Raw genomic sequence first — 72,089 nt, forward strand, 5'->3', positions numbered from 1 at the left:
ATACCAGTACCTCTATCAAGTTCATATCTCCAACGGTCCTTTCCATCAGCCTTTGGAAGGTAGCAGGGGCCCCGGACAACCCCTGAGGCATGCGATTGAACTCAAAGAACCCCACAGGGGTGATGAAGGCTGTTTTCTCCCGATCTTCGGGGTGCATGGGGATCTGATAATACCCACTCTTTAAGTCCATCACACTGAACCACTTCGCCCCTGACAGACTCTGTAGGGCATCTTCGATTCGAGGAGTGGTATATCATGATCCGGGATGGTTCTTCTGTTCAGCGTTCGGTAGTCGATACAAAGCCTCAGAGATCCATTTTTCTTCCGGACTACCACTATCGGGGAAGCATACGGGCTCCTGGATTCTCGGATAATCCCAATCTTTTTGAGCTCTGCCAGCTGTTGACGTAGATCTTCTAAGTCACCTAAGGGGACTCGCCGGACTCTCTCCCTGAAAGGCTTGTCCTCACTCAGGCGGATCTTATGAGTGGCACTCCTGGCACATCCCACGTCAAACTCGTCCTTAGAGAATATTTCCCTCCATCGAGCAAGTTGTGCCTTAGCCCTCTTCACCCATTTTGGCGGGAGGGCAGCGTTTCCAGAGCAGAGCTCCTCTATAACCGCTTCACCCTGTTCCTTTTCTTTGAAATCAATGGGGGCAACTGGGGTAGCCGGGTTGACTTGGCCCAGGAGCACTCTGGCCGGTACCTTCACCGGTGTAATAGAGGTGTTTCTGACACTCACTAAAACCCTTCCACGGTTTTCCTGTAACACCTTCAAAGGGATCACCTCAGGGATCACTTCTATCCCTCTCTGTCTCTCCTTTTGACCTGATTCAAAGATAATGAAGGGACCCGGCTGTTGCCATGTGAGTTTAACAGAAGCCTTAAAACAGGCCACCTCTCCTGGCTGTAAGACCTTTTCTGCTCTATCCAGCTTCCAGAGTCGTCCAACTCCTTCTGCGGGGGTCTCTTGCTCCAACACTAATCGTTGGTAGGCCTGCCGTAGCATGGGATGGATCCTTGGCGCCTGAGCATCTTGTCCCTGGACCAGTTGTATCAGAAGGCGCCTTACCAGGTCAGTGTTTGTTCCTATGATGAGAGAGCTTTTGTTGGCCCCTGGTGGACGAGGACAAACCACCGCTAAGGTGTCGAAGGTTTCCGCTTCACCAGCCACTGATGGATCAAAGGTCAACTTGATTGGCAGATACCCGTCATAGGGAAAACTTTGGGTCCCGATACCCCATATCTCCAGATCTTCCAACTTCTGCAAAGGTAGATGGGTAAGGTATTTATCATAGAAGTCTCTATACAAAAGAGTCACCTGGGCCCCTGTGTCAAGGAGGGCTCTTGTGTAAATTCCTTCCACCTGAACCGACACCACTGGGGAGGGCCCGACCAAGTTAGTTGGGAATTCTCTTGATGTAGCCTTGTTGTCTGATTCAGTTCTCTGTACCCTGGCCCTCTTCTCCTTTTTCTTCCTTGATCTGGGCCCCCGCTGAACCCGGTGTGCATTGACTTTCCTTCCCTCAGTAACCCGGAGTCTAGAACTGGGGGTGTTATATTTGGGTCTGACCCCCTGACTCAGTTTCCCTGATCCTACACCACTCCTGGAGTCCCTTAAAACTGGCGGACACCCGGTTGACTCCTTCACCGGTGTCCTCTGAAGTTTCCCGCTGGCTCGCGAGGTTTCGTGGCAACCTTTCCTGAGCTGGGACATACCCTTCTAACATGCCCAACTCCCCCGCAGTTGAAACAAGTTAACAATCTTGCAGGCCGTGGCTCTGGATCTGTGCTGAGACTAACAGGTTCATCTGGCCTCTCCGATATACTCCCCTTGGGTAGAGTGGATACCTGACCAGTCAGGATGGACACCATTTCTATCAACTGAGACACTTGGGTCTTTAGGAGTTCAACTTGAGAGTCACCCTCTTCCACACTTATCACTCCAACCCGGGCAGTTGAGTCAAACTGCCGACTTTTCTTCTTGTTGTCCAACATGACCTCTTCCTCTCTGACCATTCGAATCAGGTCGGGGTATTCTAGAATGCCGCCATCTCGACGAGTTTGTAACAGTATGGCAATGGGATCTAAAGGTTGAGCCCCTTTCAGAACCTGTCGTGCACGAGTCTCATCTATTTTCCGGGGGTCTATTCCTTTCTTTAACAGAATCTGGTGGATAATCCTATCCAGACGTTTAATGAATTCGGACAACTTCTCCCCCTCTTCTTGATAACAGTGGTCCAACTGGTAGAGAAGTTCAGCCGCGTTCTCCGTCCGACCAAACACATCTTGCAGAATGTCCAAATAATCCTGTGCAGTGCAGTTCTTCTTGCTAAGCTTTAGATTACGTACAGCCTCTAATGCAGGTCCCCTTAAACTCTCTGTGATTCTCTGCTTCTTGTGCTGTTCTGGTACCTCCCATTCCTCCAAAGCCTGAGTGGCGGTATCTAACCACTCTTCAAACCCATCTTCTGCTGAAGGCACAGGCTGTTTCCCAGAGAATGTCCGGAGCTTCCTATATCCAGTAATCAGATAGCTTGAGGAGTCCCTACTACATTTTGCCACAATCTCCCCAAGAACAGCACACAGTTCTGAGCTAAAAGTCGACAAAGGTGATGACTCAGGATGCCCTTCTTGGACACCTTTTTCTTGGCTGGATACCCCAGGGGTGGTGGATGAGGGACCCGCAGTAGGAACTCCTGGGTGTATCAGGAAAAGTTCTGTTTGGTCAGTAGTTTTTACACTGTTTCCGTTGAAATAATCAGGGACCCCTTTCCTCCACTCACACAGTGCATACGTGTGTGGGACAGTGGTGTCGGTTTTTATGTCAATCACCCAGAATTTCCTGTCTGTGGATAGTGCCCTCAAAACAGGGAGGAGCTTTTCTTCAGTCCAGGCTTCTCCCTTGATTTCAACCACCAGGCCATTTTCCACTATGACATTCTCTTCTTTGCACCACTCAGCAGCAGCGGCAGGATCCATTTCTGCGTGGGAGGGGATTCTGGGGCTGAGAGGGTTGTGTTGCAGGACTGTAGAAATCCCGGACGAGCCCCCACGTGTAGCACCACCCCCGCAGGAGCTGCTGATTATATTATTGGGTCTACACCCTGCCCAACAACCCAATCAAATTGGCTCGATCCCTCCTCAGGCACAACTGACCCAGAATAGGACTGGACTATCAAATGGATACACAGATTGGAATACAATACTTCACTATGCAACAATACCTTGTTACCTTCTTGAATGGTAGTCCTTCTGGGTGACACAATGGAACAACGCACAGGATTGTAATTAACCAAACTTAGTTTACTATATATCAAATTGAATAGGGGAGATACAATACAATACAATACAAGTCCATAAAAGGTTATTTAAAACAGCTTTAAAAAGGTAAAAGAATACCCCCACACTCCTCCTGCATTAAGGCTAGACACAGTACCAGGTAGGTAGGCCTATCTGAGTCCCTCCCCCAGAGTTCTCTTCTTTCTTGTTGATCTTCGCTAGCAAGGTTATTGAATAGAGCTCATTTGTAATCCAGATTAGGAATAAAGATCAAGAGAGAGAAAAACAACGAGCTGTTAGTTGTCACCGCAGGGTGTCTGCGTAACTGAGCAATAACTTCTGCGAGAGAGATAAGCCTCTGGCGACTCCTTTACAGACCTTATTGTTTGTCTATGAGTCTCCTGAGAAAGTATGCTGATAAACCCCGGGGTTTTATCACCTCCTGTTGCGCTACCGCTATCTGTAGATAAAACTATCTCGTTGGCAGATAAAGTCAGTTATTGGGCATGTGCCCTCTCACCAACAGAAGTTCTCCTTCGCGCGCTTCCACTGCGGTCTCAGTCCTGTGGCTATATGCCAGCCGCGCGAGGTCCTTCTGGCGGATGACTTCCGGTCTCTGCAAACAGCAGTATGACCTCCAGGAATGTGCCTCGTGCTTGAGATGGGACGGTTCCACGTCGTCCCTCCAGGCTAAGAGGCTCTGGCCCAATATCCAGTGTCAGTCCTTCACTCTCGCTCGCTGGTTCCTCAGAGTCCAGCGCAGAAAGGCGCCCCCCTCGCGCTTCTCTCTTCCTTTAAATAACTTCCCCCATAGTGCCGTGCGGTGCAGCCGTGCACCCTGGATCTTGCAAAGCAGCCTGGGAGATGTAGTTTCTTCATCTTGTGAAAAGGAAGTCACAGCCCGGGAAATTCCATGCAGCTACCACTAGAGGGAGCCTAGTTCCTTCCCACATATCAAACAGTGTCTTTAGGCATGTTTAACCCCGCTACAGTAGTGTAGGGTGAACTGACACTGACTGCTATGGCAGGGTGACCAAACCCTTCCATGTCAGGGTGACCGCTATAGAGAAAACATTGTTTCTCTTAAGTCAAATTCATTGCAGGGATATGGCTTCTCACCCGTCAGCTTGCTTTTTGGCTGCAGGCGTTGATATGGATTTTTTGAGGACATGTTTGGAGTCAGGCATGACATCTGAACATGTGTATAGGGGGTATATATACACACCTATGTATGTATATATACACCTAGACATATATAGGTGTGATAGTAGCATAAATATATGCTTGCGCTAATTAAATAATTAACATTAATATGGCTCTGCTCCTATAACACCTATATATGTGTAAGTGTAAAATACATATAAGGGTGTGTGTACATATATACCCCTATACAGAAGTTCAGATGTTTTGCCTGCCTCCAAAGAACCCAAAAAAATGCCCAAAAAAAAGCTAGCGCCAAAAAAAAAAAACGCCCAGGTGTGTTATTGCAGGCATTTTTTCGGGTGATAGGAGCGAAGCCATATCCCTGTTCTATAAGTGACATAATACAAACAATCTTTTTTTTTTTTTTATGGTTCTGGACATGCTACAGAGCTGAAACTTCACATGTACTCTTTTTAGACCCCCCAGACACTAAATCTCATTTTTTTTTTTTTTTTTTAAATGTTTTCAATAATTGGCTATCTATCAAAAATGACAATTTTTAAGAACTTTTTTTTGTGTGATTAATAGTCCCTGGGGCATGACCCAGAACCCTAGGCACTTTTTAGGGTCATTTATTGGGTTTTAGGGCTTCAAAATTGTGTTTTTTGATTACCGAAGTTCAGGTCCCATTGATTTCAATGGGGTTCTGAAATCCGGGCTGAACTTTCGGGAAGTTCGGATGTTCTGGCCGAACTGAACTTTTGAAAAGTTCGATCATCCCTATTCTCTAGTAGGTCTTTCAAATGTTGTTTACCTGTTTTTACCAAGATGATATGTTAATGTGAGGTATAAATATACGTAGGCATTAAATTGGGATTGATATGTTCTGGAGTGTTTTTTTAAGTCATAGCTCCTTGGAGGTGGAGCAAATTGCCTGGATACTGGCTTGAATAGCTGGAAAAGGGGAATGTGGGAATTTCTGTTCTGCTAGAGAGGCTAATAAGATATTTTTAGCAGTAGAAGTCAGCTTCTAATTGAGCCCACGTTTTGTTGGTGCTAAGTTCCCACCAGGATCTGGATTGATCCAATAGAGATGCCAAGTAGTAGTGGGAAATCTGTGGGATGGATAGGCCCCCCGTTGAGGTGTGTTTAGTTAAGGTTCAAGAGGCGGTTCTCAGTTTTTTCCCTTTCCAAATACATTTTGTGAGTAGGGCTTATATTTCGGTGAAAAAGGTGTGAGGGATAGGGATGGGTATGGTGCAAAAATGTAGAGTAGTTTAGGGAGGATCATCATCTTAAAGACTGCTATTCTGCCAATCTCTGATAGGTCTGTAAACCTTAACTCGGTTAGTTCTGTGGGGAGATTATCCAAAAATGGTTTATAATTTAAGGCAAAAAGTTTTGCAGATGACAAAGGGATGAGGATGCCTAGGTATTTGATAAGGAGGGATGCTCATTTGTATGATACCTTGGCTTGTATTTGTATTGAAGGTTGGGGGAGATATTTAGGCCTAGCATTTGCGATTTTGTTTTGTTCATTTTGTAATACCAGATCTTCCCGAATAGTGCCAAGAGTGTTCTTAACTTCTAGTATGAATTTGAGCGGGTTTTATAATGTGAGTACCACGTCGTCTGCAAAGAGGCCTATCCTATTGTCTATAGGGCCTATTTGGATTCCCTTGATCTTTGGTGAGCATCTGACCGAGTGCGCTAGGGGTTCTATCCCAAGAGCAAATATTAGTGGCAATAGTGGGCACCCTTGCCTTGTGCTGTTCGTAATGTCAAATGTTGTTGATAGTGTTCCGGAGGTATAGACCTTGGCATAGGGGTGCGTGTATAGATTTTGCACTTGTTATAACACCAAGTAAAAGCAAGTGTGAATGGAGCCTACAGAGATTGGAGCCTAAAGTGGGGGAAGGATTTTGTAGTCTGTGTCCTTTATATATTTTTATATATTTATAAAATGCTGTCCAAAGTGTTAAATGTTCCAAGAAGGATAACTTTACTACAAAGATCAATGGTTATTTGCTCCCCCCCCCCTTTTTTTATGCATCAATGCTAGATAACAACCAATTGTAAACCCATTCATTCATGAACATTTGTTACGTTTTGTATTTTAATGTTTGCACTTATTATTTGAGTTCATTTTATTTATTTATTCCCCTGGGTTACCCTTAGCAACAACATGACAGTTCAGCATTTTCAAATTGTTTTTGGCTCAGTCAGGACACAGCCTAGGAGCTTTGGTTTTTGTGGTTTTATTGAGAACTTGGATAGGAGAAGGGAATGAGTGGGATACTCCAACTTGAATAAACTATGCACAATTTGCTGGGACGACTAGATATTGCTGAATGCGGCAAGGCTGCTGCTTCACCTTGTCAATAGCAGTGAAGAAGACATTAATGAACTGTAGTAAATTAGCTTTACTGTACTGTATGACACTCTTCAGGGCCCTTCCTGGCACCCCCTTTGTCCCTGCTCTTCAGGGTTTTCTACACGGCACCCCCTTTACAGTAACACTCTCTGTGTGAGCTAGCTCCTTGATCCCCTGACTTCACTGGAGTGGTCCTCCTTCCTGGGCAGACCCTTAGGCAAATCTCCTGGTACTCACGGACACTGTTTTTCCTGATAGACTCTGCAGCTCCACTGTCAGCTACTCTGGATCTTCTGCAGCTCAGCTCCACACCTGATTCACTAGGCCCACTGCCCAAGACCACCTTCCTCACACACAGCAGGAGAAGACACAGCCATCAGCCTCCTCCTGGGGCTCTGCTTCCTGCCAAAGACGCCCTGTCACATGTCCCCTCAGTATTTATGAGCAATCCCAGGATGCACAGCGGTGGTGCTCTCCCACTGGGACTGTCATAAAACCTTGTGTGCCACTGGCTGGGTTTCCTCCACTGTCCAACAAGCTCCCTCATTGGATACAGTGGGGGCACTCCCTCAGACCCAGTGAATCACACCTGGAAGCATGTGACAGGCTACCTAATAGATCAGGCTCCCCTGATAATCAGAAGGAGCAATAGATGCTTTACCTAGCACCTACCTACCTAGGACATCTATATCAGTACTAAAAAAGTTTTTAGTGCCAGCACCCCCCTATTGTACTCATTTCGAAAAATAATAAATAAAACTGGGATTTTAAGGGTACAATGCAATAAATATTCCAAAAAGCATAATTTATAAAATATACAGGGAGTGCAGAATTATTAGGCAAATTAGTATTTTTGAGGATTAATTTTATTATTGAACAACAACCATGTTCTCAATGAACCCAAAAAACTCATTAATATCAAAGCTGACTATTTTTGGAAGTAGTTTTTAGTTTGTTTTTAGTTTTAGCTATTTTAGGGGGATATCTGTGTGTGCAGGTGACTATTACTGTGCATAATTATTAGGCAACTTAACAAAAATCAAATATACAGTATACCCATTTCAATTATTTTTTTTTACCAGTGAAACCAATATAACATCTCAACATTCACAAATATACATTTCTGACATTCAAAAACAAAACAAAAACAAATCAGTGACCAATATAGCCACCTTTCTTTGCAAGGACACTCAAAAGCCTGCCATCCATGGATTCTGTCAGTGTTTTGATCTGTTCACCATCAACATTGCGTGCAGCAGCAACCACAGCCTCCCAGACACTGTTCAGAGAGGTGTACAGTTTTCCCTCCTTGTAAATCTCACATTTGATGATGGACCACAGGTTCTCAATGGGGTTCAGATCAGGTGAACAAGGAGGCCATGTCATTAGCTTTTCTTCTTTTATACCCTTTCTTGCCAGCCACGCTGTGGAGTACTTGGACGCGTGTGATGGAGCATTGTCCTGCGTGAAAATCATGTTTTTCTTGAAGGATGCAGACTTCTTCCTGTACCACTGCTTGAAGAAGGTGTCTTCCAGAAACTGGCAGTAGGACTGGGAGTTGAGCTTGACTCCATCCTCAACCCGAAAAGGCCCCACAAGGTCATCTTTGATGATACCAGCCCAAACCAGTACTCCACCTCCACCTTGCTGGCGTCTGAGTCAGACTGGAGCTCTCTGCCCTTTACCAATCCAGCCACGGGCCCATCCATCTGGCCCATCAAGACTCACTCTCATTTCATCAGTCCATAAAACCTTTGAAAAATCAGTCTTGAGATATTTCTTGGCCCAGTCTTGACGTTTCAGCTTGTGTGTCTTGTTCAGTGGTGGTCGTCTTTCAGCCTTTCTTACCTTGGCCATGTCTCTGAGTATCGCACACCTTGTGCTTTTGGGCACTGCAGTGATGTTGCAGCTCTGAAATATGGCCAAACTGGTGGCAAGTGGCATCTTGGCAGCTGCACGCTTGACTTTTCTCAGTTCATGGGCTGTTATTTTGCGCCTTGGTTTTTCCACACGCTTCTTGCGACCCTGTTGACTATTTTGAATGAAATGCTTGATTGTTCGATGATCACGCTTCAGAAGCTTTGCAATTTTAAGAGTGCTGCATCCCTCTGCAAGATATCTTACTATTTTTGACTTTTCTGAGCCTGTCAAGTCCTTCTTTTGACCCATTTTGCCCAAGGAAAGGAAGTTGCCTAATAATTATGCACACCTGATATAGGGTGTTGATGTCATTAGACCACACCCCTTCTCATTACAGAGATGCACATCACCTAATATGCTTAATTGGTAGTAGGCTTTCGAGCCTATACAGCTTGGAGTAAGACAACATGCATAAGGCAGATGATGTGGTCAAAATACTCATTTGCCTAATAATTCTGCACTCCCTGTATATATATATATATTATAAAAAAAATGGTTTGTATACTGTAAAGTTGAGGCTGGTGTTTTGTATCTTAATTTTTGTATTTATTAATTGTTTTTGCTTTATTTATTTATTTATTTTGCTAAATCAATCACATTTTTTTTTATATTATTCACAATAAATCCAGCTATTTTGTTATAACTCGCCACTGGACTTTTACAGTGTGCAGTAATACCCAACAACTTTTCACGTTATCAGTGGTACAATTAATCAATAATAATAGCTGGCAAGGATGCACTAGTTGTATACAAGTTTTATAAGTGGCTCTATAACTTTAGGCTATATCGAGTATAAACCATTTGTTTATGACCCTGGGGCACATCTATTCCCAGGGTTATAAACAAATCCTCTGTATGTCTGATTACAGTTCTAAAGTGGGGATTCATTTCTCTTTTTTCTTGTGTTGGAATGATAATATGTATCGACCTTCTGTTTTAAAGCAAAGCTAAATGCACGATTGCAAAAGTTTTAGGCAGGTGTGAAGAAATAAACATGTTGCGCTGCCAAATGATGATGAAAATAGATTCAATTATAATGTATTACTACAGGGAAATATAGTAAATAGCACCAACATTTCAATAAATACATAAAACATTTAACTCATGAAAAATCCAACCAAATTTGGGGCAAAATAAATTAATAGAAATTCCACAAATTCATAAAGAAAAAGTCCAAAGTGCAAGGAAGTTCTTATGTGCAAAAAAGTGTTTTTGAATAAAAAAAAAAAAGCAACCTAGGTGTTTAAAGTGATTGTAAAGTCCCAACTTTTTTTTTTTAATAACAAAAATGCTATATTTACCTCCTCTGTGCAGTTAATTTTGCACAGAGCAGCCCCAATCCTCCTCTGCTCAGGCCCCTTGTTGCTCCTGGCCCCTCCCTCCTGTCGAGTGCCCCCACAGCAAGCAGCTTGCTATAGGGCACCCGAACCCAGCTGCAGCTCTGTGTGTCCATTCAGACACAGAGCTGTGGTTGGGCTCTGCCACCTCTCTCTCCTGATTGGCTAACTGACTTAGATTGACAGCCCCAGGAGCTAATGGCACCGTGGCTGTGTCTCAGCCAATCGGGAAGAAAAGTCTTGGACGGCTGAGGGACTTGTGGACATGGCTGGACAGAGGTGGGGTTCCGGTAAGTATTAGGGGGTGCTGGGGAGGCAACACCCAGAAGTTTTTTTTATCTTAATGCATAAAATGCATTAAGATAAAAACCCTTCTAACTTTACAACAACTCCTTTAAATTCAGCCACAATCTTCACCACTGTGCACACCACCGAAAAAGATATTAAGGACATTTACCAGATGGATAGACCTCTGATTACAACGCTTTGGGGGAGAAAACCCACAATAGATGGATGGATGATGGCTGGAGGGGCCAGCCAGCATGATTAAAGGGTAGATATACACAGATCAAGCTTTCACTTATACCACTATTGCTGTCATCCAGAGCAACATCAGACCAGCACATCCTCAGAGTCAGTCACACCAAAGAATCACATGTAGGAGGAAGGGAATCGCTCATGGTGGTCGTCAGTTTATTTGTAAAAAAAAAAAAAAAACTACTCACATAGACAGGAATAACATTGGCATGTATCTGAGATTGCGTTCAGCGCCCCTGTGGCCGTGATGTTGTCACCGATATAGCCCCCCCCCCTATGTGTTTCGTCTGAAAGCACGTCGTGGGGCAACAGAGATAGCGGTGGTATTCCACATGGAGGATTATAAAAGCTCAACATATAATACTAGAGAGCGCTTCAACCTACCAATGATCAGATACATTACAGAAAATTGACTGCCATATTATTAAGACCAAACAGTACATTACATAGAATAATGGCCTTAAAGCAAAGCTTAAACAAAAATTATCAATATTGTATATTCTGCAACACAAGAGTAAAAAAAGTTAAGATAATATTAAAAACTATATAAAAAATAATAAAGAAAAGAGGTGTGAAGAAATGCTGTAAAATAAGAATTATTTCAGAAATGTTCATTTTAACTGCTTAACGACTGCCTGCTGCAGTTTTACTGCGGCAGGCAGCCCCTCCTGCATGAACCGATGTAGCTACATGTTGGTCGCGTGCCTGCAGCTAGGGGGCCAGCGCGCCCCGCCACCAGCGCTTCCTCCCCCACTCGGCAGCGGGGACTCCGATGCACAGGGCAGGTGGCTCCGATTGCCACGATCGCTCCCCGCTGAGAGGGAAGAACGGTCAGCTGTTGTAAATACAGCTGACCGTTCTTCTCTCTGGAATGATCACAGAGCTCCTGTGTTCCTTCTATATAGGATTACATGTCTCTGTGGTCATTTCACAAGCCACGCCCCCTTACAGTTAGAATCACTCCCCTAGGCTCACATTTAATCCATTAATCACCCATAGGGTTAACTCCTTTCCTGCCAGTGTCATTATTTCAGTAACAGTGCATATTTTTAGCACTGATTACTGTAGTAATGTCACTGGCCCCCCCAAAAGTGTCAAAAATGTCAGTTAGGGGTCCAATTTATCCGCCGCAATGTCGCAGTCCCACTAAAAATCGCAGACTGCTGCCATTACTAGTAAAAAAAAAAAACAATAAAAATGACATAAATCTTTCCCGTAGTTAGTAAACGCGATAACTTTTGCACAAACCAATCAAAATACGCTTATTGAGATTTTTTTATTACCAAGAATATGTAGCAGAAAACAAATTGGCTTAAAATGTTAAACATTTTTGATTTTTAATTTTTTTTTTTTTTTTGAGAATGTCATATAGCAGAATATGAAAAATATTGTTTTTTTTTTTTTCTTTCAAAATTGTTGCTCTTTTTTGTTTATAACACAAAAAATAAAAATCGTACAGGTGATCAAATACCACCAAAAGAAAGCTCTGATTGTGGCAAAAAAAGGACGTCAATTTTATTTGGGTACAGCATCACACGACCGTGCAGTTGTCCGTTTAAATAACACAGTGCCGAAACGCAAAATAGGGCCTGGTCATTAAGGGGGCAAATCCTTCCCGTCTTAAAGTAGTTAATATTTTTTTTTTTTTTTTTTTTTATAGTCCATATATGATAAAGCATGGTTGGTGTGGCTCTCTGACATCAGCCCTGTGTAATACAGTGTAGAAATAAAGACTGAAAATTAAAAAAAAAAAAGAAATAAAGGCGGGAGAAAAAAGAAACGGTGCTGGTAATGTACAAGTATTCTTTGATCTGCACATAATGCAGGGAGTGCCGAAGTTACATAAGGGTTATTGTTGGATAGGGATGTGTGGAGGGATTGCGGGGAACATTGCAACATTAGCAGTTTGGCGTTTCCTAAAACTTTGTTGAAGGTGGCCTTTAATTAGCATAAAAAGTTCCCCTTTAAGCCTAGCAAAACCCAAAAATGTAATATTTTGCAGCCTCCCAGTCCTTGGTTTGGTGTGGTGCTCAGGCTAAAAACATTTTCAGCAATTACAGGAAACTCCTGTTTTTGCCAGAATCGCAAGTATTCGTGTAACTTCCTGTGACAGCAAAAACAATGTTTTTATTTTTTTATTTAATTAGTTAGTTATTATCTACTAATCTCATCAGTCCTCCATGTAATGTAATCTGTTGAAGAAAAAAGGGCTAAACTCTTTTAAAGCAGTACATAAACCATATATTGAAGTTTCAATGAAACGTATAGGGTAACTCCACTTTCGTGGGAGAAAAATAGCAAATAAAAAACATGATTAAAGCGTATACAATAGCGACTCAAGTCATATTGTAATTGAATGTTATTAAAAAGTACCTTTCCTTTTCAATCTGCAGCTCTGTAATTTTATGTAAAATGCAATGCAATAATATGGCTACCTGGAGATGTTCTGTACACAGAATGTATACAGAACGCCCTACAGAATCATCATTTCCCGCTTGTTTGATTGGCTCGCTGATTTTCCCAGAAGTCTGCACTAAGATACAAGTCAGATTTCTGGCATCCCCTGCAACAAAAATTTAATTTTGTTGAGATACTCCCAATAGGAAATCACATTGAAAGGGATGTAGACCCTGCAATTTTCCTCATCGGGTCAGTTGCAGCAGCTGACTGATAATTATAAAACCACTCCCATTAGATTTACTATACATGGACACAGACAAACACACAGGGATTTCTTCAGAATAATAATAGGTAGTAAAGGTAAATAGAAAGTAATAACCGCGCTAATGGTACAGGAGAAAAGCAGCAACTTCAAGTGTGACCACACCCCAAGCAATATTTCTATAAAAAGTCGCGCTAACTTGAGTAATGGAAAATAAAGTCCATAAAGTCCATATAAATCAGGAACACAGTATCCAAACAAGCTCCCTATGGGTATACGCTTACCAGAGCTGGTAAATCAAAAGGCAGGTTCTCAGAAGCAAATCTCGTCCCTTTGATAGTAGACTGGAACCAATATCTCGCGTAGACTCAATAAATTGGAGGAAAGATAAAAACGCAATAGCGTAAAACCCAACAAAAACGGATGAACAAATACACCAGAGTGAGTGACTAACAACTGGATGAATAGTGTGAACTCCAACAGTGTATGAAAATCAGAAAAAAGAAGAATGCTCTAAAAAGGGACACCTATAGGTACCCCTTACCAAAGGTAGCTGAAAAACATGCAGTCATATATTGTGTGCAATCCTGTGACAGCCGGAGTCGCCTCTTACCACAGTGTAGAGATATGTTTGCCAATGTGAATGGAAAATCCTAAATAAGTGTCTTCTATGTAGATAACCACCACCAATATCACTCGCCTCTTACCAGATAAAAAATCAGATTGAGCCAAATAAAGCAAGAGAGTCAAGTATGACAGGACGCCAGCCTTCACCAATAGGATTTGCCTCTTACCCTAAGGAGATGGTAAATGAGCCTATGGGAATGATGAGCTTCACGGAACCTGCAGTGGACTCCAGGGCGAGTGACTCCAATATAGCCAGGGTAATCACCACCAAATGAAAGAAAAGACCTCCATAGTGTAAAACCATATGATTTATTGAAGAGAAAAGAATAAAACTTACAGAAAACGAGGAAATGTTTTCTGTAAGTTTTATTCTTTTCTCTACAATAAATCGTATGGTTTTACACTATGGAGGTCTTTTCTTTCATTTGGTGGTGATTACCCTGGCTATATTGGAGTCACTCGCCCTGGAGTCCACTGCAGGTTCCGTGAAGCTCATCATTCCCATAGGCTCATTTACCATCTCCTTAGGGTAAGAGGCAAATCCTATTGGTGAAGGCTGGCGTCCTGTCATACTTGACTCTCTTGCTTTATTTGGCTCAATCTGATTTTTTATCTGGTAAGAGGCGAGTGATATTGGTGGTGGTTATCTACATAGAAGACACTTATTTAGGATTTTCCATTCACATTGGCAAACATATCTCTACACTGTGGTAAGAGGCGACTCCGGCTGTCACAGGATTGCACACAATATATGACTTATATTATGATAAATGTTTTTCAGCTACCTTTGGTAAGGGGTACCTATAGGTGTCCCTTTTTAGAGCATTCTTCTTTTTTCTGATTTTCATACACTGTTGGAGTTCACACTATTCATCCAGTTGTTAGTCACTCACTCTGGTGTATTTGTTCATCCGTTTTTGTTGGGTTTTACGCTATTGCGTTTTTATCTTTCCTCCAATTTATTGAGTCTACGCGAGATATTGGTTCCAGTCTACTATCAAAGGGACGAGATTTGCTTCTGAGAACCTGCCTTTTGATTTACCAGCTCTGGTAAGCGTATACCCATAGGGAGCTTGTTTGGATACTGTGTTCCTGATTTATATGGACTTTATGGACTTTATTTTCCATTACTCAAGTTAGCGCGACTTTTTATAGAAATAATAGGTAGTGTAGCACTGCCCCCTTGAGGGCTGCTGGATTTCTCACCTTTTTGGGTCCCTCTGGGTTACCGGTAGTAACTGCATGCAGAAACTTAACACTTTATTCCCCGGCTCAGTCAATGAACAGTCTAGGGGTTTTGGTTGTTTTTTATTATAAGTAGGGATGGGAGAAGGGAAGAGTGGGATACTCCAAAACTTGAACTATTCACAATGTTGAGGATTTCTATCTGAGGATGCGGCTAGGCCACAGTTTCACCTTGCCACTCGATGAATCTGAGGTAAAGTTCCTGAATAGACACTTGCTTAGCACTTATCTTCAGGGTACTCCCCTAGCACCCCCTTTCACTCCACCAGCTGACACCCGTCCTCTGAATACTCGACTCTAGAGTGGCCCCCTTCCTGGTCAGGCCCTTAGACACGATCCGTTGTACTCACGATGCTGTTTTTCCAGGTTCTCCAGTGTCTCAACTCCTCTTAGTCAGCTCTCCTGGACCTCTGGGTTCATCTCCTGCCTTCTGGCTCACCAGGCTGACTGCCTGTGACCATACACCAACTGCTACAAAAGAATAGGCAGCCGCCACCCTCCGTCTGGGACTCTGCTCACCAGCCAAAGACCCCGAGGACATGTGCTCCTGGCTTTTTTTTTTTTTTTTTTTTAAACGGTTTTTATTAAAGGCAAGAGAAACATGGTACAGCAAATGCAGTGGAAACAGAAGGCTCATGCCTAGGTAGAACAAGGCGCATTGAAAAACAAAACTGCTGTATATAACACACAAACAACATGTAGAAAATGCAATACGTATATGGGATCGACCCGGTGTCCCTTCTGGGATGTAATGGGGGTGCGCTCAAGCTGTAGGTGTGGCCGAGGCCATGCTGCATGGATGGACTCCCTCTCAGAAGGGGTCTCAACCAAAACCAAAGTATAGCTCTAAAGTGGGTACACCAGGGGCCGAGTGGGGGGGGGGGAAGGGTTGGCCGGGTAGGAATGAAAGTGGGGTAAGCAGGGGAGGGTCATGGGAGAGGGGGTATTAGCAGGTGCCCGGAGGGAGCCTCGAACTCCCTTAGAGGCCCAGGTGGGAAAAGAGAGAGCCGGTAGTGAGGTGCTCCTGGCTTTTATACCACACCCCACAATGCACTGAGACAATCAGTCTGTGCCAATCACTGGGGCTGTATCAAGCCTGTGTCCCCATTGGCCAGCTTTCCTCCACTGTCCAATGTGCCTCCCCATTGGACCAGTGGGGACACTCCGCAAGACCAGATGAATCACACACTGAGCACGTTGAGCAGACCTAATTCACAGATCCTGCTCCCTATTAAGCAGAAAGCAATATAGAATTTACCTGCTGCTCCTCTAATAGGCAGACAGAGTCAAAAAATATACTCACTGTCTAGTACCTACCTAGGAGGGTGCTACACTAGGAATTTGCAACAAACTTTGTCAAAGCCCTTGTAAAGTACATAAGTCACCCAGATGGGGAATGATTTTTTCTCAACAAAAGTAGAGTTACTTTTTAAAGGACATTGAAATTATCTGGAGTATGTAGCACTCCTGTTCCATGACAGCTGCTGGTCTCATCCCACCATCCTGGCTTTGGCTGAGCTGCACTCTCCCTGTCTGTCTGTCCATTTGCAGGGTGATTCATGTAGTCAGCCGCTGGGTGGAGACCAAACTGGTTTTGGGTTAGCCAAACCCTCAGTGTCTTGCTTGTGATAGTGTGTGTAATGTGTGCTTCAAGCTCCCTGTTTGTCTGCTCTGTTCTTTGTGCCTACTAGTTTGGTTTCTCTTTTCTATGACCTTGTACCAGGTATCAACTACGCTCAGAACTCAGCCTGCCCTGAACCTGGACTCGCACAGATCACTCTGCCGGTCTGCCAACTGCAAGTTCCTGTTCGCTGTGGTCAGTTTGCGCCTGCCCCGGCATGATAGCCAGAGCCTACAGCATTGTGTATAAGACCTGGGGGAAACCGAGTACTGGTAGGCCTGCTTCCCTGATGGGAAAGGGGGGTGATATAGGCGAAGAACACAGAAGCCAGCTATAGTGCCTGATGGTCTTTTTGTTTTAATTACAGCTGCTGTAGTTGTTTTGTTATTTTTACACTGGGGAATAGCTGGCAAGTAGAGGGGTGGGGTGGCAGAGGGGCATGCTGCTATTTATTTTCCTGAAGGTTTTTTTAGATGGCAGGATACAATAGTCTCTCTGCCCCAAATGGGTTCACACTGCCGCAACTTCAAAGTCGTGTAAAGCCTCGTACACACGCACCGATTGTTGGCCGACTTTTGTCCAGTGTTGTTGTGTTGGTTGAAATGTGCTCTAGACTGCACACAAATTTTTTCGGCCAACAACAACCAACTTCAGAAGTGATTTCACGTGATGGTTTACTTTCCGTGTGTTTTTTCTTCTCTGAGCATGCCCAGTCTTGCTCATCTGATTTTTGTCTGTCAAAATCTGTACTGACTGACGAACAATCGGCCGTTCTGTTGACGGCCAACAAAAATTTTATAGCATGCACACCAGATTTTGTTCAGCCGAAAAGTAGTAGTCGGTTGTCGGAAGCATCATACTAACAAGCCGATAATCGACCCATCAGACGTTGGCCGAAAATTTACGGCCAACAATCGGTGCGTGTGTACAAGGCTTTACTTTGAATCCGACATCCCTGCGCAACTTCATCAGGGCTTCCATAGTCCATACGACTTCTTCAACAGAAGTCAATGCAAGTCGTATTGAAGTCACAACAAAAATAGTGCAGGAAACTTTTTCTAAGTTGGAAAGACTTGAGTCGCAATGATTAGGAGAGTTCCATTGCAGTTAATGGGGCACCACTTGTCATGCCACTTTGAACTCTCAAGTGGAATGACAAGTTTCAGCAGTGTGAACCAGCGCTTAGACTCGAAAAACTCAAGCAATGACAAGTTAGTTGTGAATGATATAAAGTTTTCAACACTTTTACTGTCATTTTTTTTTTATCTACTTAATTTCATTCACCTGCAGATAAAGAGCTTTGATCTGCATACCATGTCAGTAAAAGCAACCTGACAAGTTCAAAAAAACTATTTTTTAACCACTCGCTGACCAGCCGCCGCCTATATAAGGCGTCAGGGCGGCAGGTTCCCGCGAATCGCCGTACCTGTACAGCGGTTCACAGAAGCGACTCTAGGGGCACGCGCCCGCCCACTCGTCAGCAGGGAAGCTGATCCACAGGGCCGGCCACCCCGATTGCCGCTGGGCACCCACGATCACTCCCCTTGAAGAGAGAATGGCGGTCTGCTGTTGTAAACACAGCTGACCGTTGTTCTCTCAGGAATCAGCACAGAGCGCCTGTGATCCTCCTATTTAGGATCACAGGTCTCTGTGTTGATTCCATAAGCTCATCCCTCTCATGGTTAGAAAACACCCCCTAGACTCATATTTAACCCTTTGATCGCCCCTGGGATAAACCCTTCCCTGCCAGTGTTATTATTACAGTAACAGTGCATATTTTTAGCACTGATTACTGTAGTAATGTCACTGGTACCCCCAAAAGTGTCAAAAATGTCAGTCAGGGGTCGGATCTGTCCGCTGCAATGTCACAGTCCCGCTAAAAATCGCAGATCACTGCCATTACTAGTAAAAATAAATAAATAAATAAATGAATAAAAATGACATAAATCTTTCCCCTAGTTTGTAGACGCGATAACTTTTGTGAAAACCAATCAGAATACGCTTATTGGGATTTTTGTTTACCAAAAATATGTAGCAGAATACAAATTGACCTAAAATGATGAAAAAATTAGATTTTTACATTTTTTTGGGGAATGTTATATAGCAGAAATTGAAAAATATTGTTTTTTTTTTTTTTTTTAGAATTGTTTTCCTTTTTTTGGTTATAGCGCAAAAAAAAAAAAAATCGCACAGGTGATCAAATACCACCAAATGAAATCTCTATTTGTGGGAAAAAAAGGACATCAATTCTATTTGGGTACAGACCGCGCAATTGTCCATTAAAGTAACGCAGTGCCGTATCGCAAAGAATGGCCTGGTCATTAAGGGGGGAAATCTTCCGGTCCAGAAGTGGTTAATTAAAATGTGTTCCTATTTAACCCCTTACTAACCTCTACTTTACCCTAATCATTCCTAAATAACTTCTTCTTCCCATTCTCCTCTTAATATTATTTTCCTCATACTTTCTTTTTTTTGTTGTTTATTTCTATTATTCTAACGATTCATATTTAAGAGCTTTTTTTTTTTTTTTTTTTTTCACTTTTATAAATTTTGTTAGTTATTTTTATTGCAGTAAAAAGCACCAAATTGAAGAAATACTCCTTTATTTAATTTGTAATAGACTTTGCAATACTCTTTACCAGAATCAAAATTTTACTGTCATTTTAAATAGAACAAATGATAGGTTAAATTAATTATTTTATTTACAGTAACACTATATTTTTTTAAGCAAACGCTCATCAAAGTTAAAAAAAGTATTGTTTTTTCGTCTTTTTTATTTTTTTTTTCGTTTATGTGTGGGCGGCCAAAAAACACGTCTATATATATTGAATGCTGGGACTGATATGGAGTGTTTCTGCAAAATTGCCATGAACAACATCTGCCACAAACTTTGATGACCTTCCCCCATACACATATGAAACTAACAGATCTCATGTTCTCTGGCAAAAAAAGATATAGAGAGCTTAAAGTTTCTTAGCTTAAAACACTGCAAAAACAAGAATGTCTGGTATTTGTTTAAACAGCAGCTTTTAAATCTGTCACTGCTCAAAGATGGAATATTTCATGCAATAAAACATTGACTTTTGGCACTAATCCCAAAATACAAAAGTGTCGGAAAGTCTGTTATCTCCCTTTAATATATATACAATGTGAAGACCGAGCGATAGAATGTTCTATATTGTCCAGTGTGGATCTGTGGGATATATGTCATCGACTTCACCGCTGCAAGCCTGTGCCCCAGGACATTAAACCCGGTATTGAATTTACTTGGTCACTCACACAACACAAATATTTGGAGTGCTCTTAGCCTATAAGGTCGCTCTGCGGTTTAAACATATTTCTCACGCTATAGAATATTGTAAAGCTTCAGCCCACATCCGTTTTTCTGACCTCCTGTGAGCAGAGTTTAAAAAAAAAAAAAAAGAAGCTTGTATTTATTTGCATAGCCCAAGCACATTTTTTTTTTTTTTTTCAAATGGGGAAGCCTTTTGGATTTTTGTGTGTTTTCCTTCGTTTTCCTTGCTTTTGAGGATTAAAGTCAACAAAATGCTTTCTGGCATGCATGTGAAAATAATATAGGAATTTAAGATGAATAAAGATATGGTTTGGAGCTTATTATGTCTTCTCCTTTGCATGCTCTCCACCAATAGGGATAAGCAAAATTATAATGTTTCGTTTCACCAAAGTTTAATTGAGATCCAGGACGTTTAGCCAAAATTTTGGCCAAAGTCTAAGAAGACAATCATTTTTTTTTTTTTAAATCCTTTTTTTTTTCAAATTCTTTATTTGTAAATATAGCACTTAACCACTTGCCGACCGCCGCACGACTATTTACTGCGGCAGTCAGCCCTGTACAGGCAAAGTGACGTAGTACGTCGCTCGCCTACGAGTCTCTAGGGGGCGAGCGCGCGCCGCTGGAGGCGCGCTCCCGCCCCCGCTCGTTCCCTGACGGCGGTTCTGATGTCCGATGGTCACCCGCAATCTCCCGCTGCGGAGGGAGAAAGGCAGGCGGCTGATGTAAACAAAGCCGCCTGTCATTCTACCTGATGTAACTGCAGAGTTCATACGATCCTGCTATGTATGATCTCTGCTATGCAGCTGGTTTTTCATCACTTTGGGCAATCTGGAATGGATCACCCTTGTCTAGATGAAAGAGACTTTTCCATTATAATTTGTTGTTGTATTTGAATATCATTTTGTCACATTGGACATTATGTCATCATTTATTTGCTCACGTATTAGTGCACTTTTGTAACTTATCTTATATATGTTATAATTTTTTTTCACATTCATACCAATCACAGTGCTGCTTTTACACCTATTCACATTGGTTCGCGCACCTTTTTTCATTTCAATGTAGGATCATATGTCTCTGTGGTTACATCACTAGCCACGCCCCTTTACAGTTAGAATCACGCCCCTAGGGTCACATTTAACCCCTTGATCACGAATAAAGTGCCAGTGTCATTTTTACAGTAACAGTGCATATGTATAGCACTGATTACTGTAGTAATGTCATTGGTACCCCCAAAAGTGTCAAAAATGTCAGTCAGGGGTCCGATCTGTCTGCCGCAATGTCGCAGTCCCGCAAAAAAAATCGCAGATCGCCGCCATTTCTAGTTAATAAATAAATATGACAAAAAATCTTTCCCTTAGTTAGTAAACGCAATAACTTTTGTGCAAACCAATCAAAATCCGCTTATTGCGATTTTTTTTTTACCAAACATATGTAGCAGAAAACAAATTGGCCTAAAATGTTAAAAAATTTAGATTTTTACATTTGTTTTTTTGGGGGGGAATTGCATATATAAAAAAATTGTGAAAAATATTGTTATTTTTTCAAAATTGTCGCTCTTTTTTTGTTTATAGCGCAAAAAGTAAAAATCGCACAGGTGATAAAATACCACCAAAAGAAAGCTCTGTTTGTGGGGAAAAAAGGACGTCAATTTCATTTGGGTACAGTGTCACACAACTGCGCAATTGTTCATTAAAGTCACTCAGTGCCGAATCGCAAAATAGGGCCTGGTCTTTGAGCAGCCAAATCCTCCGGGGCTTAAGTGGTTAAAGATACAACATTCAAACATATTTGTACAAACAAGAAGGTATACATGCAAATGTTAATAGACATTAGTGTCGTTGTATTAGGTATCTTCAAGATTACGTGACACAAGCTGGACAATTACTGGTGCATGGAAATTGTTTTGAGGTATCACAATTCCAGAATGGGAGGTTTTTAGATATATCAATGATATTTTAGTGGGGTATGGTGGGGATGGAATGGAGGAAGGAAGGGAAGAAAGAGGGGAAAAAAGAGAAAAATTATAATAATAATAAATTGGGGGGGGGGGTAGGTAAATGATTAGTTGTGTGGGCTGGACAATTATTAGTTGTGTGGGCTGGACAATAAATAGAGTGCCATCAGTTGTGGATGAGTAGGATTGGGTGGAGGAGGCCCTCTCCGCTATCAGACTACCTGTCTAGAAGGACCTTCCTTCCCCTCATCAGAGAGTATGAACAGGTTCCAGGAAGACCAGGTTTTGGTATATTGTTCTCTCCTGCTCTGGGCCGTCAGTACCAGGTCTTCTATTGTTTCCACCAATTTGACTTTATTAAACCACATAGCAACAGAGGGAGGACTGGTCTTCCAACATAAACTAATACAGGCCTTGGCAGCATTAAGGAGGTGGTGCAGAATTGATTTCTTGTGTTTTGTGAAGGAAATTTGTGAGCAGTGTAGTAGAAAGAAGGCAGGGTCATCTGGGATTGGGGAGTCTGTGAATTTTTGTGTGATTTGTCTCACAGCCGTCCAGTATTGTTTAAGCTTTGGGGAGCTCCAAAAAATGTGGAGCATGGTCCCCGACTCCTTTCCGCATCTCCAGCAGCGGTCTGAGGCGTCAGGGAAATATCTGCGGAGAGCTGTTGGGGTGTAGTATCAGTGTGCTAGTATCTTGTAGTTTGTCTCCTGAGTGCTGATGCAGATTGATGACTTAAGAGCAAGATGTATAATATTTTGACGTTGTGTCAACGTAAAGGTTCTATTTAATGTATTCTCCCATTTGGCTATGCCTGGGATCAGAAAGTCTGTGGGTTAAATCTTTTTTTAACCACTTGTGGACACTGGACATCTTTCACATGTCTAAAAAACCTTTATGAAACTAAACAGAGGGGGACCCCTCTGCCCTTCCCTGCACTTACCGAATGGTGTCAGAATATACGAAGGGAGCGGGAGAAGCGGCCATTTTGTCGGAGGCCTGAAAGCCAGATTAGTGACTGAAATAAGGATCCAGGTTATAGAAGTCTCTCCTAAATATTCTCCCGCTTACTAGAAGTGGAAATAAATCGCTGAGTGGATTCACCAGGAAGAGATGTAATATCCGGAGAATGCCCCTCCTGTATTACTCCACTGCCGGATTGTGGGAATAAAGAGAGTTGCTATCTCCAGCTTGGCAAATTTTCCTCACGGAAGATCCAAGTATGACGCGTACTCCGAAGAACATCGACGAGGCCGCGACTACATGTAAAGAGGAAGAAGAATGGCTCCCAAAATGCGACATCTTCACACCACCAGATCACATACGATGCATATCATTTTCAGCTAAGGAGGAGGAAGAACCGCTCCTATGCTCTGATGTCCCCATAATCCCATGTGATATGCAGTCTACGACTACGCATGTGAAGGAGGAGCCCCTCTCAGCTCCAGGACATCTCTTAGACTTTAACATCTCCACACCTCATGCACACTGTTTTTCTGTACATATTAAAGAGGAACCTCTCTCTGCTGAACAAATTCCCTCCACACCTACACATCACACACATCACACACAGTCAACATCTACTGATAGTAAAGGCGAATCCTTCCCAGATGAGGAACATCTCCCACAGCCTGATGCCTACACAAAGGCACATCATACACAATGTCCATCTACTTATGTTAAGGAAGAACCTCTCTTAGCTGAAGCTGAACCCCCAAACACTACCCACCCCACAACCTCAGATGGAGTCCAACCTGCATCTTTGAGTTGTAAAGGGGACATCGCATACTCCAAACTCTCTACCCCATCAGGCCCAGTACAATTTACAACTGTGTGTATCAAGGAGGAAACCTGTTCTTCGGATGAAGAACATTTAATTTGTTCTGATGCTTCTTGTGTCCAACACTCTTCAAATTCTAGTCCTTTTTTGGAGCCACTCCCCGGAGGGGTAGATGAGCAAGGCTCTCCTCAACCTGAAGGCGTTACCTCATATATATCCAGGACTGGAGATTATGATGCCCAACCATCAAGGGAAAAGGTCTTTTTCTGTTACGAGTGTAGCAGTTGCTTTAACTCCAAGTCTGAACTGGTTAGACACCAGCGTGGCCACACCGGACAGAAGCCTTATTCCTGTCCAGAGTGTGCGAAAGGTTTTACAACAAGCTCCTACCTCATGAAACATCGAAGGATCCACTCGGGGGACAAGCCATTCACTTGCTCTGAGTGTGAGAAATCTTTTACCCATAAAGCTGATCTGGTGATCCATGGTCGCACCCACACCGGAGAAAAGCCTTTTTCATGTTCGGAGTGCAGGAAAAGTTTTATCAGCCAGTCCTATCTGATAAAGCACCAGAGGAGCCACACAGGAGATAAGCAGTACTCTTGTTCGGAGTGCGGAAAGTAATTTGGTACCAACACCTACCTCGTTATCCACCAACGAATTCACACAGGGGAGAAGCCATTTGCTTGCCCTGAATGCGGAAAATGCTTCATCAGCGATTCCTACCTCAGCCGACACATGAGAGTCCACACGGGAGAGAAGCCATTTTCTTGTGCCCAGTGTGGCAAGTGTTTCGCCAGCAACTCTCAGTTGTGCAACCACCGAAAGAGCCACTCTGGGGAACGGCCTTACTTTTGCTTCGAGTGTGGCAAAGGTTTTACTTGGCGAGCCAAACTCGTTCGACATCAGAAGATTCATGCTGGGGGAGGAAATGCAGTTGGTGAGCCAGAGGCAGGGAACATTTCTGAGGAAGAGCATGACAGGCTGGCTGTCTGAACTTCTCAAGCCAGAAGAATCTGAGACTTATTTGCCAAAGTGCACAAAAGAAGTAGACTTGTTGACCCCAGCAGCTTCTCTATTTCATTCTTCCTGGGCAGAAAGAATGGAATATTCCCATTTGTTCATAGGCACTCCCAGTCCTCTAAGCACCACAAAGTAGTTATCCTAATTTTTCTTAAAAAATTGTTGGCGAGCCAGCCAGGTTATGGAAGGATTGAGAAAGCTGGAGAAAACTTGGATGGTCTGTTAGGATTAGAAAGAATTTCTTGTTTTACAAGTCATTTACAACCGAGTAAGCTGGAGAATATTAAAGTGTCTCTATTGCCAAAAAAAAAAAAAAAAAAAAGAATATACATGGGTGGTAAGGAGGACTGAGGTCATTTGGTCCCCCATAAGCCATATGCTCCTCTCTCCTCCCTGGGCTAAGACACTGTCATTGTTCCCTGAAATAGTAGGGTCACTTTAACTTGTTGCCACCTATTTAATACATATGTGCAGCCGCAGGGAGGGTGTTCTTTAACCACTTACCCACTGGGCACTTAAACCCCCTTCCTAACCACACCAATTTTCAGCTTTCAGTGCTCTCACATTTTGAATGGCAATTACTCAGTCATGCAACACTGTCCCCATATGAAATTTCCATCCTTTTTTTCACGCACACAGAGCTTTCTTTTGGTGGTATTTAATCATAATTGTGTTTTTTATTTTTTGCGCTATAAATGAAAAAATACAGAAAATTTTGGAAAAATGCATTTTTCTTCGTTACGGTTTTAATTTTTTTCAAATTTAGTCATTTTTCTTTATAAATTTTGGCCAAAATTTATACTGTTACATATCTTTAGTAAAAAAAACTAAATAAGTATACATTTTATGGTCTTTGTGAAGGGTATAGAGTCTACAAGCCATGATACCAATCATTGAAAATTGATCACACCTGATGTACTGAAGGCCTATCTCATTTCTTGAGACCCTAACAAGTCAGGACAGTACAAATACCCCCCAAATGACCCCTTTTTGGAAAGAAGACATTCCAATGTATTTAGTAAGAGGCATGGTGAGTTTTTTGAAGTTGTAATTTTTTCCCACAAATCTTTGCAAAATGATTTTTTTTTTTATTATTTTTCACAAAATGGTCATATTACAAAGTTATTTCTCACACACTGTACAGGCATACTTGCAACTACACCCCAAAATATATTCTGCTACTCCTGAGTATGGCGATAACACATGTGTGAGACTTTTCCACAGCCTGACCACATACAGAGGCCCAACATCCGAGGAGCACCGTCAGGCGTTCTAGAAGCAAAAATTACACATATAATTTTCTGACCACCTATCACACTTTTGAAGGTCCTGGAGCACCAGGACAATGGAAATGCCCACAAAATGACCCCATTTTGGAAAGCAAACACCCCAACACATAATCTAGGAGCAATGTTGGGGGTAACTAGTTACAAAGTAACTGATTACAGTAACTACATTACTTTTTTTGGTAACGAAATAATGTAACTAGTTACAATACTAATATTGGTAACTACACTACTTTACTAGGCTATAGGAGGTAACTACACTACTTTACTAGGCTATAGGAACGCGCTTTCCTGCGTTACTCAAGCCGTGCGATACGATAGTTATTTCGAAGAATAGAGAGGGATGAAGTTTATGACTTTTTGTTGCACTTTATGTTTTATTCTGTTTTTTCAGGTTTTGTTCTCATGTTTCCCAAAGCCTGTGTTTATACAATAAACTCTATGCAGAAGAGTGTCATGTATCTTCTTCTACACGGTCAATTAAGAAAGAGGGGAGTAAAGTAATAAATAGTGAAGTTACTTTTCAAATGCAGTAACTAGTAAAGTAATCGCGTTACAATTTGCAGAAGTACCTAGTAACTAGTAACTAGTTAAATTTTTTGAGTGACTACCCCAACACTGTCTAGGAGGCAGAATGAGTCTTTTGAACATGTCATTTTTTTTCCACAAGTTTTTGGAAAATGTGGAAAGAAAACCAAAACGCATTTTTTTTTTTTACACAAAGTTGTCCATTTATAAGACATTTTTTAACACATAGCATGTACATGGCAAATGTTACACCCCAAAATACATTCTGCTACTCCTCCTGAGTATATCGATACCACATATGTGACACTTTTCCACAGCCTGACCAAATACAGAGGCCCAACATGCAAGGAGCACCGTCATTTCCTGACTTCCCATTACAATTTTGTGAGGCACTGTAGGGCACTGATAAGCATTGTAGTGGCACTGATGTGGCATGGATGTGGCCCGGATGAGCACTGACGTGGCACGGATGTGGCACTGATGAGCACTGATGTGGCACGGATGAGCACTGACGTGGCATGGATATGGTACTGATGAGCACTGACATTGGATGGATGTGGCACTGATGAGCACTGACATGGCATGGATGTGGCATTGATGTGGCACTGACGTGGCATGGATGTGGAACAGATGAGCACTGACGTGGCATTGATGTGGCACGGATGTGGCACTGATGTGGCATGGATGTGGCACGGATGAGTACTGACGTGGCATGGATGTGGCACGGATGAGCACTGATGTAGCATGGATGAGCACTGACATGGCATGGATGTGGCACGGATGAGCACTGACGTGGCACAGATGAGCACTGATGTGGCATGGATGAGCACAGACGTGGCATGGATGAGCACAGATGTGGGATGGATGAGCTTGGATGTGGCATGGATGAGCACTGAGGTGGCATGGGCGGGCACAGATGTGGCATGGATGTGGCACAGATGAGGCATGGATGTGGCACGGATAAGGCATGGATGAGCACTGATGTGGCACGGAGGAGGCATGGATGAGCACGAATGTGGCATGGATGAGCACTGAAGTGGCATGGGTGGGCACAAATGTTGCATTGATGAGCACTGAGGTGGCATGGGTGGACACGGATGTGGCATGGATGATGCATGGATGAGGCACGGATTAGGCGTGGATGGAGCACGGATGAGGCACTGTGATAGGGCACGGATGAGGCACTGTGATGGGGCACGGATGAGGCACTGTGATGGGGCACGGATGAGGCACTGTGATGGGGCACGGTTGAGGCAGAGGAGGCATGCAGCTGCAGTTTCTCTCCTCGCACGCTGTACCAATTGCTGCGTACAGCGTGCGAGGAAAGGAGAGAAATGAACCGGACATGCACCAGTTTGTTGTGAAGTGATCGCTCCGTCATTGGACAGAGCGATCATGTGGTAAAGGACCGCTCTCATTGGCCCTTTACCACGATCCGTGATGCGTCGGGTCCCCGGGACCCGGCGAGAATGGACACTCCAGTGTGTGTGCCCCAGGGGGCGCGCGGGAGCGCGATCCTGGGAGGACGTCCATGTACGCCCTCCCAGAACTAGACGACCGCGCTGTAGCCATCTTTTGGCTATGGCCCGGTCGGCAACTGGTTAAAGTGTTACTAAACACACAACAGTAAAATCAGTCACTATATGCAGTAAAGCATGCTTGTTATACTTCCTGTGGAACCTAAGGAGTTAATCCTCTGCATTGTGTAAAAAGACTGTTTGATCCTGTTGTCTCTGATCCTTCCCTTCTTCCACTGTCCCTGATAAGACAGAGCCTTGGGGGCAAGCTGCACATGCTCAGTTTGGTGTGTATTGCTACAGAGGTTTTTTTTTTCTTGAGTGAGTGCCTGCGATCAGCACAGGGCCAATCAGCACTGTCCAGACAGAGGGTCAGGGGCCCTGCAGCCTTATAGGACAGTCAAGGGAGAATGAAAACTCACAAAACTGCTACAATATATACTGCTGAAGAGAAAGGGTATTTAGCAGTTTATATTTAGTAAAAAAATTGCATTTCCATGTTATGTGTACTGAGGGAGACCAGATATAGTGACTGCAGGCTCCTGAGTTTAGTTTCACTTTAATGCCCACATGCTGCACATTTGCATCTATGAGTGGCAGAGGTTTCTGTGCTGAGAGCACATTCACTGCTCTCTTTAAGCACAGTGATTAGGCTGTCCGAGACAGCACTGGGTCTCTAGTAATTACCTAGAGCTAGCGGAACACTGATCAAGATCATGTGACCACTGTGGCAGCCAATCACAGTGGTTATGTGATATGGCAGATCGTCTTCCCCCCCCCCCCCCACCCCCAGGCATAATAGCCCAGTTAAAGAGACACCAGGTTTGGGCATGAAGAGGTTAACAATCTCTAAGTTCTTAAGCTTAGTATATGACTGGAACCAACTTGAAACCCATCAGTGGTGGATACCACATCAACAGGCCTCTTAAAGTGAATCTGTCATGAAAGAAACACATTGGCTGACATCGCTGACCTCCCCTTCTAAAAATGATATTTTTTTTGCTGTCATGCTGGCCCCCCTGATTAAGTACCTTAAAACATATGGATAAGGACTTTTGATTATACTGTGACTTTCCTATTTGTTCCAGGTCAGTGCCTGAGCCCTATAGACATCCGACATGGTATAACCATTTGTCCACTAGCTGAATCGCATGACACCCAACTCTGGTATCGCACTCTAGGGGAAAATGCGATCAGTATTTGAGGTTTGATCTAGGCTAGGGTCAATGCTAGGCACAGAGCTGCAGAAAGAGGACATAAACGTTTTTGAAAGAAAATAAATTTGTTAGCAACCAAGTTTTGTATAGCAGAAGATATATACAGTACTTGGGGAGGGGAAGTCATTATCGTAGATTTTAGTTCTATTTTAAAATATTTGAGCCAGTTTCTCCCACAAGGCACCAAGAACCCCATTAATAAAGTATGTTCAGGCTGCTGCATCCCTGTTATGAACTGATATACAGTATCTCACAAAAATGAGTACACTCCTCACATTTTTGTAAATATTTTATTATATCTTTTCATGTGACAACACTGAAGAAATGACATTTTGCTACAATGTAAAGTAGTGAGTGTACAGCTTGTATAACAGTGTAAATTTGCTGTCCACTCAAAATAACCCAACACACAGCCATTAATGTCTAAACTGCTGGCAACAAAAGTGAGTACACCACTAAGTGAAAATGTCCAAATTGGGCCCAATTAGCCATTTTCCCTCCCCGGTTTCATGTGACTCCTTTGTGTTACAAGGTCTCGGGTGTAAATGGAGAGCAGGTGTGTTAAATTTGGTGTCATCGCTCTCACTCTCTCGTACTGGTCACTGGAAGTTCAACAAGGCACCTCATGGCAAAGAACTCTCTGAGGATTGTTGCTCTACATAAACTTGGCCTAGGATATAAGAAGATTGCCAAGACCCTGAAACTGTGCTGCAGCACGGTGGCCAAGACCATACAGCGGTTTAACAGGACAGGTTCCACTCAGAAGAGGCCTCACCATGGTCGACCAAAGAAGTTGAGTGCACGTGCTCAGTGTCATGTCCAGAGGTTGTCTTTGGGAAATAGACATATGAGTGCTGCCAGCATTGCTGCAGAGGTTGAAGGGATGGGGGGTCAGCCTGTCAGTGCTTAGACCATATGCCGCACACTGCATCAAATTGGTCTGCATGGCTGTCATCCCAGAAGGAAGCCTCTTCTAAAGATGATGCACAAGAAAGCCCACAAATAGTTTTCTGAAGACAAGCAGACTAAGGACATGGATTACTGGAACCATGTCCTGTGGTCTGACCAAGATAAACTTATTTTGTTCAGATGGTGTCAAGCGTGTGTGGCGGCAACCAGGTGAGGAGTACAAAGACAAGTGTGTCTTGCCTGGTGGGAGTGTCATGGTCTGGGGCTGCAGACACTTTGGGCCCAATTTGGACATTTTCACTTAGGGGTTTACACACTTTGTTGCCAGCAGTTGTTGTCACATGAAAAGGTATAATAAAATATTTACAAAAATGTGTGGGGTGTAGCTCAGAAAACCTCTGACAAAAATCCCAAGCCCAATGCAATCCCTTAGATGCTTACAAAATAAGCTTGGTCTGCAATACTCCCCTATTCTCTAAAGCTGCCCCCCCCCAGTGTTGTTTGTTGGCCACAAGATATCATCAGTCCACAGGATAAAATTATGCCCAATGTCACAACTCTACTGTGATTACAGTGTGTCATGCAACAGTTCAATAAAAGCCTACCAGCCCATAGAAGCGATACAGATCAGTAGGATATGGCAATATCATGTAACCAGCCTCAAGTTTTCAGAAAAGATAGGTCTAAAAAAAAAAAAATATATATATATATATATATATATATATATATACAGTATATATATATATATATATATATATATATATATATATATATATATACATATATAAAAAATGCAGTTAGCAGGGGCCATGGGATGGAGGTGCCCAGAGTTAGACTTTAAAGTTCAGAAAAACATTCATGATTTACTGGCCTAGAAATATACAAAACATATGGCTAAACTTCACTTAAGAAATTACAATTCTTGCAGTCTCCTTTTATCCTAGCGGCTACAAGTCAGGGTATGAGAAAATCTGTGTTGTAGTGATAATTCTAGAGATGGGAAACACGAGGTGGATGTGGGACCGGGCGAAATTATGTGGACAAGATATTCTTTCTCTTCAGTCCCTCGAGTCTATTAAAAATTCTTACAGCTGTGTTTGCAGTGCAGAAAAATCAAAATTGAAATTCTCATAACTAAATATAATTACATTTTAAATAATAGAAAACATTGCAAAGGGTCAGCCCATCTGCTCTGACATTTCAGGGCCTGATAAATGTTGGAGCGTTAAATCACCTAAAAATTGTAACTCCCTCATGATGCCCACTGGCCCGAAAAATAGAAGAGAAGAGGCAAAGCGTTTTGAAATTTTTCCTATTTTTTGGGTCGGCGGGTGGGGTGTCCTGTTTGAAGATGGATTTACAACAAGGGACACTATTTTTTTTTGTTTTCTTTTTAATAAAGGACTTGTCAAAAACTGTGTTCTGTGTTTTTTTTCCTTTTTTACACTTTTATGGCGAATGGGTAGGGATAAGATGTACCCGATACCCATTCACATGGGGGGGGGGCGGGATCTGCCCCCCACCCGCAGACCCCCAAAACCACAGCCCAGGGTTGTCGGGAAGAGGCCCTTGTCCCCATCAAAACACCCAAAACACCCTCCCCATGTTGAGGGCAATCAGCCTGGTATGGTTCCGGGAGGGGGGGGGGGGCTACCAAGCTGTATGCTTGGGATAAGGTTCTGGTATGGATTTTGGGGGGACCCTACCACATTTTTTTTTTAAATTTTGGCATGGAGTTCCTCTTAAAACCTATACCAAACCCAAAGGGCCTGGTAAAGATTTTTTTTTGGGGGGGGGGGCCCTATTCCGTTTTTTTTTTTTAAATTCTGTCATAAAGTTCCGCTTAACCACCTAAATACCAGGCACTTTTACCTCCTTCCTGCCTAGACCAATTTTCAGCTTTTAGTGCTCATTGGCATATGTGGGAAATATTGATCATCTTGGCATGGCACTGCTCCCTGTCTTTAACATAGGCGTCAATGGGAAATATTGGACAGCTTGGCATGGCACTGCTCCCCGTCTTTAACATTGGGGTCTATGGGAAATATTGGACAGCTTGACATGGCACTGCTCCCCGTCTTTAAGATTGGCATCTATGGGAAATCTTGGTCAGCTTGGCATGGCACTACTCACAAACTATAAGTCACAGGGACACAAAACTTGGGGAGCACTGGGAGCTCTCTCGAACTGGCAGCAAAGTGGGCGGGGCTGAGAAACCCCCGCTGACATCAGCCAGGAGGAAGAGAGGAGAGGAGGAGAGAGGCAGCCAGTCACGTGAGCGCCGATTCATGCTCTGAAATTAGGTACACAGCGGCATTTAAAAAAAACAAACAAATGAACTGGGGACATTATTTAACATAGCAGAGGGGGTCGTTGCAAGGTTATTGTATTATGAGAGCAGCAGGAAGGGAGGATAGTGGAGTGGACAAAGCTGACAGGCAGGGAGGGGAGGAAGGGACAGCAGAGAGAAGGGAGAAGAGGATGGGGAGCGAGGACAGAGGAGAGCTGTGGATGATAGAGGCACATAAACTGACCACAGTGTCAGGGCTCAGCAGCTACGATAAACCGTGGTCAGTTTACAGAGGGGAGGGCAGAACCAGGCAGGATAAGCTAGGTACTTCAAGTGATAGAAGGAGCCAAATGACACAGCTCAAGCATGTATAGCATGCTTTAAAGGAACAGGATCTATTTTTTTTTTTTGGCCCCTTTCACACTTGTGCAACTGCAAAGTCACATGACAAGTCGTACTCCATCATTTCCAATGAGTACCATTTATATCTGTGCTTCAAGTCCAGTCAAAATTGCGGCAAACTTGTGGGACTTTTAGGCTGCACAAGTGTGAAAGGGTCCTGGGGGTAACAAACACTTTCGGTGTTAGTGTCAGTGTAAGGGTAACAGAAAAGTAAGTTGTTTATATTACCTTTTGAAAATGCTCATTGACTGACTGCCATGCTAATTCATTAGCTTCATTGGAATCACCAACCTAAAGCATGTATGCAGATCAGGAGCTCTGACTTTCACTGGTTGTATGCTTTTTCTAGGTCAGTGTTAGGAACACTCCCTGTGTACACTGAAGTGCTGTCATGAATCTGCCAGTTAAGAGTTAACTTAGTGCAGACTAATTGCACTAATTGGCAAAAGGCTGGCCTATTTAAACACCACAGCAGCACTGAGCCATTGCTGTCTTGTCTGCAGCTTTACCTGTACTTCCTGATTCTGAACCTGCTGTTTCCTGTTGACTTCCTGATCAACCTCCCGGCTTGTCCACTACTTCGTCTGCTTGCTGCCCACCCTGACCTTGGCTCGTTTCTGTGACCACTCTCCTGCCTTATCCTTGTCGGCTTATCTGCTTCCGATTCTGGACGTGTTCACCTCCTGGTGGGGCAACCCTGGGGACTGCGACCTGGCGTTAGCTTGCAGCGCAGTCTATCCCCACCATCAGGGGCTCTAGTGAAAACCAGCTAGCACTTAGACTCCGCACCTCAGACTAGCCCGTGTCTACCACCAGTGTGACCCATCCGTGTTCCTGTTGTACCAGATCCCACAAGGCTACCTCTGCACGTCAGGCTCAGCCACCAGCACCATTACAGTCAGCGACTTGGACACTGAGGCCAGAGACAGTCGGGCGACTGGAATCTTAAGATTGAAGTTAACAATGGCAGCCTATTCATTCTCAGTAAAATCTTCCTTTAGGGGGAAGAAGTCAAAGCATGCAGGGAACTCTTTGTACAAAAACCTTATGTCAGGAATCAGCAGCAGGGATAGCAAAATCTGCATAGCTACACTAGGAAACTAAGACCAGACTATATATAGTAAAGTAAATGTATTAATAGTAAAACAAAAGACTTTCAAACACTAGAAAACAGGAAACACAGCAAACATGAAGATCCATGTCAACCAGAAGCCAAAGACAAAATACTTAACACGCTAACTATAATACAGTATGTACAAAATGCGGAACACAGATCACAGGGTAAAACTGTCAATGCAAGGAAGTAGGGAACCAGGACTGGGATCAGGAATAAGGGGAACTGGTACAAGGCACCAGGGTACAGGAGGCAGGGCAAGAACAAGATCAGGAGCAGGACATAGGGGCAAGGCAGGAGCAGACAGGAATCAGGTTCAGGATTTAAAAGTAAGTGTGCATCTAGCTGGCAGGCAAAATAAGGAAGTGAGAGGCACTAGCAAAGGAAGAACTAAATAACCTCCAAGCTGGTGAACACTGGAACTACAGCCCTCTGCCCAGGGAACCACAGTGCTACCAGCAGGTGATCTACAGTAGGTCCTGATAATTCTCTCTTCTTTAGTTGCTCCACTCGCCCCTCCCCTGTATGGAAGCGGCTGGATACCCTGCCACTGGAGGGATAAAGGGATCACACCGCTTGAGTTTCTAAGACAGGCATTTCTGGTCTCTTAGCCCTCTTTCTTGATGCATTAATCCTTTCATAGTCAAAGCTTTAACGAGTAACTCCACTTTCGTTGACAAAAGAAAATCCCTTCTGGGCGATCTTTGTACATTGCAGGGATTAGGACAAAAAAAACTTGTTGCATATTCCTACCTACATTCTCTGCTGAGTTGAACTCCAACCGTAATAACATCCGTTTGGAGTTCAACTGGAGCCGGCTTTCCATCCATTATTTGGATGTAGAAGTCATGTTGAACAACAATAGACTTGACACCAAGGTTTATTTTAAACCTACCGACAGAAATGGTTATTTGCCAATACAAAGTGGGCATCATAGTCGGTGGTTGAAGAACATTCCTAGAGGCCAACTGTTGCGAGTTAGGAGGAACTGTTCCTTGGACAGTGACTTTCTTTCTCAAGCCGCAGTTATCAAGCAGAGATTTGTTGACAAGGGATATAATCCTGTACTTTTGGACAGGGATATCGCAGAGGTCGGAGGACTTTCCCAGGACGATTGTTTAGTACCCAGTAATAGGAGCCCCAATAACAATCAAGAGTGAAGCTTCAATACACAGCACAAAGAAATTGAAGATGTTGTGAGAAAACATTGGAATGTGCTGTGTATGGACAAAATCCTGGGGAAGGTCTTGCCGGCATCCCCCTCTTTTATATATATGAGGGGTCCGACCTTTGGTGATCAGTTAGTACAAAAGGTTCTAGACCCCCCTGTAAAACCCAAAATGTTCTGGGAAGAAAGAAGTGGGTTTTTTGCATGCCGTCACTGCAGAGCCTGCAGACAAGTGCGGACACATTTGCGCAATTTTACCACCTTCCATTCCTCTGCCAATGACCAAGATTTTGAGATTAAAGATCTCATTACATGCCACACAACACATGTAGTATATGGCTTGGAGTGCCCATGTGGCTATATCTACATAGGACGCACTAAGAGGAAATTGGGCATTAGAGTATCAGAACATTTAGCGAACATTAGAAAGGGATTTAAATACCACAGTGTTTCACTGCACTTTAAACGACACCATAACAAGGACCCATCAAATTTAAAGTTTTGGGGAATTGAAAGAGTAGATCCGGTGTGGAGAGGGTCTAACAGAGTGTGTGAGTTATCTAAAAGGGAAACTCACTGGATCTTCCTCACAAATGCGTTACACCCCAATGGGTTAAACATTGACTTGGACATTAATTGCTTCATTAGCAATTACTAATGTGATATGTCCAAAGTCGTCTGTATGAATCACCTTGTAGGAGGGTTTTATATTATTTTTTTGGGTCAATTTATCCTTCTGTTTGAATTGAAGTTTTAATGAGTTTGCTTCCCCCTTAATTGGATGCTGTACAAAGGGGTTGTTCTAATTCTTATTTATTGTGATTTTGGATGTACCTTGTGTATATGGCATATGACTAATTTTTTACCTGATTTTAGGGATATCTATCTTTTCCAATATGGTTTTAACTTTAATTTTATCTATCATGTAATGTATTTTGGATATTAGAAAAACTTTTTTATGTAAATATAGCATGTCATTAATATTTGAGGAGATGATTATATTTGATCTTAACATGACACATATACCGTATATACAGGAATGACATTAATCGGTCTTCCCTTTATGGCTGCTTTAAATGCTATTGAGTATACGGATGAGTCCTGTATGATCTGGGCCACGCATCCCTGTTAGTATTGGTGCTTACAGTGGGTAATGGCGGTGCCAGTGAGAGGAGGACGTATTGTGTACAGCGATTTAGGCCATACTAGGCTGTTAGGCTTGTTTACCTTCCGGGTCCGCAGGAGGTAGGCGGGTCCGGTCACTGGCGCAAGCCGGTGATTGGTCCGCGAGTTCGGCTCCTCCCGACCTCGGATGCGATATTTGGAGAGCATGATGTTGCGTGCTCGCGCCCTCCGTAGAAGTCCAGAGTGACGAAACATGTAAGGGCGTGAGCATGCAATCATCTGCTGTCACGTCGGAAGTCTATGTCCGGGTACCCGCTGTCCTGTACACGTAGCAGTGAGTTACCAATGAACATTAGACGCCAACAAATTACATACTGTTTATGCTGCTATCAAGTTGATTATATGTGAGTGCAATTGTATGGGGAATGGGGTGTCATTAAGAAAGTGTTCTTTGTGGAATTACACTATTAGTCCCCTCTCTTTGCTTCACATTGTCTGATCGCCACTGCTGCCTTTATGAATTCCTGAGGTCCATGTTTGAGTTTGTATGTTCCTAGGATTCCGGTGGATGTTAATAAGAGCCTTATTGATTATCTCCACTGCCAAACAGAAGCAACTGGGTTCATGAAAAGGCTATTCAAAGTCTTGGGTCCGGTGAGTGTTCACTACTAGGGGGACACGTCTGTGGTGTGGTGATGGTGGTCCAGCCTTGTCCAAGCTAACACCGTGGTGAATTGCATTTGTGTCCGGAATCGCATGAACTAATATGAACTTTACAGGCCTCTTTTATAGTGCAATTTTATAGTGAATTTTATCACATTTAAGGACAGTGTTTTATACATTTAATTTTTATACATATTTTTATACATGTATTTATGGTTTTATACAGTAATATGTATGTATCATTCAGTTGAGCGCTGCTAGTGTGTATAGGCATTCCAGCCAAGAGTCTTATTCACACCTTTTTGATATTCCTACCTGTTTCTGCTCTGAAGAAATAGCTGTTTATTTCACCATATGCTGGGCAGACCAATCCTGATTCATTATAATCACCCGGTACACTCTCAGTGTTCAAATGGGAAAAGTTGTAGGGTCTGCATCCCTTTAGAAGTAATTAATCCATAGGGAGTATTTCACCAAAAATTAAATTTCATTTGCAGAAGATGTTTAAAATCTGACTTTAATCTTAGTGCAGACTTCTGGGTAAATCAACGAAAAATCATAAACACCGCAAATTATATTTTTGGAGGCGTTCTGTACATCAATGGGGTCATATTGCATTTCATTTTACAGAAAATGACAACACTGAAGATTGAAATGGAAGGGCAATTTTAACATAACATTAATTATTTTGACTCTTTGGATGTATTACACATGTCCAGAGAGTGAAGGGTTTAAATCAAGCTTATGGCTTTACCTGCTGTGGTTCATGGGCTCTCCCAATCCTCCCAGGAACCCGAGAACTGTCTGACCTGAGCTTGATTAGCTGCAGTGGAGGGCAGGGGATACATTGGGGGGGTCTAATAGACTTCTGATGTCGCCATAAAAAGAATCAGTCACTTTCCCAATGCTATTACATAAGTGGCGTGTAAGCTCATTTTGATAGCAATAAAAAAAAAAAAACTTAAATAATAATAAAACATAATTTAAAAAAATTAAACAAAACCACATTGCCTTGCACACACCTACAAATGCAAATGTGTGCATATGCACGAATATGTATGTAGACCATGATTGCTCCAAACACATGAGGTATCAACACGAACCTCCAACTGAGAGCAATAATTTTAGGCCTGTAATTCACTAAAACTGATGAGCTGTAAGGGCTTTTCGATTGTTGTCTATGAAGGAATTTAGGTAATTTTTTGTAGTATTGCAATGCAGTTGTAAGACCTAACATGTTTAGTATCTCTTTACTCTCTTGGTCACTCTTTAACCTCTTCTGTTTTTTTTTACCAAAACAGTGGGTATTATATTGTGATTGTTTGCATGAAAATAATTATTATTTTTTTGCTGAAAAAAATGAATTTGATAAACAGCTGTTCAGATGTTATGTGACATAAAAAACTGCAACTACCATCTTTTCATTCTACAGGGCCTCTGCTTTTTAAAGCGGAGTTCTACCTTTAAAATGAACTTTTCACAATCTGCTTGCTTTAATTTACCTGAAAAACAATTAGATAATTAAAATTTTTTTTTGATTCACTTACCTTGTTTTTAAGGAAAATATACTTACCTTCCTTCCTCTTCCTCCCTCTTCTGCTGCGGCCCACGCCGTCACTTCCTCCTTTGCATTGACTCCTGGGAGATGAGCGTCATCGCTCCCAGGAGTCAATGCGCCTGCACCGGCCCTGCTCGTCACTTCCGGTGCAGGCGCATCATTCCCTGCTGAACAGAGCAGGGCATTCTGGGACTCAGACGTCACTGAAGAGGACACCGAAGAGGACTCTCCAGCTTCAGCTGCTCACACCTGAGATGGCAGCGCTGGACAAGACATTTTCAAGGTAAGTATTTCTACTAAAAGGTAAATGAAACAGGGGACACTTCAGAGGCTATCGTTGCTTAAATGCACTAGCCCTGACTGTCCCGGGGGTATTTTTATCTAAAAAAAATTTTTCAGGGGGGAACTCCGCTTTAAGTAATTTTATAGCAAAAAATGCAGATTATAACGTGTGCAAAAAATGAACAAATTGCTCTAAAGAGGAACTGGTTAAATTCAAAATTAAAATGTATTGTGTATGATATATTATTTTCATTTATTTGCTATTTTCTTATTACAAAAGTGAAGTTGCCCTTTATATGTTTTTTTCCACCATCGTCTATATATAATAAATGAACAGTGTGGGGACGAGAGTGGGAAAGCCGGCATCGGAGGTGGAAACAGCTGTGAGTGAAGGAACATGTTGGAGATTTCCCTGAAGGCTCTTAAACAGGCTCTTAATAGACTAATGACAGTTCTGAAAGTTGAAGTCATTAAGAAGAAGAATGGCAATGACTCAGGAAAATTATATAACTTAAAAAATTACTACTCAAATCATTTTGTAACTTAATGCTATTAAAAAAGCCTTTCTGTTTCATTTTCCAGACACAATGTATAACCAACCAGAAATGTATTTTCCAAACATATGTAGTTGTACTGTACCTGTGTTCGGTTTGTAGACTAGATTTTATACTTTCTAATAGGTCCTATTAACCTATGAGATTTTATTAGAAGTGGACATATAGCTTAAGGACGCTAACTTAGAGGTCAAACTACAAAGTTAAAGGTAAAATCTAACCAAAAATAAAAAAAGAATAGTCCAATAGAAACAGAGAATAGAAAAATCAGCTTTTGCTGCAATTTTCACCTTTAAATTTGAGTTGTCCCTGCAATACTTCTTTCTTTTTTTCATTTTGGATAGAGTAAGAAAGGGTTAAAACCCCTGTCAATTTGTTTTATTCACTATTGTGAAGATTTTCCTTCACTTCCTGTCCCATAGCCAAACAGGAAGTGAGAGGTAATCCCTACAAATTAAGGGAATTTCTTGTGGACCCCCAGGTCACCAGAACTAGTGTCCCCATTGGAAGATTTTCCCTCTATTACTTTTCTGAGGACATCCCAAAATTTGGGAATTTCTTTCACTTTCAATGATAATGGTAAACAGGACTAATAGAGAGTGGGAATCTTCCTAGTGGGGGCCTAGACAGCAATAAAAACTGACAGGGATTCTAATCCATCTCCACTCTATCCAAAACAAAAAAAAAATGTTGCTAATAGTTATAATTTAAGAAAATGATTGCTTATTATATTGTACATTTATCTTTTCCTTTTTTTTTTTTTTTACGATAAGCAAGATCTAAAAAATACGGGTAATATTTTGGCAAAATGCACTTTTTTTTCTTTGACTTATTTTTAAAACAGTGTTACAGATATTAAAGAGGTTGTAAACTCGCATATTTTTTTTTTCACCCTGCAAGAGAAAGACATAATGAGCTAGTATGCATCGCATATTAGCTCATTATGCAATACTTACCTTAGAACGAGCCCCCGCCATGCTGCTCACTCACCTCTATGATGGGCGACATGTCCAGTCGCCCGTCTTCCGGGATCGTCACTCCCGTGCACGCGCGCGAGAGCCGACAGTCACGGCACGGGACTCTGAAGGAACCAGCGTCCGTTCCTTCAGAGCGCATGCGCCAGTGACGTCACTGGCTGCATGTAAGGTAAATATCTCCTAAACGGTACATGTTTAGGAGATATTTACAGTACCTATAGGTAAGCCTTATCATAGGCTTACCTATAGGTACAAGTTGTAGAGGAGGGTTTACTTCCTCTTTAAAACAACAAAAAGAGAAGAAAGAAGGGACTTTAAGGTGTTATACATAATCACAAGATGTTAAAGTGATTGTAAAGTCTGTTTCTTTTTTAAATAACAAACATGTTATACTTACCTTCTCTGATCAGTTGGTTTTGCACAGAGCAGCCTGGATCCTCCCCTTCTAGGGGCACTCTTCACTAATCCTGGCCCCTCCCTCCTGCAGAGTGCCCCCACAGCAAGCAGCTTGCTATGGGGGCACCCAAGCCAAGCTGCAGCTCTGTGTGTTCATTCAGATGTGGAGCTGCCATTCAGCCCCGTCCCTCTCTCTTCTGATTGGCTCACTGAGTTTAATCTCATCCAATCAGGAGGGAGAGTCCCAGACTGTCGAGGGAGTCATGGACAACGCTGGACAGAGAGGGGGCACAGGTAAGTATTAGGGGGGCTGAGGGGGGCTGCTGCACACATAAGGCTTTTTATCCTAATGCATAGAATGCATTAGGATAAAAAAAAAACCTTCCTGCCTTTACAACTCCACTAAGACACAAACTTTGATTATTAAAATTTACAAAAAGTGTATTGGTACATAAATTAAAAGCACTCCATAAGAACTAATAAAATGTATCTAAACCGCCCCTGAAAAATTATGCTAATTGATACTATGCCCTATTTTTCATATATGCACAACATAATACATATATTCAAAAGAGAATAAATTATTGTAGAATAAGGATATATAGAAGGGTATATATGGCACCTTAAAGTTCCTTCTTTCTTCTTTTCCTCTCTTTTCTTAATGTTGTTTTGATTTCATAATTGGGATGTGTTGCTAAACTATCAGGCAGTGTTTCCTATATGCTTTTAGTGTTACAGATATTGTAGATGAAAAGTTTAGATTGTATGATATAATTTGTCCCATACATAAAATTACTCATCTTGTACAAAACATTGTGAAATAAAGGCCAGGTTATTATTGTTCTGTAGTATGCTGACATCTAAGGGAGGTTTACAGCCACTAAGGCTGGCCACACACTATACAATTTTCTGATTCAATTTTCATTGGATTTACCTTCAACTATGTAGTGAAAGGGCCTGACTGACTGCATACACATTGAAAGTGTTTAGGTTTGACCTCATATTATATGGTTTTGGTAAATCTAAAGGAAAATTGAATAGGAAAATTGTATAATGTATGGCCAACCTAAGTTTTGTTTACTTATGTAAATTGGCATCTCCCTCTGTCCTCTCCTCTTGTTTAGTGCAGTTAGTTTGGGCCTAGCTACACTCTCCCAATTTCTTCCATGTTCTCTAAGTCAGTGTGAAAATTCCACAGAGACAGGGCTTAGCAAAGTCATTTTCTTAGCCTTCAAAAGGCTGGAAAAACATCCTCTGTACTGCAATTATCTGAAGTTAAATTGTGTTGGATTTAACTGTGTCCTATTGAAGAGTTAAGCTACCTGTGGATGGTGCTAAGTCAGCAGTTGACCAGACTGTCAGGACAGACTGGGTCTAAAGTGTTGTCAATGCATAAAGTAGAATTTGAAGCAGAACAGTATTGACTTTAGCAAATATGAGTCAAATCTGCTTTCATTCTAGAGATAATACAAATATTATTTTCCAAAAATGTGATGGAATTTAAAACGTTTGCAATCATGAGAAAATTGAAATTGAGCATTTCTAAGAAATAAAGAATAAGCAGAGGTTACCTTCAATAAAAATAGCTTTCTTGCATTCAATAAATTTTTCTTGAGTTTTACATAAGAAATTATAAACATAACAAATAAAACAGAAAATTCAAATTTTCAACAGGTTCCAATGCATGTACACAGGTACAAAAAACTGATGAGTGGTGCAGTATTAGACAATCAGAAGTATCAGGAATATCAGGAAGTAATCAAAGCATTACAGGTTATAAAGTGGTAAGGCAAATGATAAGAAAGTAGCACTATGTAGCATTATAATGATATTAATTATGTCCTTGCTTGGAGGTAGTACGGAAGTGGGAGTCTCAGCCATCCCGGACCTAGAACCCTAAGGAGCATTGTCCCTAGGTCCGGTCTGAGGGAGCTCCCCCACCACCATTAGGGTCATTAGGAAGGTACTATTATTTCAAGAGAGCCTTAGTGCTTGATTCAGGTAGGGCCAGCATTCCCAGGACTATTGGAAATAATAAAAATAGCTTTCATATAATCAGTTGATTCAGAGTTTTGGCTGCTTAAGGTAAAATGAAACTAAACACACAGTTTAGTTTTATTTTACCTTAAGCAGCCAAAAATCCCTTCTCTTTATGTATGTGGATGATGCCAATATATTTATTTTAATAAATATATTGAAGTACCTTTTTCATAATCGATATATAGCTGGTATGTGACCCAGCCCTTTACCCAGCCTGTCTGTAGGGAAACATCAGTGGGAGGAGCTTCTAGTCCTCTACTCTCAGTCACATGTTAAACAAATATTCTTCAGAATACAAAGAAAAAATACATAAGTAATATCAAATAAATGTTTTAAATTATCGCCGCTGAGTGTGGGTTCCCCTGGGTTACCATTAGCAACAGTAGGACATTTAACCACTTTACCACTAGAGCATTTTGCTGTCTTACGTCTGGGCCACTTTTTGCGATTTGGCGCTGTGCGAATTTAACTGACAATTGCGCGGTCGTGCGACGCCATACCCAAACGAAATGTACGTCCTTTTTTTTCCCCACAAACAGAGCTTTCTTTTGGTGGTATTTGATCACCTGTGCGATTTTTAATTTTTGCGCTATAAACAAAAAAAGAGCGTAAATTTTGAAAAAACAACAATATTTTTCACATTTTTTATATGAAATTCCCCCCAAAAAATGTAAAAATCAAAATTTTTTTAAATTTTTGGCCAATTTGTTTTCTGCTACCTATGTTTGGTAAAAAAAATCACAATAAGCGTATTTTGATTGGTTTGCGCAAAAGTTATTGCATTTACTAACAAAGGGAAAGATTTCTGTCATTTTTGGTGTTTTTTTTTAAACGAGTAATGGCAGCGATCTGCGATTTTTTTTTTGCGGGACTGCGACATTGCGGCGGACAGATCGGACCCTTGACTGACATTTTTGACACTTTTGGGGGTACCAGTGACATTACTGCAGTAATCAGTGCTATATATATGCACTGTTACTGTAAAAATGACACTGGCAGGGAAGGGGTTAATTTTATTGGAGAGGGAGGGGTTAATGTATGCCTGGTGCTTACTGACGTGTGTGGGGAGAGGTGACTGAGTGACACAAGGACAGATCCAGGGTTCAGCTATGCTGAACCCTGCAATCTGACCCTGCCTGTCACTTGGGAGATCCGCCCGCTTGTGTTTACACAAGCGGGCGGATCTCCACACTAGATCCCCGACGATCGGGGAAGAGCGGCAGCGATCGCCGCTGATCCTCCCCTGGCCGACTCCTGCTGTGACTGAATACAGCGGGAGCGAGCCTCCGGCGGCGCGTGCGCGCCGCCGAGAAAGGGGAGTGTCTGACGACGTAGTACTACGTCGTCAGACGATAACGAGCCACTTTGCCTCAGTAGTACTACGGTACTCAGACGGCAAGTGGTTAAGCATGTTTCCAAGTGTGATTACCTCAGACAAAAAAACAGTCCAGTTTCTTTGTTTTTAGGGTTAATTGAGAACTTGGATAGGAGAAGGGATAAGTGGGATTCTCCAACAACTGAACTATTCACAAATTAGCAGGGACTTTACAGAATTTCTAATTGACGCTGGTTAGCGCTGACTGACGCTGGTTAGCGCTGACTGATGCTAGTCATGGCTATGCCGCTTACTTTAGCCTCACCTTTGACTGTGAAAAGTCCTTTATCTCCCTAAGGTACTCTTCCTTGAGGTAGCTGACTTGTAGTGCAGACTGTACTGCTGAGACACTTCAGGGCCCTTCCTGGCGCCCCCTTTACTCCCTATTCTTCAGGGCTTCACTACTTGGCACCTCCTTTACTGCAACATCAATTCTGGCTCTCTGATCCCCTTGACCTCTCTGGAGTGGTCCCCGCTCTTAGGCAAACCCCTGGGCAGATCTTAAGTACTCACAACCACTGGTTTTCCAGAAGAATCCTGCCCCACAGCTCCACTTGGTCAGCACACACTGGATCCTCCACAGCACAGCTCATCCCCTGGTCCATAGGCCGACTGCCTGGACCACCTTCCTTAGCAACAGGAGGAGAGACAGCCATCACCCTCCTCCTGGGACCTGTCTTGCTGCCCAAAGACCCCCTGTCACCTGCTCCCCTCCTATTTATGTCCAATCCCAGCATGCATTGCAGGAATGCCCTCCCACAGGAACTGACATAAAACAGAGTGCGTCACTGGCTAGGTTTCCTCCACTGTCCAATGAGCTCCCTAATTGGCTGCAGTGGGGACACTCCCGCAGACCCAGTGAATCACACCTGGAAATATGTGACAGGCTAAACTAATAGATCAGACCCTCCTGATAAGCAGAACAGGGCCATAACTATGCTTTACCAAGCACCCATCTAGGAGGGTGCTACATGTATTTTAACTCAAATATTTATTATTTTTGTGCAAAAACATAGTATGGGCTGACTAAGAAGAGGTTCTACCAATCACCGTCTGTTTAAAGCCCCTGCAGCTGATGTCAGTGGTTTTTATGCACTTAGATTTACAGGGAGGTGAAGCTTCAATTAGTTAACATTTAATATTCTGCCTCCTTTGTGTTCAGCCGTTTAGTGGCTCTATAGTCATGTGGGCTGCATAGATAATAAAAACAAGGAAATTAACAACTTAGAAGGGAACTGAAACTGGAGCATGCTCACTAGATGTCAACAGCTGGTCTACACAATCTCAGGCTGCAGCAGGGATACAGACAAGGAGAGAGGGACAGTGCACGGTGGGATCAACCAGGTTTTTTTTCAGAATACAGAAAATAAATTCCATACTGACTGAGGGAGTAAGAACAGCATGCTAAACAGCATGTACAGGCTGTTTACAGATTTTTTTTTTTGTTTCAAACTTTTTATTAAGGATATTGAACCGAATACAACGTTTTACAGAGTACAGTAATAAAACAGTCCAACAGAGACCAAATTCAAAAAGCATTGACTAGTACAGAATGATCAAGAGTATCATTTTAAATCGTCAGGAAGCAGAGGTCTAACAGCAACTATAGAAATATCCACAAACCAGACGACTAGTATTGTATAACCAGCCATCATTAGATAGGTTAAGACTTATTCTAGGAGGAAGAATATGGATAGGTGCAACAGAGGGTATATAGTGCTCTCATAAATGAGAGTCATGCATTAGGTGGATTAGGGGGATCATTAGATCAGATGTATCAGGTGCGTATGAGGTGATATTCATTAACAAGGAGATACTCTGTGTTTGGTATCTAGGACAAGTGTTGTCGAGCTCCTCAGTGTACAGACAGTTTTTAATGATGTGTGTTTAACCACTTAAGCCCCGGAGGATTTGGCTGCTAAAAGACCAGACCCCTTTTTTCAACTTGGCACTTCGTGAATTTAACTGATAATTGCGCGGTTATGCAATGCTGTACCTAAACGAAATTTACGTCCTTTTTTTCCCACAAACAGAGCTTTCTTTTGGTGGTATTTGATCACCTCTGCGCTTTTTATTTTTTGCGATATTAATAAAAAAAGAGCGAAAATTTTGCAAAAAAATGACATTTTCAACTTTGTCTTTTAAAAAATATCCAATATACTCAATTTATGTCATTTTTTTTGGCCAAAATATATTTAGCTACATGTCTTTGACAAAAAAAAAAATCAATGAGCATATTTTTATTGGTTTGCGCAAAAGTTATAGCGTCTACAAACTATGGTGTAAATACTGAAATTTACGAAGCTTTAATTTCTGACTGCCTATCTCATTTCATGAAGTGCTAAAATGGCGGGGCAGTACAAAACCCCCCCAAACTACCACTTTTTGGAAAGTAGACATCCTAAGGAATGTTCTGAGAGGCATGTTGAGCTCATTGAATATTTTATTTTTTTGTCACAGGTGTTTGAAAAATTACTAAAAAAATCTTTTTTTTTTTTTTTTTTACACAAAGTTGTCATTGAAATGATATATTGCTCACACATGCCATGGGTATATGTGTAATTACACCCCAAAATATATTCTGCTGCTTCTCCTGAGTACAGGGATACCACATATGTGAGACTTTTTGGGAGCATAGCTGTGTACGGGAGCCCGAAAACAAATCACCACCATCAGAATTTCAAAGGGCGTACATTTTTCATTGCATTTTCTCACTACCTATAACGGTTTAGGAGGCCCTGAAATGTCAAGATACCACAAAACCCCCCCAAATGACCCCATTTTGGAAAGTAGACACCCCAAGCTGTTTGCTGAGAGGCATGGTGAGTCCATGGAATATTTTATATTTTGCCACAAGTTTCGGGAAAATTACAATTTTTTTTTTATTTTTTTTTTTTACACAACGTTGTCACTAAAAGATAAATTTCTCACACATGACATGGATATATGTGGAATGACACCCCAAAATACATTCTGCCGCTTCTCCTGAGTATGGGGATGCCCCATGTGTGAGACTTTTTGGGAGCCTAGCTGTGTACAGGACCGCGAAAACCAATCAACACTCTCAGGTTTTCTAATGGCGTAAATTGTTCATGTCACCTCTGCACTACCTGTCACAGTTTTGGAGGCCCTAAAATTCCAAGATAGCACAAACCCCCCCCAAATGACCCCATTTTGGAAAGTAGACACCCCAAGCTATTTGCTGAGAGGCATGGTGAGTCCATGGAATATTTTATATTTTGCCACAAGTTCCGGGAAATATATATATATATATATATATATATATATATATATAATTTTTTTTTACACAAAGCTGTCAGTAAATGATATATTGCTCACACATGCCATGGGTATATGTGAAATGACACCCCAAAATACATTCTTCTGCTTCTCCTGAGTACAGGGATACCCCATGTGTGAGACTTTTTGCCAGTCTAGCCGCGTACAGGACCCGGAAAACCAATCTGCACCTTCTGGCTTTCTAAGGGCGTAAATTGTTGATCTCACTCCTTACTACCTATCACACTTTTGAAGTCCATAAAAGGCCAAGATGGCACAAAACCCCCCCCAAATGACCCCATTTTGCAAAGTAGACACTCCAATCTATTTGCTGAGAGGCATGGTGAGTATTTTGCAGCTCTCATTTTTTTTGGAAAATGAAGAAAAAACAGGAAAATGCATTTTTTTTCCTCTTTTTTCAATTTCCAAAACTTTGTGACAAAAAGTGAGATCTGCAAAACACTCAACATGCCTCTCTGCAAATAGCTCAGGGTGTCTACTTTCCAAAATGGGGTCATTTGGGGGGGTTTTGTGCTATCTTGGAATTTTAGGGCCTCCGAAACTGTGATAGGTAGTCAGGAGTGAAATCAACAATTTACGCCCTTGGAAAGCCTGAAAGTGGAGGTTGGTTTTCGGGGTCCTGTATTCGGCTAGACTGCAAAAAAGTCTCACACATGGGGTATCCCTGTACTCAGGAGAAGCAGCAGAATGTATTTTGGGGTGTCATTTCACATATACCCATGGCATGTGTGAGCAATATATCATTTACTGACAGCTTTGTGTAAAAAAAAAAAAAAATATATATATATATATATATATATATATATATATATATATTTCCCGGAACTTGTGGCAAAATATAAAATATTCCATGGACTCACCATGCCTCTCAGCAAACAGCTTGGGGTGTCTACTTTCCAAAATGGGGTCATTTGGGGGGGTTTTGTGCTATCTTGGAATTTTAGGGCCTCCAAAACTGTGATAGGTAGTCAGGAGTGAAATCAACAATTTACGCCTTTGGAAAGCCTGAAAGTGGGGACTGGTTTTCGGGGACCTGTACTCGGCTAGACTGCAAAAAAGTTTCACACATGGGGTATCCCTGTACTCAGGAGAAGCAGCAGAATGTATTTTGGGGTGTCATTTCACATATACCCATGGCATGGGTGAGCATTATATCATTTACTGACAACTTTGTGTAAAAAAAAAAATAAAAATAAAAAAAAATTATTTTCCCGAAACTTGTGGCAAAATATAAACCATTCCATGGACTCACCATGCTTCTCAGCCAATAGCTTGGAGTGTCCACTTTGCAAAATGGGGTCATTTGGGGGGGTTTTGTGCTATCTTGAAATTTCAGGGCCTCTGAAACTGTGACGGGTAGTCAGGGGTAAAATCAGCAATTTACGCCATTAGAAAACCTGAAGATGTGGATTGGTTTTCGGGGGCACGTACACAGCTAGGCTGCCAAAAAGTCTCACACATGGGGTATCCCTGTACTCAGGAGAAGCAGCAGAATGTATTTTGGGGTGTCATTTCACATATACACATGGCATGTGTGAGCAATATATCATTTAGTGACAACTTTCTGTAAAAAAACAACAAAAAAAAAAAGAAATAATAATTTTCCCGACACTTGTAGCAAAATATAAAATATTCCATGGACTCACCATGCCTCTCAGCAAATAGCTTTGGGTGTCTACTTTTCAAAAAGGGGTAATTTGGGGGGTGTTTGAACTGTCCCGGCATTTAAAGCCCCGTACACACGTACCGATCGTCGGCCGACGGAACGTCCTACAAATGTTCGCGGCTGGTGTGTTTGTTGTTTGTCTGTTGAAAAGTGCTCCAAACTTGCCCAGGACATTTGTCTTCCGACAGAAAATGACGTCACTACGTTCCACGCACGTTCGCCGCTACAAAAGAGGAAGTGAGTGTTTGGCCGTGACCCTTCTGGGCATCTCGCGCTGATTTCGGTAGCATTTGTTTGGTTGACGACATTTCGCTATTTTCCGAGACATCGTTCGAGAATTTATTATGGCGACCGTGAATTCGTCCGTTGCTGTCGTTAGTGTTGGAGTTTTGGCTCTGAGACGACGTACGAGCAATAGGAAGAAGAAGCGGACCTCCTGGACGAAAAATTGGTTGCTTAACCGTGATCAATTTTCTCATATGTCCTTGCTGAGGGAGCTCCAGGAAAATAATCCTGATGACTTCAGGAATTATTTGAGGATGACGGATCCCATCTTTTACCGTCTTCTTGCCCTGGTGTCCCCCTATATTCTGAAGCAGGATACTTGTATGCGGCTTGCAATTACTCCTGAGCAAAGGTTAATTGCGACGTTGAGGTATCTTGCAACAGGGAGAAGCCTGCAGGATCTGAAGTTCACCACAGGCATCTCCCCCCAAGCACTTGGAGTCATCATCCCTGAGACCTGCTCTGCCATCATCAAGGTCTTGCAGAAGGACTATATCAAGGTATGTTTGATTTTTTACATTACATGTATTACTAGTTTCACCCGAATTATGATGTTTTTGGATGTACAGCAATTGACACAGGCCATTATTTGTAAACTACCCTCTGTCCGCATGCACATAGTAGTAAAGATGTAGATTATCTTTAACCATTTGTAAAATTACCCACTAACCACCCCACCATTCTCTCCTATGTGTCCCTAAACGCATTGCCTGTTAACAGTATTTTGAATTTGGGTCATTTTATTGCTTTCCCTCAAACAATTATTCCTTGGCCAATGTTTTAGTACCTAGTTAATGATTTATCTAAAATACATCAGTCCATCCATTCCCACCTATGATTCTGTATGTTTATGTAATGATGTTAAAACCTTCACTGACCACAAGCCCTAATTGATGTATAAATGCCCAGTTTTACTTACCCATCCCCCCACCCACATGCTAAATCTCAAAGTCAGCATATACCAAAGCTCAAGTTCAGAGGTCTTCAAACTATGGCCCACCAGTTGTTCACGAACTTCAATTTCCATCATGCCTAGTCATGTCTGTGAATGTGAGAGAATTACAAGGCCTCATGGGATGTGTAGTTCTGCAACAGCTGGAGGGCCGTAGTTTGTAAATCTCAGCTCTAGCTGGTGAGTATAATGGGCCATACACACTAGAAGATTGTCAGAACAATTTATCCTTCCGATTTACCAAAACCAAATAATATGAGGTCCAACAAACACTTTCAAATCCTATGCAATCTGGTAGGCCCTTGCACTACATAGAAAAGTTAAATCTGCACGAAAAAGTCTTCAGAGAATCTTCTAGTGTGTATGGCCCTTTACAATATAAGAACAATAGGAGGTTGAAAATAAATGTATGTAGATGTTACATCCCCATATCCAAACCTTTGCCTTCCTGTTGTATATTTTTTTAGCAAGTTGCATAAGCATTTAACAGACAACTGTGTGTGTAATTAATAATGTGATGTGCTCAAGCACTAATTTTTTTTTTTTTTTTTTTTTTTATTTTTTCCCCACAGTTTCCTTCAAACGCAGAGCAATGGCTGGAGATTTCTGATCAATTTCTGGAGAAGTGGAATTTTCCCAATTGTGGGGGTGCTATTGATGGGAAGCACGTCCGCATTGTCCCCCCTCCGAATTCCGGCACATTTTATTATAATTATAAAGGTTTTTTTAGTATAGTCATGCTAGCCATAGTTAATGCAAACTATGAGTTTATTTTTTTGGATATTGGCAAAAATGGCCGCAATTCGGATGGGGGAGTTATTGATCAGACGGAGTTCGCTCGTCGTCTAAAGAACGGCACTCTGAACCTGCCATCCAGGGAGCAAACTGTTGAGGGTATGAGCTTTGTGTTTATCGCAGATGAGGCTTTTGCGCTTGGGGAGCATCTCATGAAGCCCTACCCTCAGAGGAACCTCACCCCAGACCAAAGGATTTACAACTACCGGTTGTCCAGAGCTCGCAGAGTTGTGGAGAATGCCTTCGGGATAATGGCCAACCGGTTCCGGATATTCCTGACGTCCATAAACCTGGCACTGTACAAAGTGGATAATGTGGTCTTGTGTTGCTGCATTTTGCACAACTTCCTACGCAGGAATGCACAAAATTATGTCTTGCAGCAACTGGATACTGACCCTGCTATGCCAGGTACAAGTGGAGAGGCCCAACCTTCTAACCAAGTGGAGTCCATGACGTCAATGGAAGTTGGACGGTCAGCATTGGCATCACACAGGGCCCGTCAGATCCGCCAGGAATATCTGGACTATTTCGTGGGGAGAGGAGCTGTGTCCTGGCAGCAATCACTGTCACAAACACATTAATCTTGTTAAAGATTGGACACACAAGATAAATGTCAGAGATATATTATTTTTCAACACATTAAACAAAAATTGCAATGATTCTGTATTGTGGATTATAATCATTTGGGCACATATGCCAAACACAATTATTTGGGTTAATCATGTGTTATATATGTGTGACTTTGGAAGGGTTAATACATTCATCAGTGTGTTTCTTGACTGTAGTCTCTCACCAGCTGATCCAAAGTGATGATGGCCATGTGTTATTTTTTAGCCAGTGGTGTAAATACAAGGGCCTTCTGCACCCCACAAAATGTACACAAACCCTGTCACATTGAGAACTAGGTCACACCCAAGGTTCATCTAATGTCACCTTATATTGGTGTTCATTGTCCAGAAGTTGCCCATACTATATATTTCAGATAATACATTAGGGTATTAACAAAGTACCTACACCTGTTATGTTGTGTTCATTTATGACATCCTTCTCACTGCCCACCAATGTTAGGATATGTCAGTGTTATGTGAAACTTGATCATTGTTCATCTCAAAGTGTTATATATATATAGGTAATGGAAAGTGAACTAGAGCAACGAACAAGCAATACACTATAGATTACACTGATCTCCCTACACTGATTGCTACTGGCAATATCAATGCCATATTGAATCCTAGGACTGCTAGTACCTTGAGTGTTGAGTCACACTTATGCGATGCGGGAAGTCTGCGACTTTGCAGCCTTCCAGCATTGCATAAGGGTGACCCGCCACTTACTTTTTCCACAGGATTGTATTCCACAAGTGTTAAGCACTGTGCGATCCAATCCAGATACATCAGAAATAAAGGGTCATGTGCGACTTGTATGCGTGTTCAGTGCGAATGTAGCCATACAAAGTGTATGTCTCAATTCACACTGCACATCTGATGGCATGTAATATCGTAGCGCACTGCTCCTTTATTACATGCGATCAGATGTTCATGCGAAAATCAGCTATACAGTTTGTATGGCTCAATTCGCACTGCACTCGCACAAAAGTCGCACATGATGCATTTATTCAGCCGCATCAGGATAGGATCGCACAGTCGTTCAAACTTGTGTGCTCCGATCCTGTGTGAAATGTCAGATCGCACTGTGATATGCGTTAAAACTGGGGGTATCTTTAACATTTCATTGACACCTCCAGCAACTTGCATATGGCAGTGTCCAAAATGCTTTCATTAACATGTAAATATGTGAATAGGACAGCCATCATACATTTAGTGCTTCTTTACACAGCTTTAGACCTCGACCCCCCAACGAAAGTCTAATAAAGAATTGAACACACATTGTTGAATGTAAAAATGTTTTAGTATCAAACATTCACAGGGTTAGGGTTAGGGTTAGGGTTAGGGTTAGGGTTAGGGTGTTGGAAAGTGCTTTTCCCAAACTTGGGTACACTCTTTAACATCTGAGTGTCATAAAACTGGCCTAAAATATTATATAAAAATGGGAACATCCCAATACAAACTGTAAAAAATTTTAAAATAATTATTTTTAAAATTTGGCAAGCATGTCCACAAAATCACGCATCTTTCCTTGCAATGCCGTTGCAGTCTCTTTTATTTGCTCGAGGTCTGAGCAGCATTGAAGAGCCTCACGGGTCAATTTGGCCAATGTGCAAGTGTGTAATACATGATCTGGAAAATAAAATACAACGGAGTCAATGTGAATCACCTACATGAGGTCATAATATAGAAACATTTGGTGTGCAGGTAATCTTTAAATTCCTCTCGAGTTAATACCTACCCTGTTCTTATGCTCTTTTGCCCTAGGCTCTTCATCTTCCTCCTGACCTCTTCCAATGCTGTTGCTGATGATTCTGCCGGTCTCCTGAGCTTACTATATATTCATTAGGGGTGTGAACGCATGATGACGTCATTGTGAGGGCATGGTTGTAATGTATATATATTAAGATGCAGAGACCAGAGACGGGCAGAATGCACGGCAACAGCATTGGAGGAGGACAGGAGGAAGAAGAAGAGCCTAGGGCAAAAGAGCAGACAACATAAGAGCAGAAGATTGGACAGCAGAAGACTGGAGAGGAGAAGATCCAAAGAGCAGAGTGGAGAAGACCGGATGAAGATCTTTAAGAACATTTCATAAACGTCTCCTGTCGTTATTCACATACACTTCCATTTATGTGGTTAATGTGTAGGGGTACTATGTACCCCATACCCATTCACATAGTGATTGGGGTCTGGGATCTGGGGGCCACCCTTTGTTAAAGGTTGCTTCCAAAGTCCTAGGAACCCCCTGGCCGCATGACCCCCCAAAACCACCAGACAGGGTTGTGGGGATGAGGCTCTTGTCCTCCTCTACATGGGAGTAAGGTGCTTTTGGGTGTGCGGTGCAGAGGCCCCCTGGCCCAAAGCAACAAAACCCCCCCATGTTGAGGGCATGTGTCCTGCTGTGGTCCAGGGGGTGTTTGGTCCGCTTGCTCGTTCTCTTTCCTGGCCTGACAAGCTGCATGCTTGTATAAGGGTCTGGTAGGGGTTTTGGGGGTAACCCACGCTGTCTTTTTGTTGTGGGCATACCCTCAAACTCAATACCACACACAAAAGGCCTGGTTGTGAACTTGGGGGGACACCCACGGTGGGTTCTTCAATTTTTTGGTGTAGTTCCCCCTCAAAAATCTTCACAACGCAAGTGGCCCCGCAAGTCAGAGCATCCTGATCCGACTTACGGTGCGACTTCCATTCAAATAAAGAGGCTCCCATAGGGAACTAGTGTTGTAAATTGGAGGCTAAAAATAACACTGATAAAAATCATTCTGAAAAAACCTACGTGGGCACACAATTGGCTCTTGGACACTTGGTCCTGGTTCCTCCACAGTTTCTGAACTGGCTTCCATGCTGCTTGGCACGTTGCCAGGAGATCGGGCTTCTGACCTGGCTGGGGATGCCACATCCTGGCATGATGCAACATCTGCAATGTAAATTTGTAAGGGAATACAAGAATATAAGGTTAAACAATCATTGCAAATACACATATTTCTATGATCCCACTACACAAAAATCTGTGACTACCAACCTTCTTGTTGCTCTGGTGTCTGGTCACTTGTAGGCTCCACCAGGATTATTTCCGGCATAATGTCTTCATCTACATAATACAAAACATTGGCCATATCATAAAAGTCACAAGAGGTACATTTGTTAGGACATGGTGCCCTGCTTGATAGCTCTTTTAGTAACAAATATGAAGACATGTACATGGTTATCTACGAAAAATATGGTACATTAATGTTTGACAGTGCATAGGAACCAATTACCTTTAGTGGAATCTGTGCCACCTTCTGTGCCCATGTCCTCCTCTTCTTCCTCCACTGCAGATGGAGCTGCCAAACCTCTCCTCCTCCTTTCCCACTGTTTGGCACGGAGTTTACGTTTTTCTCCTATTTAAAGGTTTGAATAATAATCTGTGATTAATAGGAATGTTTGCTGAGAAGATTCGTGCAGGAAAGAACGTTCGTTGCAACACAATACATATATTTTTCACTATGGCTTCCTGACTTTTAATGTCATATACTAAAACATCAACAATAGATCGATCAAATCACGACATGACAACTAAAATGAGTAATCTAACTTTTTACATAGACATTATAATCTAGACATGTTAATACAACATACACAAAATTATAAAAAACATATTGCATGATTAAAAAAATAAAGAAAAAATAAAACTTACTTTTTTTCAAAATCCGATGGATTTGGGAAAGCTGATCCTGCTCACGGTGTTTGAGGTCAGACCATCGTTTCCTAATCTGATCTTTCGATCGCTCGACACCGAATTTTCTGACCAAACAGGCCACCACCTTGTCCATGATGCCATCTTTCCTGGCATTGGGCCGCTCGTAATTTGCCAACTTTCCATCGTAATCCATTTTTTCTAAAATGGAGACCATCTCCACCATTTCTGGCTTTGACATGGGTGTAGCCCTTGATTTTCGGGTGGCCCAATCACTTCGGCCCCCACTAATTGAGCTCCCAGATTGTTGAGACATGGTTCCTAATTAAACAATTATTATTCCACTGCCTCAGGTGTGAGTGTCGCATGTAGGCCTGATCTTCGGCACGTACACACCCCTGCACAAGCCCGCCACTGGAGGAGGAGTTGACGCCTGCGCTGTATTTAAAGGACGCCAGATCGTTCGGCCGACGATTCGCTAGCGGACATATCGAGAGTTGGAGCACGATCGAGCGGCGAATCACGACTTTTCCCCACAAACAAAGGTACGACTCTTTTAATAGAAAGTGTGTGTTTTGGGCCCTATACAGCTTTTATTAGGAATATCTTTATTATGTGCCAAAATACATGCTATTTTAATATGTTTTGTGTTGTTTTGTGTCTTGCAGGCATATACTGTCCTGCAATATGGTGGACAATTTCACCACCCACAACTTTTTAATAAGTTTTATTGATGAGTTCAGGCAACTGCCGTGTTTGTGGCAAGTGAAGTCCGCGGATTATAAAAATCGAAAACTCCGAAAACAGGCCATGGAACATTTGGTGGCCTTCTACAAGCCCGTCTATCCTGGGGCAAATTTTGAGTATATACGCAAAAAAATAAACAGTATTCGTACTGCCTACAGGCGGGAGTTAAAAAAAATAGAGGAGTCCACCCAGTCTGGAGCAGGGGCACGGAATGTACATGTACCACGGCTGTGGTACTATGATAACATGCGGTTCCTGGCAGACACCTTGGAATCCAGGCCGTCAATTTCTACACTGCCTTCTACATCGGCAGAGGGCTCAGTGTCGGTAGATCCAAGCCAGGATGAGGATTTCCTGGAGGAGAGTTTTACTCAGGTATGGCATTTCACAATATATTGTCTGCTAAAATGTAATCATGTAACAAAATTATAAGCTAAACCATAATTGACCCTTTAGGTAAACGGGCATAGCAAGGGGTTGGCATGACAGGCAACCGCCAGGGGCGCAGGCCAAGGGGGGTGGGTCACAAAAACATTGGCATTGTTTTATTGTTTATTTTAACAATCCACTCAGCCTGCACACCCCAGAACCCCCAGTTTGCAGGCGGATTCATGCAGGTGTAAAACATTGAGAGCAGCTTCATGCAGGTGTAAAACATTGAGAGCTGCTTCATGCAGGTGTAAAACATTGAGAGCTGCTTCATGCAGGTGTAAAACATTGAGAGCAGCTGAGCCAAAAGACCAGGAGACTGAGACTGCCTCTCACTGCATCCCCAGCACCCCTCCGGTCTTACAAACACTGCTGCATCCCCAGCACACCTCTGATCCTAAGAAACACTGCTGTAGCCTCAGCATTCCTCTGGCTCAACCTTTTTTAATACAAAACTAACAGCTCCTGCAAATGATCCATCCATCCTTGCTTCCATGTCTCTGGTCTCTCACTCTGGGTCAGCAAGGCAGGTGGCTTCCTTATTCATGTTTCCCTGCACTGCTTCACCCTCAATGCCCTACATCAAGCCCTCTGCAAGTTCAGGCCCCTCTCTCTCTGCAACCCCCTCCTCTCTCTCTCACACCCCCTCTTTCTCTCCCTCTCTCTATCTCTCAACCCTCTCTTTCTTTTTCACACCTGAGACAATGATTGCCCACTAGAGAGCTCTACACTGGGCAAACAAGGGGCAAATTAGAAACTTTTAATGCCCTTTAATTTTTTTTTGGGGGGGTGGGTTACAGTTTTCCATTGATCTTGGGGGGGGGGGGGGGTTGTTGCCAAATACAGCTCCTCAACAAGGGCACTGGAGACCCTAGATATGCCACTGTATGTAAAGTCTGCTATTTGTTCACAATAATATAACAAACATGACTTTTTATATACACTATAACATTCTAATCAATTGTTCATTTCATCAACAGGGAAGTGTCACTGAGGAGGAGCCAGGTTGCAGCCAGGAGCCTGGGGAGCCTGCGGAGCCTGAGGAGCCTGCGGAACTCTTTCCACCACCACCTCCTCCTGCCAAACGGAGGCAAAAGAGGAAGCACGTGGATGACATCACCGACGAGTTTATCCAGGAGGCCACCATAGCCCTACGTCGGAAACCGGAGGCCAATGAGTCCTTCGGGAATATGACTGCCAAAATCCTGGATAAGGTGGACCTCAGGCAGTGTCAGTATGCCAGAAAAATTATTCTGGATGTGCTGCAAAACGCTGAAAACGGCATACTTAATGAGCACAGCCATGCATGCCAGGAGCACCCGTGCCCTCCACCTCCACCTCCACCTCCACCTCCACAACACCCACCACCTCGCCAAATGCCACATGGCCAGTGGCAATATGGCCAGCAGGATCCAAACCTGCCCTCATGGCAACCTGATTATAGCTATCACCAACTTTAATTTGTGTAACCCCCTATTATTTATTTTACCCCTGTTTGCCAGTTTCTAGTTTAATTTTGTCCAAATGGACCTTTTTTATGTTTAGTTTATTATACGGAAAGTATTGATGTTTGCTTTGTTTTTTTTTTGCTGAGATCCAAAAAATAAAGAAAATTGAAAATAAAAAATGGCCTATCTGAATTTGTTAACATGTTTAATATTGTGCATAACCTGAAAAATATGTTTTAGACATTAATTCATAAAAGAATAAAGGGTCATATCAATAGTTAGATCTTTGGTGTGAAAATACAAAAATAATGGTGAAGAGTTCAAATTATTTAATTCTAAAATTTGATAGAACAGATAGAATAGACAAACATTATCTTCATCATAACAGAACACATGCCTTTTTATTAGAAAAGTATGGCATTATGAGCAGCATCTTCCTTCTTCTCACATTTATCAAGATGAGCATGTGCTCCGCATTTCACCTATTTCTTGGACTTCCGCGAGCCGAAAGTTCTTTCTGAATAAAATGTTGAGTTTACTAGAGAAAATTCTTCCGGGAACTCATTTGGTTTGATCATGCGTGTTGGGATTTGTAGCTGTGTGTCGGCAGAATTGCGTACTGACAGGCGAACAATCGTCCGTTCTGGTGTCGGCATACAAATATTTTCATGTTTGCAAGAAAGACTTTTGTCCGCGGATTGTGCGCAGACATCTGTCGGAGGCACCATACTAACACGCGTACAATCGGCAGATCCTTCGTCCACCGACGTTTGTATGCCGACGATCGGTACGTGTGTACGGGCCTTTATGCTCAATCTTATCCACACATCACCCACTCTTCTAACCACTTGAAAACCAAGCCTTTTCTGTGCCTTTTTGTTTACACGAAAAAATATTTTTTTTTTACTAGAAAATTACTTTGAACCCCCAAACATTATATATTTCTTTAAAGCAGAGGCCCTATAGAATAAAATGGTGAATGTTGCAAATTTTTTAGTCACACTGTATTTGCGCACAGATTTTCCAAACGCAATTTTTGCGAAAAAAATACATTTTTTTTTAAATTTATTGCACAAATACACTATCCAATTTTTTTGGTAAAATTTAAAAGATGATCTTATGCCGAGTTCATAGACACCTGACATGACATGCTTTAAAAATTGCGCTTGCCTGCGCAGTGGCATAAACGTACGTACATTTTTAAAAACCTTTAAAAGTCTCTACAGGTTACCACTTTAGACTTACAGAGGAGGTCTACTGCAAGAATTACTGCACTAGATCTGGCGATCGCGGCGATACCTCACATGCATGCTGAAATTGCGGTTTACATATGACACTAGACCAACGCTTGCGTTTGCCATTGCGCGCAAGCACGGGGGGAAAGGGGGGGCTCGATTTTTTTTTTTTTTTTGCTTTTTTATGTTATTTTGACACCTTTCCTTTAATTTTTTTTTTTTAAATCATTTTTATTGCTATCACAGTGAATTTAGATATCCCCTATGATAGCAATCTGTAGTGACAGGTACTCTTTTTTTTAAAAATTGGGGTCTTTTATACTCTAGATCTCTCCTCTGACCTTAACGCTTCTGAACACGCCAAAATTGGTGTGATAAAATACTTTCCCAATTTCCCAATGGCCCTGTTTATTTCTGGCGAAAAAGAAGTAATGAAATGCTCGTAGCCTCCGGCATCTTAGGCCATAGAGATGATTGGAGCCATTCTAATCTTCAATTAGCTCTATGGTTAGATAACTGAACCACCGGCTGCACTCTCGGGTTAACCGGTGGGACAGGAGAGCCCGAGAAAAACCACGGAAGGCTGCGGAAGGCGGCGGTGGGGGGGGGAGGCCCCTCCCACTGCATGTAAAAGCAGTCTAGCGGCCAATTACCTGCTAGGATTGCTTTTACATGTAAGCCGACCGCTGGCTGTAAAAAACGATACCAAGATGATGCCTAAATCTGCAGGCATTATCCTGGTATAACCACTCAAAGTCCAGCAACGTACCAGTACATTGCTAGTCCTTGTTTGGCTTATAGGTTTTTTTTTTTTCATGCAGCCTGTGGGCTGAACGGAAAAAAAGAGAACCTATCAGAAATCAGCACAGGAATAATGCGTAGTATTACTCATCATTAACCGCCCAAACAACCACCCACTGAATTTAATGATGGGTATACACGACACTATCCACGTATACCAAAATAGGATTTTAACTGCAGTGCTGAAATCAGAAAATCACCACAGCTGCTATCAGCAAAGGTATCCATATATGCTGAGCGCAAACGCTGTTTCTGTCAGAATATATAAAATCAATGCGTGGTAGCCGACGAGTACCTGCAAGAGAAACAGGTCACAAAAGAATGAAAAAACAAACAAAGGACATTTAAATGTACAGTAAGAAGAGTAGAAGGACATATAAATTACTGACACAACAACAGTTTTTGGATCCTTTTATTTTTCTTTCTAACTGTTCCTTTATTTCTTGATTTGGGAGGGACTGCGATCTTCTGCGATCTTCTCTTCCAGCTTGGTTCTCTCAAAATGTCGATGGACATCCAACATCCTTCGAGACCCTGTGTTTGTGTGCCCTACACTGTGTCGTGCTGTACCCTACACTAATACTCCACTAGTGTATGGTAGCGCTCAAAACATTCCCCGATGCAGAGACCAGGTTGGTCAGGACATTTGGGACAATAATAACGGGTGTCACGCCTAAATCCGCGCCTGCTACAGACACGACATCTTCTTTGGGGCCATCTTTGGGTAGGGGTACTCGGGAGGACATAAGAAAAATGCCTCTCATGCAGCCGGCTCACTGCATCTGGAAGGGGAAGTTGTGCAGGCATGCCTCCTGGGTACAGGTAGGCAAGGATGATCTCTTCCTGGAATTCTCGGAAAGATCCAGTTCGTCCTGACGCCCTGTATAGGACAAAGGCGTTCAGCATCGCCAATTGGAAAAGGTAAACAGACACTTTTTTGTACCAGCGTCTGGCTTTACGGGCAACTAAATACGGCGCCAAAAGCTGGTCGTTAAGGTCCACCCCTCCCATGTTAAGGTTATATTCGTGGACACAGAGGGGTTTCTCCGCAACGCCAGTTGCCGTAGTGATTTGGATTGTCGTGTCTGCGTGAAGGGAGGACAGAACATAAACATCCCGTGTATCCTTCCACTTCACCGCAAGCAATTTGTCCGTTTTCAAGCAGGCTCTCGCCCCCCGACTAAGACGGGAATCTACAAGCCGTTGGGGGAAGCCCCGGCGATTAGGTCGCACGGTGCCACATGCGCCAATTTGTAATTCGAGCAGGTGACTAAATAGTGGCACGCTTGTATAAAAGTTGTCCACGTACAAATGGTACCCCTTTCCGGATAAGGGCGACACCAAGTCCCAAACGATCTTACCGCTGCTCCCTATGTAGTCTGGGAAGTTGGGGGGCTCCACAGTGCTATCTTTTCCCTCATAGACCCGGAAACTAACTGTATAGCCTGTGGCCCTGTCACACAATTTATACAGTTTGACCCCGTATGTGGCACGCTTGCTGGGGAGGTACTGTTTCATAGCAAGGCGGCCAGTAAATTTAATCAGGGACTCGTCAACGCAGACAACTTGTTCGGGGGTAAACAAGGCTGCAAACCGCTGATTGAAGTGGTCTATGAGGGGCCGAATTTTGTGGAGCCGATCGTATGCAGGGTCTCCTCGAGGACGACAGATTTCATTGTCGCTGAAATGCATAAATCGCAGAATTTGCTCGTATCTCCCCCTGGACATGGAGGCAGAGTACATGCGCATATGGTGAAGTGGGCTAGTGGACCAATATAGCCGCAATTCACTCTGTTTAGCTATGCCCATGTGGAGGGAAAGGCCCAGAAAGATCTTAAATTCGGAAACCGTTATAGGTTTCCAGCCGAATGGTCTGGCAAGGGGCGAATTTGGGTTGGCGGCGATGAACTGTTGTGCATATAAATTTGATTGCTCCACAATAGATCTGAAAAGATCTTCCGTGAAGAACAGCTCATAAAAGTTCAGGGGCGTAAAACCAGCTGTCTCCACATGTATTCCAGGTTGGGCGGTGAATGGGGGAAGTACTGGCGCTGTAGAATCAGTGGGTTGCCAATTGGGATATGTCAGCGCATCAGGGAGGGCACTATGGGCTCTACGGGCCTGTCTTCGAATACGCGGTGGCTGCGGGCCACTACTTGTGCTAGCCACCGCACCAGCTTCAACTGCACTTAGGGGACTCGCCACGTCACCAGGTCTTACTGCAGTGCTGGTTGTACTAGGTCCAGGGTGTACTAGGCCGCTGGCGCTTGCCAGGTCGCCAGAAGGATGAGCGGCACTAGTACCCACACTCTGCTCCATACGAGCACCCTGCGATTCCTGCATCTCAACAACACCAGAATGGGGTCGGGTACGCCTGGGTCTAACAGGGACCCATCTGTCGTCGGAGCTATCTGTCAGGGAGCCGCTGCTGTCATTTGGTTCGTATACTGACCCTGATTCTGCCGGTGAGGCTTCCCCATCGCTCTCACCTGACATGGTCATTATACTGTAAATAGCTTCATCACTGTACGAACGTTTAGACATTTTGGTAACTAAATTTACCCGTACAGTGATGCGACTCACAGGTAATAAAAGCACCTGGTTGTCGAAGACTATTTCAAGCGCTACCAAAAAAACTGCTAATGCTAGCAGGGATCAGGCCTGACTCTGCTAACACAGCGGTTTTGTGTCTTGTGTTTTTTTGTAAGTGACAGTAATCTATTGATTACTACACTTACCTGGGTGAAAGGGTTAAACGCAGGTGCTGGCAGGAATCAGTGCTGACCTTGCAAACACTGCGTTTTGGGAACCCTAAACTATGGGGGCGCTAGTATAGTTCTGATCAGATCAGATATTGATCTGTTCAAACACTATACTAGAAATGGAAGTGTATGTGCGTGCGTGCGTGCGTGTGTGTGTGGTAATCAAGGGGTTATTTCTAAACTATGCGCTGGGGATCTGGGGGGGTGGCGGGGACCCTAAACCTCCTTTGGGAAAGAAACTAGCTAGCTAGCGCAACCTCAAGTCACAATGACACTAATACAAAATACAGTAAAAACAGTATATTATGTGTGTATTAGTGCTAATGTGACAGAGGGTGTAGGGGTTAACGGGATGTGATCAGGGGGGGATCAGGGGTTTAAATCTTTATTGGAAGGGGCTGGCGGGTATCCTACGGATAAAAGAAACGGTGGCAAGCGCTAAACCTGGTCACAAGTCACACTTATACGGGTATATAGAAAATGCTATATACTGTATACAGTGTGTGTTGTGGCAGGGGGTGTAGGGGTGATCAGGCGGGGGTCAGGGGGTTAAATCTTTATTGGGCGGGTGGGGGGGACCCTAAACCTCCTTGGGACAGAAACTTAGTCGCCTGCGCTAATTCTGATCACAATCACACTAATACAAAAATACAAAAACACAGTATATTACGTTTGTATTAGTGCTGATGTGACAGAGGGTGTAGGGGTTAACTAGCGGTGATCAGGGGGGGATCAGGTGGGATCAGGGGCTTAAATCTTTATTAGGGGGGGGGTGGCGGGTAATTCAAGTGGAAAAGGGGGGGTCGCAAGCGCTAGACCTGACCACAAATCACACTTATACGGGTATATAGCAAAATGCTATATACTGTATACGGTGTGTGTTATGGCAGGGGGTGTAGGGGTGATCAGGGGGGGGGTCAGGGGCTTAAATCTTTATTGGGCGGGTGGCGGGGACCCTAAACCTTCTTGGGACAGAAACTTAGTCGCCTGCGCTAATTCTGATCACAATGACACATAAATACAAAAATACAAAAATACTGTATATTGCGTTTGTATTAGTGCTGATGTGACAGAGGGTGTAGGGGTTAACGGCGGTGATCAGGGGGGGTTCAGGGGGGATCAGTGGGTTAAATCTTTATTAGGGGGGGGGTGGGGGGTAATTTGAGTGGAAAAGGGGGGGTCGCAAGTGCTACACCTGTTCACAAATCACACTTATACAGGTATATAGGTAAATGCTATATGCTGTATATAGTGTGTGTTGTGTCAGGTGCTGTAGGGGTTAATTGGGGGGGCGATCGGGGGTGAAATGTGCCTATCTAGCTGTGTGTGGTGTGCTTGGTGCAATTACTCACAGTAAGATGTGCTCTCCTCTCACGCTGGATCCAAAAAGACCGTTGTGAGGGGAGGGCACATCTCCTCTAAGCCTGTGTTTACATTTCACAGGCTTAGAGGATGATCTGATTGGGCAGGACCGATCAACAGGTCCAGACCAAAAATGATTGGCCTGGACCTGATGACTGATCGGTTCTGAACCCAATCGAGTCATCGGCGGCGGCGGCGGGGGCGCGGGAGCGCGCACAGGGCCGGCAAAAAGTGCTGACGTAGGCCTACGTCAGTTTGCCTGGCTGGGGCTGAGTGCCGACGTAGATCGTCGTGCGCCGGTCGTTAAGTGGTTAATGACACTGTAAATGAAACATCTCCTCTAGTCAAATTTGGCCCAGCAACTACCACCCAAGATTACCTGTTAGTCAGCGAGCCAGTCCATTGCACTAAAGAACCTATAGGGTGGCTGTGGCAGGAGCAGGGTCTGTGATAAATTGTGAAAGTCTTTGAATATAACTTTAGCTGCTTGTATATCTGGGTCACACTGACAATGTACCTGGTCACAGCTATCTCCCTTAACCACTTCTGCTCCGCAAGGTTTTACCCCCTTAATGACCAGGCCATTTTTTGCGATACGGCACTGCGTTACTTTAACTGATAATTGCGTGGATGTGTGACGCTGTACCCCAAAAAAAATGATTTTTTTTGCACTATAAACAAAATAAGAGCGACGATTTTGAAATAAAAAAATCTTTTTTACTTTCTACTATAAAACACAGACAATAAAAAAATATAAAAAATCAAATGTTTTAATCAATTTAGGCCAATATGTATTCCGCTACATATTTTTGGTAAAAAAAAAAAAAATCCCAATAAACATATTTTGCTTAGAAGGAACACAAGATCCCTATCTTCTCTCCCCTGTCAGAACAGCAATCTGCCTTGTTCTGCTTCTCTCGGGAACGATCGAGGGTGGCCATCGGGTCCGCCAGACCTGCTGATTGGCTCTCCCTCTGTCCAATCACTGCACGATCGTTTCTCTGGTGGCGCGCCCACGCAACCTAGTGGCTATTGCACGAAATGATGTACAGGTACGAGATTTTGTGCAATAGAGCCACTTTGCCGCAGTAAATGTATGTTAGGCAGTCAGCAAGTGTGCTTTGAAATGTTTATCTCCTTAATTCTCTCACCACATCATTTTCCCTTAACACGACTTCCTACTCTGCCTATGTCATTGATGTAGGACTTGCTCATAATCCATAGCTTAAATCTGTCCATGTTTCTACCATGAAGCCTTTACGTAGAAAAGTCATATAGAGCTATTGGCAAAAGAAGAGCATTAAATAATTACATATTCATTTTAGAAGCGGTGTGGAGTAGTCCTTGAAGGACAGTGGGTGGAGTCATGCATATCAAAATGACCTAAAATACTAATCCATGTATTCCAGCTTACTTACAGCTGTTTCAGGTTTCCTACGAAAAAAGACAGTAACTTCCATGTAGTGTCTTTAAGCTTTTCATATGTGGTATATCTACAATATCACTTTATACAACATTTAGCTACCAGAAGCTGGCTGCAGGGCCTCACTCCATCAGTTTCAATTAGGTACACATTTATTTTCTAAAAAAAAAAAGAACTCAATATATTGATGGATTTGTGTTTGTCATTATTAAATTGCCTTCTAATTTAATTTCTACTACTGTACACATAATGCATTTAAACCCAGCAAACTGAGCATTTAGAAAGTGTAATGCAAACCTGAAATATTAAACGAAGCATTGCATTTTAAAATGCTAAATTTTATTTAATAATAAGCATGCAAAAGCGCCTGCTCAATTTCTGATCTAAACAATAAAGCTGCCTTCCTTATAGTGAAAACTATATTGAAAAAAAAAATAGGAACCAGCGCTAATAACACACTTTAAATTACCTTCAAAAAGTCCATAAATAAATGTGGTACACCCCACAAATGTGTGATTTTCTTCATATTTAAAATTTTTATTTAATTTAGCATATAAAATTACATATTCATCAAAAAGGGTTCCAAAGAATTATTTAGTAAGAAAAATAGAAATAAGTAACAAAATCTAAAAAAAGAAAATAAAAGCAAGAAAATAGAAAATATACAATGTAACCTTATGATACCTTACCCCCTTGCTTCCCCCTCCCCCCCCCCCCATAATCCCCTCCCCACTTCCCTCCCTATCTAACTCCACTGCCTTCTATTCCCCCCCTACAGTGATGCTTAAGCATTAATTTCTATATACTTGATTGATTTTTTGAAATCTATCCATTTTCCCCATTTTTCCTTCATATTTATTGGAGTCTCCTCTTGAGTATTACTAATGTATTCCATATTAAAGATATTATTCATCCTGTTACACCATTCCTTTAACTTTGGGCTCTCCACTTCTCTCCACATTTTTGGTATTATTCCCTTTGCTGCATTTAATAAGGTTGGAACCAAAGTTGTTTTATATTTTTTTTAATGGTATTGTTGTTTTATGAAATAGGCATACTCATGGGTCATTTGGGATCGTCTTTTCCGTAATTTCACCAATAATTTGTCAGACCTTTGTCCAAAATTCTCAGATTTTTGGACAATCCCAGAACATGTGGTACATTGTTCCGGTATCTCCACATTCCCGCCAACATTTATCTGTTTTATCCGGTTGGTATTTATTTATTAATTCTGGTGTAATATACCATCTTAGCAAACATTTATAGTTTAGTTCTATTGTGCTAACATCTGTGGCTACACATCCCGCCGCCCTCAGTACAACATCTGATTATTGTTTTGACAATTGTGCCCCCATTTCTTTCTCCCATTTTACCATGAAGGAGGGTTCTCCATACAGTGCCACTCTGTCAACATTCTATATATTTGAGATACTCCATGTTTTTGAGTTGAAGAGTAGCTTAATTTCTCAATAATATTAACCGCTTGCCGACTGCTCACAGTATATTTACTGCGGCAGTCAGCCCCTCACAGGCAGAGTGACGTAGGTCTACGTCGCTCGCCTGTGAGGCTCTGGGGAGCGAGCGAGCGCCCGCGCGGTCACGGACCCCCCCGCGCGTGTGACCAGCGGACCTGATGTCCGCCGGTCACTCGGCGATCGGCGGGGGAGAGGGAGAATGTCAGGCAGCTTGTGTAAACAAGCCACCTGTCATTCTCCTCGCTGTAAAGACACTGATCACTCGGATCTAGTATGTAGATCCGTTGATCAGTGTTCTTACAGCTCAAGCCACAGCCAATCACAGTAGAAAGCACGCCCCTAGGGACACACACAGCCCCTCCCTCCCAAATAAAGTTAACCCCTTCACTACCAGTGTATTTTTACAGTAACAGTGCATATATATAGCACTGATTACTGTAGAAATGTCACTGGTAACCCCAAAAGTGTCAAAAATGTCAGTCAAGGGTCCGATCTGTCCGCCCCAATGTCGCAGTACCGCAAAAAAAAACGCAGATCGCCGCCATTACACGTTAAAAAAAAAAACACCAAAAATGACAGAAATCTTTCCCTTTGTTAGTAAACGCGATAACTTTTGCGCAAACCAATCAAAATACGCTTTTTGCGATTTTTTTACCAAACATAGGTAGCATAAAACAAATTGGCCGAAAATTTTAAAAAATTTTGATTTTTACATTTTTTTGGGGGGGAATTTCATATAAAAAAATGTGAAAAATATTGTTATTTTTGCAAAATGTACGCTCTTTTTTTGTTTATAGCGCAAAAAGTAAAAATCGCACGGGTGATCAAATACCACCAAAAGAAAGCTCTGTTTGTGGGAAAAAAAGGACGCCAAATTTGTTTAGATACAGCATCGCACGACCGCGCAATTGTCTGTTAAAGTCACGCAGTGCCGAATCGCAAAATACCCCCTGGTCGTTTAGCAGGAAAATCCTCCGGGGCTTAAGTGGTTAAATGTTTTTCAGATCTAGTCGGTTGTGGTAGTGATTTCACAAAGTGGCTTAGCTGGAGATATCTCCATTCATCTAATTTCATATCGTTATCATTTTGTTTTAAGTTTTGAAGTGTCTTAATACAACCTTTGCGAAGTATATCCTTTAATTGAATATTTCCAATCCAATTTCCAAATTTTTCCTCATTCCCTGGTGGGAAATATTTTGTGCCATTTAGTGATATCATTGGTGAGTTATATTCTCATTTCAATTGTTTATTAACCCTATCCCATATTTTGTAGACTACCTTTGTCAATTTGTGTGCTCCTTGTGATTCCCTATATTTTGGTGGTATCAATATTGTTTTGTGTAAGTGAGTATTATTTTGTGCACATTCTATTTCCACCCATCTTTTCCCTGTTGCTTCTTTTGTCCAATCAATCATTCGTGTGATAATTATTGCCTTATAGTACCTTTCTATATCTGGAGTTGCTAATCCCCCTTGTGTTTTACTTCTTGTGAGAATCTTATGTTGGAGGGATGTCTATTGGTAATAAAGAGAATTTATACAAGATCTTGGGTAACATAAACATCTTAACTAAGTTTATTCTTCCGATCCATGAGATTTGATTATTTGATCTCCTTCCTATATCTGTTTTTATTTCATTTAATAAGGGTAAGAAATTAGCTTGGTAGAGTTTTCCAGTTTGTGATATTATATATATCCCTAAGTATTTTAATTAGGCTTTTGCCCATGTATATGAAAAATAGGCTTTTAATGTCTGTTCCTCTTGAGTATTTAAGCTGATATTAAGGCTTTCAGATTTTCTTTTGAAACGGTTTTTATTGAAGGCAAATTAAACATGGTACAGCAATATGCAGTGAAAATAGTAGGTACATGCCTAGATAAAACAAGGCACATTGAGATACAAAACTGCTGTATATAAACATACAAACAACTTGTAGCAAATGCAATACATATATGGGATCGACCCGGCGTCCCGTCTGGGATGCAATGAGGGTACGCTTAAACTGTAGGTGTGGCCGAGGCCACGCTGCGTGGATGGACCCCAACACAGAAGGGGTCTCAACCAAAACCAAGGTATAGCTCTAAAGAGGGTGCGCCAGGGGCTGAGAAGGGGGGGGACTGGGTTGGCAGGGCTGGAAGGAAAGTTGGGTAAGTAGGGGAGGGTAGTGGGGGGGAGGTAACATCAGGTGCCCGGAGGGAGCCTCGAACCCTACTAGGGGCCCAGGTGGGGAAAGAGAGCCGGTAATGAGGACGCCCAATCAGGTGAGTACAAGGCTGTCGTCAAGGCCAGGAGGTAGGCAATGGTCAATCCAGGGTCGCCATAGCCGTTCATAGGGGGCCAGTTTGTTCAACAAAATTGCTTCCGTTTTAGCATGGAGCATGGCTTGGGTAACCCTGTGTAGCATAGCCAGATGACAGAGCGTGGGGGTTTTCCATGCTTTCGCGATGGTTTGCTTCGCAGCCGTCGTGACATATAGGTAACGTTTGAATTGACGGTGTGTAAGGTTAGGTGGCTTGCGATTCAGGAGAGCTGATGTCGGGTCAGGGACAAGAGGGACGCCAAACATGGTAGACAGAGTTTCGTGCACTTTGGACCAGAAGGCTTGAACCACAAGGCTTTCAGATTTTATTGGGTTTATTTTGAAATTTGATAGTTTTCCATATTCGTTTAATTATTTTTGGATATTTGGGAGAGTGATCCTAGGGTTCGTAATATAAAGTAGTAAATCGTCCGCATATGCTGCTATTTTGTGTTCGCCCTGATTCACCTTCACTCCACTTATATCTTTATTTTGTCTTATTTTTGCTAATAGGGGTTCTAAGGCTAGTATGAACAATAGGGGAGAGACAGGGCATCCCTGTCTTGTCCCATTGCTCATCTCAAAGCCCTCTGACAGACCTCCATTTATCTTAATTTTTGCTGTCGGTTTTTTATATAAAGCTTCTATCCATTGCCTCATTTTTGATCCGATCCCTACATTTTTTATTGTCTCCTTCATGTGTGATTTTCTATATTCTGGTGAATAATTCTCCAATGGAACACCAAATGCCACCACCAGTGCCAGAAGTGCTCACTCACCCTCACTCCAGTCACCTTTAAATAAAGATCAACAAGCATTTTGGGGTAATTAATGAGTCTTCCAATGGGATCATAACCTCTCCTTTAAATAATCCAATGGTATACTAAATGTGTTGATGCCCTCACTCCTCTGTTTTGTTTTTATAACATATTTTAATCGAATTTTACAAAATACAACAGCAAATGTATTTTAGATTACAAAATGTACAAACATTAAGTACAGAAGAGAATAAAAATAAAAATAGGTAGAATGTTACATTTACCTGGAATATTAATAGTAACCATCGAAACAAAAAAAAAAGTGGTGGTGGGGGGTTGAATTGCCCCACACTCTTTAATGTTTTTATGTTTCTATGTAGTTTCGTATAGAGTACAGAAAGGTAAAGAAACACTAAAATTTGGACAAAAAAACTGACTTAGTGACATTTTTCCTTATATTAGTTTTCCAATTAATTTATATTCTTAGGTTTTTTTCTTTTCCTATTAATATTTTTTACAATTGAAATATGGTTTTATACTTTTATTACATGTAATCAAGTACTGTACCCTTTATTTGTATTTTGTATAGTTATTTTAGATCCTACTTGCAGGGTTCCTCTGCATATTTTGTCTGCTTTATTGCATTTGTATATTTCTAATGTATAAAACAAAACAATAAATAACAGAAGACAATAAAAACTTGGTTTAGGTACTAGCTCTCTCCTCCCTCCCCTATCCAAACCTAAAACAAAGAGTTTTGCTTTTTTATTCCCTTTAAGTAGCTGTACAGTGTTTTATTAAAATCATTTTTTAAATGGTTATTTTTAGATTAGAGCAAAGAAAATTATTTGGATATGGTTTGCTCTAGGGTTTGTGTTTAAAGAGTTTTAGATGCTATTTTACAATATTGATTAAACGTTACTAAACAATAGCATGATCTTGTTCCCTTCGAATTGTACCGATTAATTCAGAAGTTGGATAAACATTAATTTCATTCTCTCCGGGCTTGTCAGAATGTTGTGCAGCACCAATGAAACTGTCACCTCTCCTTACAACGAGCTGGTAAAAACCAGCGGCGGGAAAGGTAATCACTCCTCCGCAAATCACTGGCTTTTCCCTGCCAAAGTTCAGCTACAAGATTTAAGAGTTTTCAACACTTTGTGACCTTTGGAATAAAATGGTTTAAAAAAAAAAACAACTCCCTTACTTACTCATCTTAATATAATCCTTCAGAGTTTAATCTGTCATGGATAAAGTGAACCAGTGCTCATAAATTAACATTTTATTTTTAAAAGCAAAAGAAAAATACCATCATGGCATATATCACGAGAGACATGTTTATCTAGAAATTCTTCATTTTCGCTTTTAAAGAAAATTGGAAAATAAAGTTTAATTTGATTAAAGTCTTTTTAGTCTCTCAATTCCCTCGCTAATACCACAGTCACTCTATCCTACACTTGCTAACCCACATCTCCAATCTCTCCCCCTATTCTGGCATCTTCCCCAACTCTTAAAACATGCACTAGTCACCCCCATGGGCGTCCGCAGAACTTTTTTCAGGGGGGGGCAACATTTTAAAGTCACCCATGTTCCGCCCCTTTTCAACAATGTCTTTATTTTTATTTTGAGTATTTCTTTTTAACCTCCCTGGCGGTATGATTCTGTCAGGAATTCTGTTCCAAAAGCGGTACAATTCTTTTCATGGAAATTTGGCGTTATGTATTATAGGCCTACAATTCTTAGTAATTACTGACTTAAACCTGACCAAAACAAGAGTCTAGTAGACATCCCAGATGTGATAAATTTAAAACACAAACAAGTGAATTATAATCGAATCAATAATATTATTTTATTATTT

General features: G+C 42.3%; 1 protein-coding gene across 1 annotated transcript; it reads left to right on the forward strand.

Moving 5' to 3' along the window:
• The first annotated feature begins 23,097 nt into the window (after nt 1-23,097).
• LOC309544680 (uncharacterized protein) lies at nt 23,098-25,000 on the forward strand. The gene has a single exon (XM_082243592.1). It carries the CDS (start codon nt 23,225-23,227, stop codon nt 24,404-24,406), a length of 1,182 nt encoding a protein of 393 aa, XP_082099718.1. The 5' UTR covers nt 23,098-23,224; the 3' UTR covers nt 24,407-25,000.
• The last annotated feature ends 47,089 nt before the right edge of the window (nt 25,001-72,089 follow it).

This window comes from Pelophylax lessonae (assembly GCF_965119305.1).
Source record: "Pelophylax lessonae genome assembly, chromosome: 1".
NCBI classification, from domain to species: domain Eukaryota; kingdom Metazoa; phylum Chordata; class Amphibia; order Anura; family Ranidae; genus Pelophylax; species Pelophylax lessonae.

Coding starts and splice junctions, on each gene's coding strand:
- LOC309544680 (XM_082243592.1), top strand. CDS start 23,225: ATGACGCGTACTCCGAAGAACATCGACGAGGCCGCGACTACATGTAAA.